Consider the following 72,089-nt stretch of genomic DNA (forward strand, 5'->3'; position numbering starts at 1 on the left):
AAAGCGTCTCCTTTGTACAGTGTGTGCAAAGGTATCTACAGATATCCAATAGATAAAATTGCGCGGTATCGGTAAAGAAAAAGTATATGAACCACGCAGGAATAAAACAGTTATAAAGTGATATGTTCGGGTGCATCCTTTCCAGCAAGCCTTCCTACTTTTTATCCCCATAAAATGTCGAAATTTCTAGCCTTTCTATACATGTTTTATGTCACATTTCGTTTGCATGTAACAGGGACTCCTACGAACATGAGGACAAGTACATTGCTCTTGATTGCCCTAGTAGGGGCAGTGTGTCTGATATCCGTTGACCAGTCTTATGGCTACCGAACCTCCGTCAGTAGGTTGAAAACACTCGAGGACAACCAAGATGCTCTGCGGATGAGGAGATCAGATGAGTCTGATGAAGATGACGCTACTGAAGCGCCAGATGAAGATGACAGCGATGACAGCGATGATAGTGATAGACGAAAGAGATCAGATGAAGACGATGAAGATGACAGTGATGACGATGATGATAGACGAAAGAGATCAGATGAATCTGATGAAGATGATGCTACTGAAGCGCCGGATGAAGATGACAGCGACGACAGCGATGATAGTGATAGACGAAAGAGATCAGACGAATCTGAATCAGATGAATCTGATGACGATGATGCTACTGAAGCGCCAGATGAAGATGACAGCGACGACAGCGATGATAGTGATAGACGAAAGAGATCAGACGAAGACGATGAAGATGACAGTGATGACGATGATGATAGACGAAAGAGATCAGATGAATCTGATGAAGATGATGCTACTGAAGCGCCGGATGAAGATGACAGCGACGACAGCGATGATAGTGATAGACGAAAGAGATCAGACGAATCTGAATCAGATGAATCTGATGACGATGATGCTACTGAAGCGCCAGATGAAGATGACAGCGACGACAGCGATGATAGTGATAGACGAAAGAGATCAGACGAAGACGATGAAGATGACAGTGATGACGATGATGATAGACGAAAGAGATCAGACGAATCTGAATCTGATGAATCTGATGAAGATGATGCTACTGAAGCGCCGGATGAAGATGACAGCGACGACAGCGATGATAGTGATAGACGAAAGAGATCAGACGAATCTGAATCAGATGAATCTGATGACGATGATGCTACTGAAGCGCCAGATGAAGATGACAGCGACGACAGCGATGATAGTGATAGACGAAAGAGATCAGACGAAGACGATGAAGATGACAGTGATGACGACGATGATAGACGAAAGAGATCAGATGAATCTGAATCAGATGAATCTGATGAAGATGATGCTACTGAAGCGCCGGATGAAGATGACAGCGACGACAGCGATGATAGTGATAGACGAAAGAGATCAGATGAATCTGAATCAGATGAAGATGATGAAGATGATGCTACTGAAGCGCCGGATGAAGATGACAGCGACAACAGCGATGATAGTGATAGACGAAAGAGATCAGACGAATCTGAATCAGATGAATCTGATGAAGATGACGCTACTGAAGCGCCAGATGAAGATGACAGCGATGACAGCGATGATAGTGATAGACGAAAGAGATCAGACGAAGACGATGAAGATGACAGTGATGACGATGATGATAGACGAAAGAGATCAGATGAATCTGAATCTGATGAAGATGATGATGATGCTACTGAAGCGCCAGATGAAGATGACAGCGACGATGACAGCGATGATAGTGACAGACGAAAGAGATCAGATGAAGACGATGAAGACGAAGACGATGAAGACGATGAAGATTAATTTATTGTCAGGTTCATCATCACATAATGATGAAAGGATTAAAAAAGGATCTAAATCAAAATATGTTCACTTCCAGAAAAGTAATAATGAAGAGCTGTAAGCGTATAATATGCTGTTCTCTAAATCTATATACAATAGATATTGTAGTTAGTGTAAATAGGCCTTTCGTAGACAATATTTACACATGTGTGGTAATAAAATCAATGTTCATATGCTTTGACAATGCGATAAATGCTCAAAGGAAACATACTTTACTCTGTAAGATAGAAAGAGTGAGTCGGCAAGAGAAAGAGAAATACAGATAAGTCCGAGGAGTGCAAATTGGCGGTGACCTTCTTGGCGAAACCATCACGCATCTCTACAAATTCCCTAAAATTATAATGAATAAAAAATGATCATTTAACATTTGTTTCACATACTAAGAAATTACATTATTACACAATCCAACCTCATACCGCATGGACTGTGTGCGTGTCCTCTCCATCATTACTGTATGAGATATACGGTGTTGTTGTAAGATAACAATTATATTGCTGGTGCGTCTCATGACAATATGTGTGCGTGTATACTGAACTGAATGCTTTGCTCACAACATGCATATACACTGCGTAGTTCTCTGTACTGTAATAATATTCAGTTGTACCAAATGTACTTTCCAGGGGCGGATCCAGAAATTCCGTAAAGATGGGGCGCGTTTACAAAACTAAAGGGGGGGGGGGCGCACGCACCCCTCCCCCATTTTTTTCTTTTTATTTCTTTTGTTTCAACAAAAAATAAAGGGGGCGTGCGCCGGTTGCGGTCCTCCCTGGATCCGCCCCTGCTTTCTCCAGGGAAATCATTTTTTTTTTTTTTTTTTTTTTTTTAGCAGTTTAATTATTTTATCTATGTGATTTCTTTGTCGTTTAATTTGTCTCTTAATCAATATTGGGAAATAGACAGGGTTTCTGAGACACCGGTCGGAATCAGTACTCTTTAGTACATGTAGTGATATACAGCCCTGCGTGCATCATACATTTTGTACTAATTACACGTCACATTCAAATTGTCACTCACATGCACTGTTTCGTCAAAGATTTCACGCCGACTATCACTGAGTTTACATGTATTGGCTGCATTGTGTAAAACTACATTACTACATGTACCTTAATTAAAAAGAAATACAAAAACGTTTTTCTCACTGAAATGAATTTAGACACCCTAGGTGCATACTCGTTTCAAGTTGAAGTCGCATTGATGAGATGGATTGTCCGTCTTGTTTGTTGGGCGTCTTAGGAGTATACATTGTACAAGCTTTTGTGTGAAGTGTTTGAGTTATGTATAATGTGTATGTATGAATGCGTGTGTGTGTGTGGGGGGGGGGGGTACTTCTTTTACCCCTTTTGAGCGTTTTTTTCCTTTTCTTTCTTTTGCACACGCAAGTCACACGCAGGCTTACGTATTCCTCTGACGCGAAACACCACGCATATATAGTACATGTTCTTTGTAAATTCATACGCATGTACGTGCACAGGTATTGATGTACATTATATACAGTATTACTGTATTATGTAAACAGAATTTGCGCAGAATTTTGCTCCGTGTGTTAAAATCAACCCATAACGAAATTCTCTCGATTGATTTTATATGTACATTGTACCGTTTACTACTGTCCTCACACACTCACACGCACACACACACAGACACACACACATACATACCATGTGTACATGACATGTTTGTGCAAAAATGTTTTTCACAATGTACGTGTATAATCTGAGTGGTGTTTGGGAATTTGAGTGTTTAGATTGTTTCTCAAGTAACTTTTTTAATTTGAATAATTTTAACTGTACATGTATACAGTGTACACTGTATATTGTAAATGCTGAAAGAAATAAAGGAGAGTTTTATGCTCTCATTCAATCAATCACTTCCACACTTATTTTTTTTTCACAAGATATAAATATAACTGTATATTCTTCTTGCCGACGTGTAAAATATTTACTGCACCCTCATGCACCACATAATGTACAATGTTCTTATTAAACAAATGAAAAAAAAAGAAAGAAAGACAAGTACAGTAATTCAAATATTGTACACGTGAAGATTCTGAGCAAAAGCATTACTTTTTTCAGTTGTTTTATTGAACAGTGAAAAGTAGTCAACAACATAATTCCTTTCATGAATTCATCTTTCATTTACAGTTTGTTGTTACAGTTGCAGGGCTGAAAACATGATTATGTTACAGTTTGTGATAAAGAAAGCCGTTCTTTGTCCACAGGGAGAACAGAGGAAACATTTGTACATGTACTCTATGCTGGTCGCTTGGTTGGCTACCTGTAAGACAAGCATGGAATCTTGAGAACAAAATTGATACAGAACAGCAACAAATAAAATGGTAACATACAAGCAATGTCTTTGGCTTAATGAAAACTTGTATGAACAAACGTACATGCGTGTGGCATCGTCATCATGTACGGAATATTAGATTTGTTCTTACAAAATGAATTGCAAGTTGTGATACACTCCCCCCCCCCCCCCCCCCCCAATGATAAAGACAGGTCAATAGTGAGATGGCCCGAGCAGAAAAAATGTCAGGCTGCTCAATTGCCCGATAAAGCATCAAACAACAAACCAATAAGTGTGTGATAGATACAGTCAACCTTGCCTAAGTTGAATCTACATGTATTTGGACTGAAAAAGATAGCTTTGAAGTACAGAAAATTCAACTTACAAGGTATTAAATCAAAAGAATATAAAGAGAAGAGGACTTGAAAAGACCTTTGACTTGGGCGATTATTAACTTAAACAAGGTTGACTGTATGTTGAAACATCTTGTGAAAGTCTTTTTATTTGTTCCAGACATTATTGCTTGATTCTGCTAATGAAGAAAGACAGTAACTCTAACATCAATAACATGGTCATATGCTTGTATAAAAACTTTTTTTTTGTTTTTTTTTTTGTTGGGGGGGGGGCAGATCCCATGTAAAATGTAGGTGCATCTCTTAGCTGGAATTACATGCACATACATGTACAGTACATTCTCAGACATGATTAGAATTTCATCTGGCTTAAATGTGGAGGAAAAACAGTTTCAGTCAAAAAGGCACAAGAAACAAGAAAAAAAAATTTGATCACTGATGTTTGTGCTTCTAAAGATTTCTTATTCTTAATTCTTTATCTTGGTGATGGGCATCCACTCTGTAGAGCTCACTGATGAAGAAACCAGCTGGCATTCCCATCTTCACGTTGCTGTGAACTGAAAATGAAAATAAGCACATCAAATAATATAAGTGTGTACAATACATGAGAGAAAAGGGAAAAGGAAGTACATGTACATATCTGCACTTTAATATGCATTTGTAGCAAGCCTCCTTCTCAAATGATATTACATGTACAGCCATGTAGTGCCGTGTGGCATTATCAATTAATTGCTAAAAAAATTGATCATATTCACTGGTGGATGTCTACATAGAATATAAAAGCAAATGAAAGATATGTGATGTTTATTTTCTGTACACAATAAGATTATGTTTAGCACAGTCACTGTACAGGAATGACTAATGTTTGAGGTTGAGCATTTAAACGTAACAAAGTGCTCCGAAGTAGATACATTGTATCTGAAAGTACAGTACTCGGTACTGGTAACAACAACAGCTCAAACTCCAATGTCACTTTAGTGTATTGCGAAACAAGACATGTCAAACTAAGAGGGCTGTTTTCATAGTGTTTGCAGGTTATGGCAAATTCCTGTGAGCACTGCATCTTTTCATATCACCCACATAACATACATTGTACATGCAGTCACTGTCTCGGCCATTTACCTCATTGTTAACAAGAGGACATTGTCCACCGGTGACCCTGAGTGGTGCTCAGGCAGCCGCGGCTGGTGATGTTGAGAGAATCCTGAAAAGGAAATGCACTCAAAATGTCATTCACAGAGACAAAGAAAACCCTCTGACAAAACCATCAAAGACTGTTTGGTGTAGTCCATTGATACACTAGCGTATTTCCAGTTCAATCTGTCAGCTCACTATCGTACAACAAAAATTCGCAAGTATCCATGAGAATTGTATGTAATGATTGTTCAATGTTCATGAAAGGGATTTTATGTATAATCATATAATGCATTCTGGGTATTTACACAAATTTCAATTGAGCAGAGGCACAACACATGAATGTTTATACACAATATGCAAAACAAGGTCTTCATAGTAGATCATGATGATTATCAATGTTTTAAGTTTCTTTTTTTAAGTTTTTTTTCCCGATGTTTCACATGCTTTTTTGGTCAGCAGCTTGGCTGTTAGGCAAAACATGTACATTGTATAATGTAACACTTACAATAGATGGTTTCAACACTGCTAAGCCAAAATATACAGTACATAACATTTGTCCGTTACTTTGTGATGCATATTTATAGACACATGTACATAAACCAGAATATTTCCCCCTCTAAATGATTCTCTTGTTCTGTTTAATTTTTTTTTCAAACAACTTCCTTGTACAGTATATTGTGCATACTACGCTACGTAGGGTTCTGTGGGTGAAATCCTCTCATTGCAGTACCCTGCATCTTCATACATGTACAAGCAAATTTCTCCTGATACATGTATTAAAGATAAATTCCCACAATCTGGCATTCACACTGTCAGTTTACATTAGCAAATGACATGTCTTCAAACAAATATTATTATTAATATATCTGTGCACAATACAACTTTTATTTTTGTGGATTAGTGCATGCATGATACATGTAGCTCTTTGTCAGGACACATTTGAATCAGAACTTGCACAGACACACACCTTGACAAAAGTTGTTGGCAGGCAGGCAAGAAACTCATTAGATCTGCTGAGTCAAACTCTTCACTGTCGAATGCAGTCACACTGCTCTTCTTCACTTCTTCACACAAACAACAGTGGCGAACACACACTTTCCTATAGATGCACGCTATCACCATCAGAACGTTCGGCTTTGCTCCTTGACAACTGCCCGTTCTCCTCCCTTAGGTGTCTGTTTTCCTCAAGCAATTCCTCCATCTCCTGTTTCAACTCCTCCATCCTTCTCGTCTCCTCGCTCTTCCAGTTCTCGACGAGGAAGTCCAGTCAACTCGCTGCGAAGGACCTGCTCCTGCGCTGAGTAATCTGCCTCAAAGTTTTTCTGAGCAAAAGTCTCGTCAAAAAGTCCATGACTACTACAAGTGCTATCGCCAAAGTGATCGCCGGCTTCAGAGCCGATCTGCTGTTCATCGTGGAGGTAACTGCAACTAAAGACACCACCACCGCCCACAGGGGAGTTGACACTCCCGCCAGTACCGTAATCTGAAGTGTCCCCTTCACTCGCGCCACTCACCGAGATGTCGCAAGCTCTACGTGGCATTTCGCAACAACGTTCGGGCGACGTCGAAATACGCCCACTAAATTCACGCATTTCAGGGCCCTGTCCCATGTACGGTGAGTCAGAGGGTACGTATGTCACAGTACTACTTGCAGTGAAATTCAGGCAACCATCGGCGTTGTGAATGTTCTCGCTCGCTGGTCCGTATGCCAGAAATCTCTGGCTCAAAAGGTATGCATTGTCGTTCAGCGGCGCGCCAATTCTCACGTATCCCCCACGACGTGACCTTCCTGGCCTGACACGGCGGCGATGTTCTTTCCTTCGTACACGCTTGCGTTTCCCTCGACTCCTCAATCGTTTCCTCTTTGGTTCCATGTTGGCCGCCTCTTCGGGTCCTGAGTCAGAATTTGATGATACTGGAGGTTCCGTACCAAAAACGGGCTTCTCAACACCAAACGACATGATGTCGATGATCATTGAACCCATCGGCTATGCACACGCCCTGTATAAAGTCACGAACACTGTCGTTCGGGTTACCGAATATGGACCGCTAACCAGTGTTAGTGCTGCTGTGCTGAGTCACGTCAAGAGTTTGCCGGATTATCACAGCTCAGTATGGAGACGATTAGTACACACGTATAAATGGGACGACGAAATATTGGGGATGATAACGATTAAAAAACCGCCAAACAATTGTACAAAATGCGATGTTCACGACGTCGGAAATGCCTACCGGTTCAGTTTTCGCTTACACTGTTCACTGACAGATCAAGAAATACCAGTTGCTGAGGCGCGCGCGTTATTTATACCCGATAGCTAATACACGCAGTAATTGCTTGGTGGGCGCGGCGTTCTCACTTTACCCGTGTAGCTAGCCCACGTACGTGCGGTGTATGTGTATGCGCGTGTATGTCCAACACACGATTTTGCAACGATGCGACCGCACAAAACAAATGTAAACAAGACACAAAATCAGCTGACAAATGACGTCACATTAGAGACGTATTTAGCTGCTTTCACGTACGCGTGGACACTAAATAGTGATGACACATTCCTTGGATCAGCGAATTGTCTCCGGTCATCGTTGTTAGTCTGTGGTCAAGACGGAGAACGAACTTCAAGTCCAATCTTGTAATTTCTTGTCTTTCCTCTAAGGCTCGTGGCGTGGCGATGAGAATGCACATTATTGATTCGTACAGCGAGTATAATATGAGGTATAATATCCCTGGCCAGCTAGCCAGCGTCATTGCTGGACTCTCAACCACATTCTTCCGAGACTGGCAATCAAGACTAGGGAATGGGTCCCAATCAAAGAGAAGTTTAGAAGATAATTAGTTGTCTAAATTTAGCCATCTCGAGAATATACTCCCATACGAGAACGGACGAACTTGCAACGATGTGTATACTCGTAGTGAAGATACTCATCCAGTACCCGTGTATGCGGAATACTCAATTAGATCAACATGTATAATGTCGTCTGCATACCCGGCACGTGGGGATTTCTATTTATCCGTCATGAAATACGGGGCATACTAGTATTCTTTTTTCTTCGTGATGTTATTTCTAGACCATTGAGACCAATCAAACCATATTTCCGACTCTTTATTGATAGGACTATTACATAATTAATAGGGACTGATATCATAAACATGGCCTGTTAGTAGATTTTCTAATGTCCGGAAGATTGTTGCATCACTCCGCTTTATTTTCAACTCATCTCAATTCAATTCAAATTCTATTTTCAATGCCACAAGCAATCTCCTATTAAAAACAGTCATTACAAGAAGAGAATGTTGATACCAAATACTAGTATATGAATATACGTTTTGAAGGCGGAAAGATAAACAAGTTAGTGAATAACCTACATTATTTTACCTGGACCCCTATGGATTGGCCAATAGATAAAACATTCATGTCGTGTTGGAGTCGCTGCATATAGGACCCCTCATCAGTCGGGTTTTTTGTGTGTGTGTGTGTTTGTGTGTGTGCGTAGGGATTGTTCTTCGTTTATACGGAAATAGTGTCATGTTGGGTATTCGCGCTTGGGCGTCATGCACTTGACATTGCGAAATATAGACTTCTTGATTGATCAGGCATGCAAACGATTAACACTCAAATGAACAAAATGTTTAATCAGTACAATGACAGATGTGTGCTGTTCATTGAAGACAAGAGTGTGTCTTTTCGGGGGGGGGGAGGGGGGCAAGGGGGAGGGGTGTGAGCCTGCAGTTTTAAGACATTCCTTGCGTAACATTACTCTCTAAAAAAAATCGAGTGAAAATATTCACTCTTAAAAGAGTGAATACAAAAAAGAGTGAATTTAGAGTGAAATTGGAGTGAATTATGAGTGAAAATGTTCATTTTCACTCATTTTGGAGTGACCTCAAGGATCACTCGAAGATTTTGGAGTGATCCCTGAGGTCACTCCAAAACGAGTGAATATTTTCACTCGATTTTTTTTTAGAGAGTTATAGAGAGAAGGATTTGATGTCAAGTTACAAGTCTTTACTGCACCATTGAACCCATGATACACCATCAGCTTTCAGACTGAGCAAGAAGGTGTTGGACTGAGTCTACATTATTTGTTAAAGACTGAAATCAAACGAACGGACGGGTATTGATATCAATACAATATACGATAGGCCTATGATACAATTCAACACACTTAATGCAACATAATAACCCGGCAACATGACAACAAAACACAACAGTGTAAGTGTACATGTATTACTCTGTGGGAGAATGGTATGAGGTAATGACATCATTATACGTCACCGTGATTCATCAGTTAAAAAGGGCAATATTCGTGGTTTCGAATATGCTGTTTCGCAGAATCGTATAAAACCTTAACATTCTGAAAATAAATATGATATATGCGATTTTGATGATCCTTCTTCCATTTTGTTTCTTTGAGTATACGATATGTATGATTATTTTTCTGAAGTCAATCACGATACGTTTTGAGTTTTTAAAGCCGGATCTTGATTAAGATATTTCATTCAGCTTTCCACCTTTTTTTTTCTTTGTGAGATAATGAGAAACCTCTTATTAAGTATAACACACATAATTCCAAGAGGAGTTCAAATTCATTTGATGAAAAATTAGTGGCTGAGATATCCCCCCAAAAAGAGGTCCTATAATGGGACCCATCATCTTTTGTCCGGACCACTTTGTTTCACTTTGTTTTTGGATATCACAGCCATTTCAAAACCAATTTTCATGAAATAAACTTGGAATTCCTCTTTGAATAATATACGCTTTTTAATATTTCGTTTCTAATTATCTAATCTCGCAAAAGTTAAAATCTGAATCCCAATCTCCGAGTCAACCAATACCATCCCTTTAAGTAATATGATCGTTAGATATAATTCTTTACAGATAAACTGCATTCATTATAACAGAACAAGTAATATCTCTGTAAAATATTATCAAAACTATCACATTTCAGTATAATAAATGGTTTGATCATTTCCTTTGTTTTTCAGCGGATTCAATCTCAAATATCTCAAGTTGATAAGAATGTATATTATACATGGTTTTGCATTTAAACTCTTACCACGTATAGAGTTACTGTAAACTGAATAACATCAGATCCCGGCCATCCCTTGAGGGCCAATTTAAACTACCGCATCGAACTCTTACAATAGAGCCATCCATCCGTCTGAATGATTTGTATAGCGCGTCAGGGTACATGGGCATGCAGGGGATATGTGCATACATGCATGCTCAAAGTGATTTCCTCATTCTTTGCTCTTTGTTCTCTGTCTGTCTGTCTGTCTGTCAGTGTTTGTCTATCCCTCTCTATATCTCTCTATCTGTCTGTCTCTCTGTCTGTTTTCCCGGAGGAAGAGTGGTATATGCAGGGAGCCTCGAAGATTTCATTACAGCTTTCACCATGATGAACGGTTAAAGGTATAACCTGTATGGGAGCATATAATTCACAAAAAAAAATTTCGAGATATCATATGCATTTGATGTAATTCATTATGTGTAATTCAGCTGTATCACAAAACATCTAACCATGTAAAAATTTTGCAATAAAGCCTGAAATATAAGGAGATATCACTCTTTTTCACAATAAACCATAACTGCAGACGGTTTAATTTAGAAACATCTTATTATTATAAATATTGTTCACATTATATATCTAACAATAATTATTTAACATTACTTATACTGATTCAAATTTTTACATTGGTTAATTGTTTCTATCCCTAATTCACAACTGATTTAGAATTATATTTCGAAGTCCTAATGCTGGGTTTTTGTTTCATCTGCAAATGGTAAATAATTGTTAGCTCCTTCCTCATGATTCTCATCATTGTTATAATTCTAAATGGAGAAGGCGATACAGATATGTGCACCATTACTGTGCTGTTTATAAATTTAATGTGTCAAGAGGGGTAGTGATAATACACTTAAAACACATGAGCGATTGCGATCAGTTATTTATAAATCAATATCATGATGGGTATAGATTTTTACACAGCGGCATGCATGATGAATGGCGTGGGTTTGACAAGCCTTCCTTGGTGTATCGTGATGGGATATAACGTACGTTACAATCTATTTTAATCCCATGTGTGAGAGTAAAGACAAAGAGTCCCATAAGGCCTATATACCGCTAATCTTCTTGACGTAGTTAGCAAATCCCCTAATCTCATTAATCTCCCCGTAGAGCTTTAAAAAATGCTATATGGGCGAGGGCACCACTAAGATTAACCCCAAATACGACTACCTTGATATCCTATATAGTAACTATAAAGCTGTATTAATAGTACATTAAGGTATATCATGAACATAATACAAGTGTATGAATATGGTTATGTATAATCATGATTGCCTGTAGGCCCCCTATAATTGCATCAATGTATATGAATACAAGTGTAATTTATTCATTTTGAAATTGTGTACACTATGTGTCACTTAGTTTACTTACATGATAACTGTATTATGGTTTTATATCTTAATCGAAGTATGATCGTTATTATATGTGACTATTAATGTTATTACAAAATGGAAATGAAGAAAATTCTGCAATTCAGCCATCTGGCTGCCAATGAATTTTCAGTAAACCATAACTACTACTACTACTCCAATAATCTCAAACAAAGAAAGTACCCTAACCCAGGACCAACAGCTGAGTATTCTCACTTGAGCTGTCGCACTCCGATACATTCTACATCCTACAATAGACTTGGTACTGGGGAACGCATTGTATACAACAGGGAGATTCTACTGCTGTGCAACCCTGCATGGAGACATTTGAGTCTGGAGACAGTGACTAATGATTTGCCCAATTTTCTTCATAGAACAGGCAAGAACAGGGGCATGCTCAATGAGAATGTATGGAGAAGAATCAAAGAGCTAGGTGTTCAGACACATCTTCGAGGGAAGAGATGGGGACGTCGGAAGAATGTTAAGACACGGACACGAGTGAGCACAATACTAAGTGCCCCTTCATTGTCACATATACCAGTGATCACCTCATCATGTAGGAAACTGACCTACAAGAAACTGAGAGGGATGAACGTCGACAATCTTAAAGTCGTGCCAAATTTAAGTAATTCTTTTGTAGAGTCCAATTGTAATGTCTGTTTATGGAATGTACATTCTGTTAGAAACAAAACAATATGCATTGCTGAATATGTTCACGAACATGACTTCGATATCATGTTTATCACAGAAACGTGGCTTAACCCCCAGGATGATGTGATAATTGGGGAGTTGACTCCTAGAGGGTATTCTTTTATAAATTCACCACGAAATACAAGTACACGTGGGGGTGGAATTGGTGTATTGTACAAGTCTACTCTTAAGTTGATGATGAAAAATTCTGTTCTGTCTTTTTCCACTTTTGAGTGGGCACACATTACTGATTTGTCATGTTCGGTCAATTTTTTCATTGTGTATAGACCACCACCCTCTTCAGTAAATAGACTCACATCTTCTAAGTTTCTGAACGAATTTGATGAATTTGTAAGTGAGATATCCTTGTATCCGGGGAAATTGGTGTTATTAGGAGACTTTAATATCCATTGGGAAGACATGTCTAAAAGCGATGTGCTTCATATGAATAATAGTACAGCATCTGCTGGGCTTATCCAACACGTCCAAGGTCCAACTCATAATCTGGGTCATACCTTAGATTTAGTTTTTACCCGAGATGATTTAGTAATATCAGATTGTAATATATTTGAAACATGTATCTCTGATCATCATATGATCCGTTTCTCACTGGCTAAACAGAAATCAGAGTTAATTTCTATTACTTCTTCATTACGCAATTATCGCAAAATTGATAAAGTTCAATTTGCTAATGCTTTGCAGGAATTAGTGTCGTCTCAACCCGCAGGATTAGATAGCGAGTCCTTGTTTGATTGGTATGTTTCTGGAGTTACTAAGGTACTCGATACCTATGCTCCATCTGAGACAAAATCTCGCCCTTTGAAATCACGTATGCCTTGGTTTAATGAGTCCACACTTGTAGCTCGCCAACTTCGTCGTAAAGCAGAACGAAAATGGCGGAAAACAAGACTTGATTCAGATCGTAAACTGTTCATTGCAGCAAATAAAGATGTATGTCGGCTTATTAATGTCTCTAAAGAGAAATTTTTGAAAGACAAGTTGAGTTCATGCACTTTCAAGGAGGTATATCGCATTATCCACTCACTTTTGAATAAGAAAGCAAGTTATCTCCCCTTGTATGATTCTGCATCCATATTAGCGAATCAATTTTCTTTGTTTTTTGTCGGAAAGATAAGAAAAATTAGAGATGAAGTAGATGCGTGCAACAGAATCACTGTAAACCAATTTTGTGATACTGTAAACGTAAATATTCCTCTTTTTGAGAATTTTCAGTTGCTTACACAATCAGATTTATCCAGAATCATTATGTCATCTGCTACTAAATCTTGTCAACTTGATCCCATTCCAACATGGCTCCTGAAAGAGAACCTCAATCATGTATTACCATTGCTTACAAACATAGTCAATCAATCTCTTTCCACAGGTGTTTTTCCCAAAGGAGCACGCTCGGCAATAGTAAAACCACTTTTGAAGAAACCCAGCCTGGACCAAAACGAATTTAAGAATTATAGACCAGTGTCAAATTTAACATTTCTAGGTAAACTTATTGAGAAAGCAGTTTGTAAACAGTTAGTTCATCACATTGAGTCTAACAATCTTTTTGATTCTTTTCAATCTGCTTACAGGTCTCTGCACAGTACTGAGTCAGCTTTAGTAAAAGTGAAAAATGATATTATGTTTGCCATTGATTCAAACAAGGTTGTTTTTGCTGTTCTTTTAGATCTGTCAGCCGCATTTGACACGATTGATCATCAAATTTTTCTTTCCCGTTTATATAAACGAACAGGTGTTAGGTCAACAGTTTTGTCCTGGTTTCAGTCATACCTTTTGGGATGGTCTTCTCAAGTTGACATTGCCGGTAATTTGTCAAACCCCACTGTGTTAGAGTTTGGACTTCCCCAGGGATCAATAGTAGGACCCATAGGATACTCAATTTATACTCTTCCAGTTGGCGAGATAGCCCAACATTATGATGTTAATTATCATTTTTATGCTGATGATATACAGTTATATATTTCTTATGACCCGAAGACTCCAGGAGCTTCTTTTAATGCCATCACTAAACTTGAAATGTGTATTTTAGATATTAAGAAATGGATGGTAGCAAATAAGTTGAAACTGAATGATTCGAAGACTGAGTTTTTTGTAGCAGCTTCAGCCCACAATCTGCGCGGTCTTTCAAACATTCAGCTCAATGTTGGTTGCACACTAATTAGCCCCTCAGAAACAATAAGAAATCTTGGTGTTATTTTTGATTGTCGAATGTCAATGTCTCAACATATTTCTCAAATTTGTAGTACTGTTACGTTTTATTTAAGAAATATTGCTAGGATTAGGAGATTTATTGATCAATCTGCATGTCATAACGCAGTGCGTTCTTTAGTTCTATCCCGTATAGATTATTGTAACGGGCTTCTCTCTTCCATTCCTTCAACTCAACTGGATCGTGTGCAGCGACTTCAAAATTGGGCAGCCCGATTAGTGTTTCAGGTTTCTAGGGACTACCCATCTCAGCCACTTCTGAAGTCGTTGCACTGGCTTCCTTTGAAGCAACGGATAATTTTCAAATTAGTTTTGTTTGTTTATAAAATCCTTAACGATCAAGCTCCGAAATATTTAGACGCCTGTTTGACTTTATATACACCTACTAGAAATTTGAGGTCATCTAGTGATCCGCTTCGTCTCACATACTCTGTTACTCGCACCTTAGCCGGTGATAGGACATTTACTGTGTCTGCTTCAAAGCACTGGAACAATTTACCACTTACCGTTAGACAGTCTCCATCAGTCAGTGTGTTCAAAAAAGCCTTGAAAACACATCTTTTCAGTAGCAACTAGTTCGTAGCTGTATATATAACATTTATCCAATTATACATACTGTCGTACATGTTTTGAATTGATTGTAAGCGCTTTGGGCCTTGTGGGAAAAGCGCACTATAAATAATAGTAATAATAATAATTTTTAAGACGCAAATTGTTGAAGAAACGGTACTTCATCGATATCATGATGATTATGTAATCAAAACAATGTTCGATGTCACAAACCACAATATGTATAAATAGAAACGTTATTTGTTTGAATACCCATATTTTCAATCTGTTTTTATCAAACACCATAAGATATTATTAAAAGCATGTACATAATGTCAGGACTGGACAAGTACAATGCTGTAAAAGAGAAATATCGTCCTCAAAAACAATAACGCGTATATTGATGTTGAAGAGAAATTATAAGAAAATTTTGATGTTAATTTTATTTTCTGCAAACTCAAGTTCACGGAAATTCATGTGAATTACGGTGCAAGTGTGCATTTAAAGCATTCTTAATCCGCTTGTCATGTTCACTGCATTTTTTTTTTCTTTCACTGCAGAATTTATGGTTTTCACTTTTGTGGTTCCAATTTTACTACATGACTGGGGAGGTGGTACCACGAAGGTTTACCAGGGAGGTGGGGGAGCACTGCACAGTTGACCCATTGGATTGTTGAAGTCGTAAAGGGCAGGTGATAGATTCTTGTCCAGTCGTTTTGTAGTGAATAGAAGTACATGGCGGTTCGTGTGGACGTACAATAAGTATGAATGCTATAACAAACGACTGAGATAGGTCCATTCTGACAATTTACATCGGCCCATGATTTCGCTACGTAGCACACTCGCGTAGACGAAAGAGTCTTTTATGGTGAGCTGAAGTAGATTGTCCAGCTCCAGTGATACTGATGGTCCTATGTGTATTCCGTCGGCTTCACCGTAAAGGAAACTGAGATTTGCATTATATTTCCAACATCGTGATATTTTCGCTATGGCAGCGGCAGGAGGGAAGCCTGGCGTTGCTACTGCTGTCAATGCAGGCTACGGCTCACAAATTGAAGGGAAAAAGACATCTTACTGGAAGAAGAATTCGAGTAAAGTTCCCGGAAGGTAAGCAAACTGTATTGACTATCGTAGACGTAGTGTAGGCAGCAGGCGCAGGTTCCCATTCATTGCATTTCACGGGATTGCAGTCGTGCAGTGAATGTTATTGGTTGGCTATGAATGTTGATATTCGATAAGCTGGTCACTGACTTGTTCACTGTCACTGCTCACTAGTGTCAGCCTACCTAAAATCGTTTGGCTGTTAACGCATGTCTATTACCGATGGACATGTCCTGATATCTACATTTATCAACAAAAATGCACTGGGACAAAGCCTAACATTATCGCAGTAATTTAACGGTGTTACTGTCACAATAGAAGTTTCTACTGATTACTGTTATCAATCATTAAAGAAACGATATTAAACAGCTAACAACAGTTTCATCTATAATTTAAATTCATTAAAATGTGCAGTAAAAATATAAAGTTATATATTGACTGCTGCCAGCAATTGTTATGATGGCACAGCATCATTCCACACTTCCAATTGGTATTGTATCATTCCAACACATTACTGTAGGGAGACGTCTACAAGCACTGAATATGGAATTGGAAATAATCATCTAATAATGGAATGTAGACTAGACAGCTGTATCGCGTTGTATGGATCTCACGACACGTTTTCAGCCCCTCTGGCTGGACCTCCGCTCTGGCTGTAGTGTAGCCCTGGGGACCGCGCCGCAAGGCGCGGTCCTGGCGGCTATCTCGCAGCTGAGCAGGAGCAAAAATCACCAATAACTCCCTATTGCCACATTCACGGCGATTTCACAAATAAAGCATGGCTAAATTTCTATCATAAACACAATGACAATAAAAGATGAAATATATATTACCCGATCGACTTGTTTCTTCTCACCAATTTATCTGGAAACTGCAAAATTTTCCACATTTTTTAGGAGTAACTGAGTAATAAGCGGCCTGCCCTACTAGAGGAGTGCCTTGCTGCCATTTTGAATGTATATCCATTAGTACGCATCTACGCATGCATATTATTATTATTATTATTTTTTTTGTACGCGATTTCTTCGGCGCATTAGCGGCACGATAAAAAATTGCAACATCATGTAGCGAGCAATACAGCTGTCAATGCACTGCACTGCATGCATGCTGTGCGCATGTGCAGGTGATTGTGAGTTTTAGTGAGCATCGGTGAGCTGAAGATATTCGCCTTATAAGACAACATTTTCTGCATCATAAGCAATGAAATGCATCAGACAGTCACCGATTGGAATCATTTAGGTTTAATCGACCCATGTAAGTATTCCTAGTAGTTTTTGTTGAAAAATTAAGGAAATATAGCGCCGCAACGGCACCCATTTCGTACAACTCTTAGATCTTAATGCAAAAACGGCGCAGCTGCCACACTTCGTGCGGTGGCTGTCACAGTTAGCTGTAGTGTGGACGTTCTACAGCTTGACTACAGTAAATTATAAGATCAGTCTGTATCTTGTCGTCGAGGATATGTTCCGCGGAGACTATGTCTGACTTAACGGAATCCCCTCCGGAGAGCCGTAAATGTCAAAAAATGATAAATATTAAAAAGCTCCTCCAGACAGACAGATATTTCTGTCTAGCATACAGTGTATAGCCTATAGGCATGACAAATGTACCACTCAGAGTTTATTGCTAGACATTCACCAGTAAATTTTGCTTTATCACAGATATTTGTCTGTAAGCTTAAAGGTTGACACTACACTGCTACAGTCTTGTTGGCATTGACCATGGTCTGTGTCATGACAGCATTGACTGCACCGTCATTGGTTGGTTAACACATGCCATGTGTGTACGTTGTGGCAACCGTAACCCCATACTGTGTACACTACACTGTAGTGGAAAGACAGTTTGCAGAAATAGCAATGACTCATTACATGATTAGGCCATCTTTTCAAACTGCAAGTAGTAAATTTGCTGGCTGGATGTAAAGATGTACTCATCAGACAGTGCATTTATTTATTTGTTTATTTATTTTTTAACGCGCTGCATGGCAAGCAACTCATGACATGACTGCTTACATGTAAGGCTACAAATGTTTTATGACCTCTCAGGGTGCTACATAACTTTTTTTCTTTTTTTTCTTCAAGCAAGCAGATTTCAAATTTGTTGCAGAACACTTGCTCAAACATGAATTTTACATGCCCAAAACGAAAGTCAAGAAATGTTAAAGAAAATGATGTAGAAAACCACTTGTAAGTCAAGGGCTTAATAAAAAACATTAATCATTTGAACAAACAGCAGGTACATTGATTTGCATGCTTAGACATATTGGAATAACAAACTTAGTTTGATCAAGGCTTGGTGTTGAATTGCATTGGGACTTTAAGTGTTGGAAAGTTGCTGAAATGAAATTAAAGTGTGTTGCATTACTAAGCAGTCATTATATGTGGTTCTGTATGGTTGACTTCGTGGATTTGTGGGGGGGGGGGTGGGAAGAACAGAAAAAAAACACATTTGCTTGCCCAATTCGGGCAAGCATTTTTTCTCATTGTTCTAAAGCACTTGCCCAACTTTGATTTTCACTTGCCCCCTGCTATCGGGCAAGTGCTTATGTCACACCTTGCCTATGCATGCAAATTTCGGAAGTGGACTTGGGAAATCAAGTGCCTATTGAGATGATATGAGTGCCGCAAAAGAGCAAAATAATTCTTTAATGATAGAATTATCCAGAGTGATAGCACCAACATTAGTGCATCTTTCAGATCCTTTTGTTGTGGCAGGTCACAAATAAGTGCATGATTGTTGGAATACCTTGCTTTTTACCACATAGTACAAAACAGACCAAAGTGATGCAAAAGAAGGAGAAACTTGAGATGATTTAGGAAATTATTTTTTTTTTTAAAGATAAATCCATATTAATCATTTATTTTTGATGTAGTGTTAAATGCAAAACCCAGTGATTCCGCAACAGATCAGTACCGTATCCCATTGATTTGTTGAATTCTTTTTAATCAGGTTGGTAATGATATATTATTTGTATGGTATTTTGTACAAACTAAGTTGCAGATTGTTTGTATGTTACATAATTTACATAATTTATATTTTATTGTTCGGATGCACTATTTATGAGGCATTATGGCAATGGGCTTTTATACCTATCTCGCTCTCTCCTATCTCTCTCCCTCTCTCTTGCCCTCGCTTCTTTCTTCCTATCTCTCTCTCTCTCTCTCCCTCTCTTCAAACTACTTTTACGCGAAATAGCGCAACGTTTTAAAAATCGCCATCTAAATAATGGTTCTCAGGGGTGTACAGAGTTTATTGGTTGTCTTTAGAGATCTTTCTGCAATATTCATACCTCTACATCAAAAGAGTATACCAAGCAATATGACAATGTCCGTTTGATACGGTTTCATGGGGCGCCCTCCCCGTCCATCAGTGGTCATAATGATAATCATGCGATCGAAATTTAATAAGCCACATTTTTACAATATTTTTGTTGTGCAATAATTATTCCTGAATGTTATGATATTGTAATATTTTCTGTGAGTTTTTGGAATGTTTTTTTTTCTGATCCATATATTTTGTGTGTATTTCACATCTGCATTCATAAGATTGATATTTTATATCTATTATACGATTTATATGGATAAGGTAGTTTGGTTTTTATCTAATTTTGATCAATAATGATGTACAGTATTGTTAAAAAGATAGCAAAGTTAAGAGATTATATGGATTGAAATGATGATTTTGATAGAAATAGAAGATGAAAACAAATATATTTGATATTTTATATCTTTTTGCATATCTCTTCCCTAGTATTCTCTTCTGTCTCTTTCTATCTTTCTTGCTATCTCCTTTTTACAAGTACCCCTTCTGTGTTTCTCTCTCTCCGTCTCCATACACAAGTGTTTGATATCTCTTGTTATCACTGCCCCCTTAAATTATTTCTCAGCACATGTATAAACAAAATATAAAAGTTGTTGCAGAAGTATAATGATTTGTGTGTTTTTATATATGGGCAAGTCCAAGATAACACGCGCGTTACGTATGGGACATTCAGAGACTTTTATGACCTGAAAAATTGTGTTAATGGCTTTTGATCATATTAAACTTTATCATGGTGGTTGATATCTAGGAGAAGTATAATCATGCAAAAAATGGAGAAAAATTACCTTCACAATTATATTCTAGAAGAGAAAATATGTGCCGTTACGTATGGGACCAGAAAAATATTGTTTTTTTGAACAATTTTTTCAACCTCAAAACTCTCTGAAAGTGTTTCATTCTACTACTTGTAACTCACTGTGATGAAAGTCACAACACTCAAGATTATCACAGGTAAGTTTCGTGTCATTAGGCAAAAAGCTCTAATTACAGGTTCTAATTAAAGACAGACATGACGTGTTACGTATGGGACAGTTACGTATGGGACAGTTTGTCCCCCATTCATTTAGTGTGTGAAGAACCATGTTTATGGGTATTTTGCATAATTATTGAAGTAAAATCAGTTGAAACTACTCAAATACTGATCCAGATTGTCAAGGAAACAATATTCCCCAAATATTCACCATCCTAATCATATTCAATCATATTTTTATATTTTTATGACCAACCTGAGTATGCATGCCCTTTGTCCCCCATTCGTTTAGTGTGTGGAGAGACATGTTTATGGGTATTTTGCAAAATAATTTTGCAAAATACCCATAAACAAATTTTTGCATAATTATTGAAATGGAATCAGTTGAAATTACTCAAGTACTGATCCAGATTGACAAGGGAACAATATTCCCCAAATATTTACCATCATAATCATATTTAATCATATTCTATATTTTTATGACCAACTTGAGTATGTATGCCCTATTTTTATCAGGATAGTTACTACTGAAAAATTGAATAGTTTAGAGTGTTTACTTCCATTGATGAAGGGCAGTTTGCCATTTCGTTTCAATAAAAAAAACAACTTGACACAAGAAATATTAATTTTCATAAATAAGCAATACCTGCTGCATGGAACCCCAGTGATCGAGTAGATATATGTCTGTCTAGCAATCAGGTCTCATTGATTCGAGTCACACCTCAGTATGTATACCCATGAATTTTGTCGTGGCTATTATTGAAACCTGAATAAGGACAATTTGTGTATCACTTGCAATAAAAAAAAAAAAATCATTTTACTTTATATTTTTTTTAATATTTATATCACAACCATTTCAATTTGGATCTCCATCACTAAACTTTGAATTCCTCTAGTCTTAGGATTGTATGCTCTTTAGTAATTCATATAATTGGTTTCCAACCATCTCATTAAATGTTGAAAACTGAATCCCCATTTCTACAAAAAACTATACCATCCCTTTAATGCTGATTTTTCATTGTGTATTTTGCCATTTCCCCCCCCCCCCTTTCTGAAAATTGTTCAGTCAAGTACATGTATTGTTTAAAGTGTCTATAACTCAAAAAGTAGCTACAATGTTGGGATGCTTTCTTCAGGATGATTGACCATTTGTGTACTGAGAGACCTTCCCAGCCAGCTACATGCATTCACATGCATTATGTATGAGGATGTCCCATACGTAACGCATTTGTCCCATACATAACATTATTTCAATGCCTAATAAAAAATATTCCTTTTACTGTTTTTTCTTTTTGCTATGGTAGTTAATTTCTCTAAATGATAAATTAGAACTTTCCAAAAGGGCATTAATATAACCTTAGCAATTTCAGAAAAAACCTAAAAAAATGACCTCAATTTGTTACGTATGGGACATCTCATGATAGGACACGAGCTAATTTGCATAATCATTTGCATAATCCCTAAATTTTCATACCAAGTTAAACTATTTGATGAACTTCTTTTGTCCACATATTAATCAAATATCATTTGCTTTCCTTTGAATTGATATGAATTTTTATAAATGTCCCATACGTAACGCTGTGTTTCACATTTATGCAAATGAAGCCCTTGAAATTTGCATAAATTTACGTAATATAATTTTTTCCTCCATGGAAATCAAAACTTCAACTCATAAGCTTCAAAATGATACCAAACATGTCAATATTGAGCAAAGATGAAATTTTGCCTTCTGGGGGGACCTTATCTTGGACTTGCCCATATATATATATATATATATATATATATATATATATATATCTCCGTTTCCATACACGAGTGTTTGACATCTCTTATATGTTATCACTGCCGGCCTATTTTTTTTTTTTCAGCACATGTATTTGATGTAAACAAGATGTAAACAAAATTTGAAAGTTGTCGGAGAAGTGTAATGATTTGTGTATTTTTGATATATTTTTGTCTATACGTTTGTGTATGTATATGATGGTGATATGAAGATTATGTATAATTTTCCTAGCATATTTCTCAATGTGTGTGTATAAGTGTATTTGATTAATTCTGCTATTTTGGTTATCAGGTGGCTTTCTATATGTATGTATATAATTGTGTAGTTTTATCTTTTAATCGTAGACTGATTGTATGATTATGTATGTTACCATGAAATGAAATATTACACTGTACAAAATTCTGCAATTCAGCCATGTTCATGGTTGCAAATGAATTTTTTTTAATAAACCATTACCATTACCATTACCATCAAAGTTTTGAAAGTAGTCATCTGCCTGTGACAGGCCATGACTGTGATACTCTCTCGATTGTTGCCATGACAGCATAAAGCCAGTCCATTCCAAGTCTCCTCAAGTGGACGTCATACAGCAGCAACCGAAGGGGCGCCGCTCCCCCAGCAAGTCCAAACACAAGAAGGACTCCTTTGCTGACTTTGACGACAGTACTTCGGATGCCTGGGAAGTGAATGATGACGAACTCATGTTTTTGACCACGAGAAAACTGTCGCTCGAAGCGCAAATGTCTTCAATTGGACAGGCGCCAGCGCAGGACTCGAGAGGTCAGAGGTCGAGATTGTCGTCGGACAGTAGGGCTTCACAGGAACGCTCAGGGGAAAGCGACACCACAGTTACAAAGGGAGAAGCGCTGAAGATAAACGTGCCTTCATCACAAAACACTCAAGGTATGAAAATAGTTTTAATTTTTACTGCCTTGGAAGCTTTTAGTGTAATAAACAAATCAGTTGTAATTTTTACTGCCTTGGAAGCTTTAAGTGTAATAAACAAATCAGTCATTGAGAGTAGCTTAGTGATGGTATCTTCCTAAACAGTAGTAAGTACCTTTCTGTTAGACTTACGAATGATTTTCACTTTGCTATCAAAGATGTGCTTTCCCACAATAGGTGAAGTGATGAATTGTTAAAATTATGGTCATATCTCTTCAAACATGGCTATGTACCATATTGTATGTACACCTATGTGATTGTAAAAAGTCCAGGGTTATTTTACTTACCAACTGTATTTCTTTAACAAATGTCAAGTTTTATGCAGTCAGTAGTCAAGGGATCCATTTATCCTTGCTCTCCAACGTTGCATTTTGTTCAGTGAGTCTATGTGTGTGTGTGTGTGTGTGTGTGTGTAGGTAGGTTAATGCTTGATTCTGCCAATGTAGTTGACAACATAAAAAAGTTTCTTTATGTTCTTCTGTAAAATGAAGGCACACTACAGGCACGATATGACATTTTGCTTGAGTATATATTGTGTTTTTACTTCACAGAGCCACATTCACCAGGCAGGCCAGAGTTAATAGCTGCAGAACGATCATCCCAACAATTCTCCACGGCAGCGCAGCACACGAGCGGATCGCATCTTGACACCCTCGAGGCTCCGCGGCCGTCCACCCCCATCCGCGTCTCCACAGAAGCGGTGCCAACAGACAGGCAGGATGAAAAGACTGCCAAGTTCTGGGCTGTCCTGTCAGCACCAAACATGGAAATGGGTAACTGCCCTTAAAAGTGTTATGATTGATTTTGAAATTGAACTCTTTGATAAGTTAAAGGCTGATTTACTGTGCTATAAGCCGTATTGCAAACAAGGATACATTACTAATAATCAAATATGACCTGTCATTTAGAAAACCTGCTGAAGTGGTTGGACAGAAACTTTTGTGATTTTGATAATATCGGTATCATGTAGACTTTCAAAGCTTTCCAGTGATATAAAAATTGGCCAACTTCCATTTCCAATAGCCTATCACAGTAATGAAAAAGTAGCAAGGTACATTTCTCTTTTTATTTTCTATATTTTTTTTAATGAAATAGAGATGAAATCAGTTAGATGCTGTCCAGCTTGCTGGAGGCATTTAAGCTCGCATTTATAAAGGGAGACATTGTAGTGAGCTACATAGAAACTTGATACATTTTCAGTACGAAAATGTTGTGAGACATTGAACTTCAGACAGGATGTAGTCTAGCCAGATCACCCTTTTACAGTTTTCTTAACAACATGTTCTCTATCAGGTTATACGCGGAAAAAATCACAATATGTAGAAATGTTACATGGCTCTCTTTTGCAATTCTCACCAAGTTCAATACAGTTTCATCTTTGAATGCAATGCGAAGTCAGGAACTTTTGATGCAAAAAAATGATCTTCTATATTGCTTTAGACATTATATTTAGGATGCTTTAGTCATCATGACATGTAAAGCTCTGTACAATTCACATTCTGTATACGCCATATATGTAGCGAGTCTAAATTTTAGCGAATCGGGACTTCCCAATGATTTCGCCAGTGGGTAAATATGCAAGCGTGGGGTACAGTACTGAACAGAGAAATGTATAGATTTGTACGTGCACGTCACATTCATCTCGGGATCAGAGTCAATATTTTTGTGTGTTTTTAAATTCACGAATAGCATCTGACTCGCAAAATTCAAAAAAATAAAAACCTTGCAAAATATTTGGCATATACAGCAAGATGCCGTATAAGATGACATATATTTGTGGTACCTTTCTAAAAATCATGATGCTGTTTTAGGTCGTTTTATCGAACATCGCTGTGCATCTGTTTTTGCTGTACATACCTTTAAGTACATGGAGTGATTCCCCCTATGGTGGGCAGAGTAAAAACATTGTGACTGACATCTTAAAGGAATAACCAATTATGAATGCTCTGAAACACTAGTGTGCTGTCTGTATTTCCGCAGAGACGTTAAGAAAACACAGCTGGGCTGGTATACCGAAGACAGTACGTCCAACAGCCTGGAAGGTCCTATCAGTAAGTACTGTTGAAGACATTGCTTAACATTGTGGGAGCTCAATTGTAAAAATTGTCCAACTTTGCCAACTGAGTTACGGAGCTCTTAATCATGCAGAAATGTTGGCAGTTATGCTGTGACTATCAAGAAATATATGATTAAAGGAGGATTAACCTCAGAGAAAAAAAAAATCACCATGTTTCTAGGGCTTTAATTTGATATGAGCATGGAGTCATTATCTGCTTCTGAGGTCACATCTGCACTAGCTGGTGCTTGTGAGCAGTGGTGATGCTCATGATTCTGTTAAATCATAGAGCTACTACCTCCATGGTTAAACCGAACCTGAATTGTGAAAACTAAGGACTAGTGCCTTCTTGTAAATCCCTTTGAAACGTCACCCCTACAGATCTGCCTTTTGATTCAAGTGTTAAGTTTGAGCAGAAGTAAGGCAAAAGATGGAAAGGTGTGGGGCTTCAGTGTGCCAGATGTTTAATGAAGAGTCAGAAAAGAAAACATATACAGTGGACTCCTGTTATAACGAAGTCCTTGGGACCGGCAGTTTTCTTTCGTTATATCGGAATTTCGTTATAACCGAACAAATAAACAATAGAAATTCATAGAGTGGATGACATCGCAGCCCAAATTTTTACTTCGTTATAACCGGAATTTCGTTATAACCGTGTTCGTTATAACGGGAGTGCACTGTACATGTGGGCCAGAGAGTAGACATGCCTTACAACCTACAGTTGTATTATAAACACTTTGATTACTTCTTTTGTTTATCATCCTTGACTGGCAATGTATCAAGCAATACAGTAAGGCAGCCTCAGTACTGGTGGAAGTAGAAGCCCTATAATTGCATTGTTTACTTTTGTCACCATTTTTGTTTTATTTGTGGCCTACTTCTATGTTATGCTATGTGTCTTTATCTCTCACTTTCTCTTCAGGGGTACCTACCAGCCAATATAGAGCGTAGACAATCGACATTAGATAGGAAACGCGAAGAGTACTTTGGCTTTGTAGATCAGTACTACGAGACCAGGCATGATGCCCAACACAAAAACATGTTCCACCAGGTATTTTGATGTTCATCATTTTGTTGTTGGTTGTTGTTGTTGAAGCATGTGCTCAATTCTCTCCCATGCCTGTTGCCAATTTGCAGGAAGAATAAAGAGAGATGCTATGATTTTACATTAGTTGCACATAATTTGTGTTTGTACTAACTACTGTTGTTTAAGAGGTTTATAAACAAAAAAGAAAGATACAAATGCTGAGTTAAGTTGTAGTATTGAAGCTTTTTTGATGGACCTTTATTGAGTTTATTCTAGATATTTGTAAATGCCTAGATAAGTGTCAACCGTAATCAATATTGCCAATGCAGATATCAATCACTAAGTAGTAATGATATTGTGAAGTGACAGTAAATTTTGGGGATGCATCACAGGTGTGTTTGCCAATTCTTCTCTAACCCTTTCTGTGCCAGCAACTTTGGAAAGTGTGTACAATGCAATAGAGTTTTCTTTGCCGATTGGTACTCAAACCACTTAAAGGGTTAATTTGTATGTCTATTAAAACTATGAATGTATTATTTTCCTTTCTTTCAGATTCATATTGACATTCCAAGGACCAACCCCTTAATACCGTTGTTTCAAGAACCAGTTGTTCAAGTGGTGAGTTCATCATCAAATGTATAGTCATACATATATCGTCGCTGGGGCGACAAGACCTCATATCTGCAAAATGTCAAATGTTCAGGAGAACCGAAAAACATGGCGGCCAAAACACTATGGCGAATGGGATAGCCTTTCCTTTGACATGCCGTGGTGGATCCATTTGTGGGGTAAGACTGCTAGGATTTGGACAGGACATCACTTAACTAATTATTTGACCATTTATCCAAAAGAAGTCATTTTCACCAAATTTGCAGATACAAGGTCTTGTCACCCCTGCGACGATATACAATCGTGTAATTGTACAAATCAAAGACAAGTAAACAAGTATGTCTGCAATAGGGCACATGCAGTAAAAGCACTGATTTACATATTATGTCCTTTTTATGCATTTGTTACCTCCGCCAAGGGAGGAGGTTATGTTTTCGTTACCGTTGGTTTGTTTGTTCGTTCGTTCGTTCGTTTGTCTGTGCGCAAAATAACTCAAAAAGTATTGAACGGATTGGGATGAAACTTGCAGGAAAGGTTGAGAATGACACAAGTACCAAACGATTAACTTTTGGTAATGATCCGAGAATTTTTGGGGAATTTATGAAGGATTTTTGATATTTTGGCAGGTAGGGTCAATGAACTTGGGAGTTCAGGCTGGGCGTATTTGAGGTTTGCATGCGCGCACTAAAGTGTGTGCCCTAGTTTCTGCTAGGGCGAGGCGTGCCACGCATCTGAGAGTTTATGACGTAACAAAGGCTTCTATATTGGGGATCTCGGGCAATTTTTCAGTGGGTGGAAATCACAGATCTCCATATGGAAGAGCAAGACCATCGATGGAAAGTAACTCCTTGGCGGAGGTCTGCGCTCTCGGAGTGCTTTTCTAGTTTACTTATTTATTCATTTATTAATTTCGCCTTTTTTTAGGGGGGGGGGTGGGGAGGGTACTATAATACTTTTTTTTTTTAGCTATTTGAAATGTAGATGTAAGCAAGGCATAGGTCTTGAGTACAATGTTTCTAGTGATAAAGTCACTCTGAATCTACATACCCTGTGACTTTTCTGAAAAGTTGTGATAGTTTTAAGTGGTTGAAATAAGCCTTTGCAGTTGCTACAGTTTCTATACTGCATGTGATGTGCTTGTGTATGTGTGTTAGGATGGGGATGGGGCAAAGAGAAAACCAATGAAGCAGCCAAATGCAGTTTTCTAGGTAGTGTGAAAGTTTGCAGGACCTAGCTTTCATAATTATGAACACTTATTCCAGGTCATACAGTATATGCTGTGTACGGTCATGAATTGTTGGCATAAAATCTCAAACTCAAAGTCCTTTTAAATAGGTCATCTCTGTGTTGAAATGCTGTCATTGTGAAACAATGTACCACGGTGTCTTGTGTTTCATGGTTGATAATCACCAACCATGGACAGAATTTGAATCATTCTGTAGAGATGAAGACTGAATTCAGCTCTTTCCTTGACTATTCAGATATTTGAGAGGATACTCTACATATGGGCCCTGAAGCATCCCGCCAGCGGATACGTCCAGGGCATCAACGACCTTGTCACGCCCTTCTTTGTGGTATTCTTGTCAGAGCACATTGGTGAGTATCAAAAAGCACCCCAAATATTGCCGCATGTCTCCAAATGTTACAATGCATTGTGGGATTGTGACGATAGCGTAAATGCTCTGCTATGAAATGTCCAACACTGTCATTTCTTGAGTATGAATGCAACAACTGCTTTGCATTTCTATTTTTGGCAAGATACATTGCAAGTGGGTAGATTTGTGTTGAAACCGCATTGCCAGCTGTTCAGAAAGAATGCTGTCGCAGGCTCTCTGCACACAAAGCTGTTATGTTTGTAGCCTAACCTGGAGTTGCATATAGAGGGGATGCAGCCTGACTTTGTAGCATGTCTATTGTTGTATGAGGGTGGCAGAAGCCTAACCATGAATACAAAATTGCACAACCCATGCAGGTACAGTGGACTCCCGTTATAATGAAGTCCTTGGGACCGGCAGTTTTCTTTCATTATATCGAAATTCTGTTATAACCGAACAAATACACAATGAAAGACATTGGGTGGATAATGTTCCGGCCTGAATTTTTACTTTGTTGTAACCGGAAGTTTGTTATAACCGTGTTCATTATAATGGGAGTGCACTTTACTCAGTACTGCAGTAATGCACAGCAAGTGTTTCACCATGCTGCTAGCAGTCATGCTCCGAAGATGCAACCCAAAGGTGAACCCACTCTGACCACTGTTCATTAACAACAGCTGCATTCCAGTTTAATTCCTCTGCTCAACACTGTATATGCATATATTTAGCTAGTCCAATTTTTCACAAATCAGGACTTCCCCAAAATTTTGTGAGTGGTAAAATTTTACGATCATGGAGTGCAGTAATGAACAGAGAAATGTGCACATGCACATAGCATTCACATTGGGATCAGAGGTAATATTTTTAACATGATAAATTCGTGATTAGCAACCTTGTTTGTAAAGGTGTACGAGGAAGCAGTTATTAAGGTCCTGTTTACCTTTGGGAGCAGTGATTTTAAAAATGTTCAAGATATCACTTTTGATGATATGTGTAGGTCAGTTGTATCACAAAACATCCTACCATATAGAATTTTTGCAAGAAAGCCTAAAATATAAGGAGATATCACTATTTTTCTCATTAAACCATAGCTGTAGACAGTTTAGTCTGGAAACTATTGTTTACCTTTTGTACTGTATATTTAACAATGCTTAACATCGATTAAACGAGTTCAAATTTTTACATTGGTTGTTTGTATCCCTAACTCACATTTTAGAACTATTTTGAAGCACCAATTCTGGGTTTGTGTTTCTTCTGCAAATGGTAAATCATGCCTTTAAGACACACAAAGAGGGAATGAAGTTTCAATGTGTTGGTAAACTGCTCTATTGCTCGACATCCACCAGGTGGCCAAGACATCGAGACGGTGGAGAAGTACAAGGGCATCAACAGCCTGCCGAAGGAGACCCTGCGGGAGATCGAGGCAGACAGCTTCTGGTGTATGAGCAAGCTGCTGGACGGCATCCAAGACAACTACACCTTTGCACAGCCAGGCATTCAGCTGAAGGTGGCCCAACTCAAGGAGCTTATACAGAGGATAAATAGTGAGTACTGTGTCCGAATGAAATGGCACATATGCAATATAGTGACCAAAAGCAACAAAAATAATGATCCATTGTGAGTTTTGCAGTTGTGTGCTTCAAGTTGGCAATCAGACTTGATGAAAAAAACAAAAGATAACTTAATCATTGTGAAATGTGTTTCTTGTTTTTCTCCATCTGGAATACTGCCCAACGTTCTGCACTGAACTAAGTGATCAGGGGTCCATTTAATGAAGTCGTCACATAAAAGTCCGTTAATACATTAATCTCAGAATGGCCAAAGTCACTCATGTATAGCTATGTGAGACTTTCAGAGAGAAGTAAAATCCATTTCATGAAGTCTCTCATAAGTGTGTTTTATGAACGAAAAGTCTCTTATAAGACTTTCATGAAGCAAACCCCAGGTGCCTTAATGCATACATTGTGGGTATGTGGGTTGGACCACTTTGCTGGGTAATACATCCTGCTCTTTGTCATAAATGAATTAAGGGGAATCTTTTACGTGCATGGGTTGTGACTTTCTCACACGCGGGACCTCCATTTAATATCCTTTCCATAGGTACAGAGTGTATTGCCTCTTACTAGAGGAAACAACATACAAACACACAACATTGCTCAGCAAGACTCACTGGTCTTTGGACTCGAGCTTCGAACCCTAGTCAATTGATTCCAAGGCAGAAATGCTACCAACTGAGGCACCTCTCTGCCCATCTCAAGCAGCAGGCATTACTTAAACATTCTTTTTTTTTTCAATAGTCTGAAATATCTCCTGGTCAAGTTTGTTTGTTTTGTTTGTTCATCGATATAATGCTTTCTTTTGGTCTCTGCATCATATGTGGACCCCTCCCTGATGGACCCCGCCCTGTAGCACCCCTGCACAAGCATCTGATGGACAACCAGCTAGATTACCTCCAGTTTGCCTTCAGGTGGATGAACAACCTGCTGATGAGGGAGTTCCCCCTCTCCTGCACAGTCCGCCTCTGGGACACGTACATGGTGAGTATTGGGGTCTTGCCTCAAGAAACGAACTCTGATCTATGCTCTGGTTGTTGGGATACAGATAGGTAGATAGAAGGATAGATATTTGAATGTCTGCACAAATGGATAGATGAAAGGGGTATATGAATAGATGCACAAACGGATAGATGACAGGAGTATATGAATAGATGCACAAACGGATAGATGACAGGGGTATATGAATAGATGCACAAACGGATAGATGACAGGAGTATATGAATAGATGCACAAACGTATAGATGACAGGAGTATATGAATAGATGCACAAACGGATAGATGTTAGGGGTATATGAATAGGTGCACAAACGGATAGATGACAGGGGTACATGAATAGATGCACAAACGGATAGATGACAGGGGCATATGAATAGATGCACAAACGGATAGATGACAGGGGTATATGAATAGATGCACAAACGGATAGATGACAGGGGTATATGAATAGATGCACAAACGGATAGATGACAGGGGTATATGAATAGATGCACAAAAGGATAGATGACAGGGGTACATGAATAGATGCACAAACGGGTAGATGACAGGGGTATATGAATAGATGCACAAATGGATAGATGACAGGGGTATATGAATAATGCACAAACGGATAGATGAAAGGGGTATATGAATAGATGCACAAACGGATAGATGAAAGCGGTAGAGATATAGATGACTAGCCATAAGCTGTTGCTCCAAAATTTTGTGCCTTCTTGAGTTTTGAAGGATATGAATGTGCTCAGGATTGAGTGAAGTGGATGGATATATGGATGGATGAATGAATGAGTGAATGAATGACATAGTTGAGTAAGAAGAATGAAAAAAAAAGAGTAGACATAACAAAGGAACATAATTTGGGTACAAAACCATGTCAATTTACTGAAAAAAAAAATCTTGGCCAAATGGAAAAAAGAAATGGAGGGGCATTTCATAACAGAACACATTGATAGATGAGTGCATAGATATACCCAAAAAGGTGAATGACTTAACTTATGTCAACATCATCATAGAATATGTCACCATCATAATAGGATATATTCCTCAAAAAGTGTCTTCAAAGCATGTACTACTGTACTTCTATATGGATGAATTGATTGCAATCATCTAGTCTGTTGTTATTTAAATGAATCCTTCTGAAGGATGGAAGTACAAAGTTTATACAAAAATCAGTCACATTTATCAACTTTCTTCAAATACACAAATCTTCATGGTTGTAATGATTTCTCATAACAGAGTGAACCAGAAGGCTTTGCAGTGTTCCATCTCTATGTGTGTGCTGCTCTCCTAGTCATGTTTGCTGGGAAGATCATGAGGGAGAGAGACTTTCAAGTAAGTCATCTGTCTGGGTCATGTGACCTCACTTTGATTGCCATGATTTGTTTTGTTTTTGTTTTTGTGTTTCATTCTTAGTGCGTTTTCAAATGCGGGCGAGATTAACTGGCGTAAAGACCTGAAGAGTAGGGGTTCATGGGTAGTCCAATTCATTCGCTGCCCATTTGGTTACATATGATAACCACGAAAAGCACAAGCCATCGGACGCATGCATTGAAGCGTATGCTCATTCGTAATGGTCTACTCTAGTCGACAATCTGCGGCTGTGTGTATACTTACATAGAGATCAGCGATAAAGCTGTACACGATTTGTCACAGGGATTTTCATGAGCTGTAGGGCCTACATGTACATGTGTATTCGAAGTGGGCCAGCCTTCCCACTCCATGAATGCCTACCTACAGGGTCTTCAATGGTGAACACTTGCTTTAGATACGGGATTTAAAACATAAAGAGAGAACTCAACCAACTGACCATATTCAAATTTGCAGGTTGGAAGAGTACAGTGTAAAGTACTCCTCTTTGAGTTGTTCTTCAAGATGTTAAGAATGATCCAACAAAAACAGCAACTGTGTTCTTGTCGAGCCCACCGGAGGTGCAGGGAGACTAAGGGATCGCCTATGGCGTCTGTCCGTCCGTCATCTGTCCATCCGTCCGTCGTCCGTCCGTAACACTACAAAAACTTGAATAACTCTGTACTGATGACTTCAATGTTTGTGACCAAACTTGGATGGTAGATGTCCCTTGGGGAGTTGAAGGTCACCACAAGGTCAAAGGTCACAGACAGGGTCAACAAACTTTTAGGGCCCAATGTTAAGTTTTTACGGCGCGTTTCGATTATGGCTCATAACTTTTGATCCATATGTCCGTTTGTGACCAAACTTGGCTGGTAAATGTCCCTTAGGGAGATGAAGTTCCTCACAAGGTCAGTGGTCATAGGCGGGGTCAATGAACTTCCGGGATTTAGAAAAACATTAATTTCTTCTACGCGAATGGGCGAGACACATTTTGACACTTGCCTTGTTTATTTCTTGCCATGTGAATGATTCAATATTCAACTGTGCTTTTTAGACAAGTTGCTGCAAAGGAATCTATTCATCTACTCAATACATGTTCCCACAGACATGACACCTTGTATTGCTTCTTTTTAAGACCCTGCAATGAGGATAACAAGCTAAAAACCTATTCTTCCATTCCCCATCTAGCCTCTCTCTTAAAGGACAAGTCCACCTTCATATACATAAAGATTGAGAGAATGCAGCAATATTAGTAGAACACATCAGTGAAAGTTTGAGGAAAATTGGACAATCCGTTCAAAAGTTACGAATATTTTAAGTATCTGCGCAGTCACTGCTGAAAGAAAAGACTACTACAGTGTATGATGTCACATGCGTACAACTATATAAGGAAAATAAAAAGAGAATTTAACAAATCTTTACTTTTTGAATAAAGTGAACATTTCTTTGGCTTGCTACTGACGTATGGTAAGGGTAATATTATTCCCCCTGCCTTCTGAAAGAGAGAAGTCGAGTGTTCTTTTGTTATGCGAGAAAAATGGAAATATGTTGAATTTTCTTTATTCTTTCTTTATATCGTTGTACTCATGTGACATCACAAGCTATATCAGTCTTTTCATCCAGCCGTGACTGAGCAGAAACTTCAAAAATTCATAACTTTTTAATGGAGTGTCCGATTTTGCTCAAACTCTCACTGATGTGTTCTACTAATATTGCTGCATTCACTCAACCCACATGTCTATGCAGGTGAACTTGTCCTTTAAGAATTCCCCCATCCCGATGAACTGATTTTACTGCAAGCTGTATGGGTCTGAATATTTCCCAAGTGTTTGCGTGTGCAGTTTTCTTCCACAGTCAAGTTTCATGCAGCAGGTTTATCATTCTTCCTCTTGTTTTCCTGCGATTGCTGCTGCTCAGGGCACCATGCTGTTTCTCCAGAACTTGCCAACCAACAACTGGGGGAACAAGGACATCAGTCTCCTGGTGGCGGAGGCCTTCAAACTCAAGTACATGTTCGCCGACGCCCCGCGGCATCTCAACCAGCAGACGAAGCGGTGAGAGCGTCGCCCCATGCCATCCCCGTCCTTGCCACCAGAGTGTTCTGCACCGCACACGGGCGTTAATGAGCGTAAACGCACAACGGGCTCGTGGATAATCGGGAGCTCCTTTCTTTACGACTGACCAGCGGTGATCGATGGCGTCATCTTGGCTCCCCCTACCAGCCTGCCAAATGCTGCCAAAAATAACCCGACCAAGATTCTCATGGGAATCAGTTGATTTTTACTCTCCACACTATTTTCGAGGAGGAAAAGTAATGATGAGATATGGATTTATTTGAAATTTCCTTTGATGGTACTTGAAGTAAACCAACATCCCTGTCAATTATGTATATCTTTCTAACATTAGGCGGTGTTGCGCTGCATTTTTTCAAAATAGCACGATAACTTGGATTGCTGGGACTGACCACAGAATATGATTCTTGAAGGAAGTGCTAGCCTGCACTGAAATATCATGCTAATTTGGAATGTGTTTATTTGGTACTACATGTGCATACCCCTGGTCTCACTTATGATACCCAGTATCCTTCACATAACAAGATATGTCCTCTTACACCCTGTTGTTTCCCTTGTTAGCGGTACAAATTTTACTCAAAGATGACAAATTTGATTTCTCTGGAACTCCAATGCACAACAAATCTCTTGTCCATGGTAGCTCTTGGAAAATTTGATGTTAATGCTGTCAATTTATGACAATTTTGCGGAACTAATTTGACAGTTGTGCAGACAAAATGTGCAGGCTGGCCGTGCATGCGAGAAGTGCTGCACATGTAGGAAGTGCTGCACATGTGAAAAGCGTGTGCATGAATTATTGTGCGATTACATTGTGTGGGTGTTTCATTGCCAAAAATTGAACAAAATATGGCATTCATATGAAAAAATATTGCCCATGCATATGATTCGGATTTTGTTTGGGATCTTGCCTTTTTGCGCAATTTTTGGTGCCAGCCTGATAAAAATGACACAAATATTGTTATGGCTTGATATTGGGCAGTGTCACACCACCCACTACCAGCAACCCAAGCCCACGCAGCACTCCTCCCAAACAGGCCTGGCTATTTATTATATTCAAATTCATGAATAGTTTTCCTTGGAGTAACTAGTAACAAGCAATTTCATCCATCATGCAATACATTTCAATACCTGTCATCCAATTCTTGTGTATTTGTTGTTGCACTGTTAGGCAAGCTTCTGGCAAGCCTTCTGGTTGTCTGGAAAAAAACCTTTTTTTTAATAATATTAATGAAAGCTATTTATAAACCTGAATATGTAGATAAACTAATCTAATGCTGAAATTACAGATCCACAAACAAATAATTGACAAGTTTACTGACATACTCTGCAAGTTTTATGCATTCCCTCATGATAATCATTTCCCTCAGACAATCAGAAAGCTTGTCTGGAGCTCCGATTTTTAACAAAGCCTCTCAAACTAGAGTTACTGCGAGAACGTCCAGATACTGTCCACGTAATTTTTTTTTTAACCCTGCCTGCCCCTGCAAAATGTTGCTCAGACATTGTCGCGGTAACTTTTGCATTTTGCTTTTGTAATTTCCTGGTATTTTATTGTTCGAGATGAGGAAGAGGAATTTTGTTCTCCGGACGTTGTCGCAATGTTGCTGTAGTAAGGTCTGTTAAAACAGGGCTTATATGATACATGCAAAATTTGAAGTATTAAAAGTGTTGAGTATGCACAGCTAGATGGAAAATGCTTGTTACTACTTGTAGGTCCCTATCAGTAAACTATCCATGAAGTTGAGTACACTTGTCAAATGTCCTGAAAAAGTATTGGATAGTAACTGTTTCCAATATGCTGGTTTACTAGTGTATTCTAATGTAGATATATTTTTCTCCACACCACCTACATGTAGTAAAGAGCTATAAAAGTCACTTGTTCCTACTTAACACATAACAATACATGGGTTCAAGGTACATGCACTAATTTAAGTCAAGTAAGGCTTTGGCAACCTTTCTGGTCATCAGAAACAACTTCTGTTTTAAACGACTGTATGATATTTGAATTATGTTACTGAATTGATCTATTACCAGTAAGAAGATGTGATCTCCCTAAAATTTACCCAAAGTTTGTCAGTAGATAAAAGACTGCAAAATTTTTGGCAAAAAAAATACTGGCAATTTTCTTCTTTTTTTTTATCCAAGAAAGAACTTGTGAAAAATGATGATGCAATTGGAAAACACTGTACTCTAAAACAAGGAATGTTTGCGTGCATTTTAATTTCGCAAATCTAAGATTCGAAATTCAAGATTCACGAAAGTTCTTGTCTACACTATAGGCATTGAATGTTAGAGGCAACTCGTTAATATATCTTGCCGCGAAAAAGGCTGTCGGCTCCAATTCCCGAAAATTTCATGCCGCGAAAATTTTGTGTTTTACAGTAATTTCTTTGCTTCCAGTCATTTTGCGAGATTGAAATCGTAGGCTTCAATTTTTTTAGCATCTAACTGTTACAATCTCATCAAAGAATGGCCAGCAAAGTCAGCTAATTCACTGGCATGTTCTGATATTGTTACTGTGACTCAGATTGTCTGGTTTTGCCTTTGTCTAAATCAAACCGCTGACTACATAACAAAACCCTGCTTGAATTTTGTGTGAGATGAATATCATGTGTTCTGCCTGGATGTGTAATGACAGTCAAATCCGTGTAAGTCAACTACGCATAAAGTTGAACAATCAGCTAAGTCAGTGAATTTGAGAAGTCCCAATTTACATTCATAGCCTAATGGGTGTATTCCTCTGTACACGCAGAAGGCAAATACTGCTTTAAGTCAATGTGATTTCCTCTATCGCATCAAGATCAACTTTATATGTGGAGATGACCGTATATTTCTTCCTGAAGATGAAGTAAAATGCATCTCCTGGGGCCCGTTCATAAAACTTGTCATCAGTGACAAGTTGTCATAGATGTGACAAGCTACTGAAATCCTTGTATCTGATTGGCTGATAGCAAATTTGTCATAGAAATGTGGCAGTTGTCACTGATAACAAGTTTTATGAAACAGGCCCCTGCTTAAGACATTTTTCCTGTATTGAGTTGATTGGTCCTGCTGGACAGATGTGATCAGTGATATTAGTGAAAAGGAGTACAGTAAATTGCTGTCACAAGATCTTGGAGGACATATTACGCAGGTATTGCCTGTTTAGAGGTGTAATGTAACTCTTGATGTCCCGAGGGGAGTTCTATTTTACCTAAGAGATCAAATTTTTCAGAAGTGTACAGTAGTGAGGAAAAACATTGTCTCAAGGGGAAAATTTAACTCCCAAGGGACTACCAAGTGTTATTACAATCGGATACAAGGCAATATGATTATATTATACTATATGGTCTACATAAGTACACATCATTTTATTCTAGCTCCCTTGGCGTCCAGTCAATTTTTTTGAATGCTACCTGAGGTGACGCCACTGCATGCAACATAACAATTTTGATTCTCACTGCATTTGTCACATGATTGCATTATGAGCAATCACCGACCAGTATTTATGTAGACCATTTATTATAATCAGATGTTCATCCATATCGTTCTTGTGAGAGAAGTAATTAATTGTGAACACCAAATTTGATACCAAGTTTAGGAACATTTTACTTGGATCTCCAAGAGGTTTCCTGACATGCTCGCAGCGGCCATTCAGCCTGTGTTGTGCAAAGAAACTAATGTTTCAGTTGTTTCTTTGTGACATATTTACTTGACAATTGTACACTCTTTGTTATTCTGTCCTTCCATCATTGCTCTTACCACAGTAATGAGGCACATGTGGCCAGATAGACGACGAATGTTCTTGCCTCTGCCCCAAAGGATGTGTGTGTGTATAGCAGGCGGCGCAATTTCTGCATGTTTTTTCTTGTGTTTGACACAAATATGTGTATCTTGTGTGACTGTGTCGTGCATGGCGGTGCTTGCCACAGGCCTTGTCATGCATCCTTGGACAGAATTACAGAGTAAAGGTCCTGCAGTTTGTTTGTCCTTGTCAATGATCTTTAGACTCTGAAACCTGACTCTGAATGAACAAAACGTCAAACTGTTCCTTCAAATTAAAAGGATGGTGTAGTTTTGATTGAGATGGGAAGTCAGGTTTTAACTTTTTGCGAGATAATTGTGTGTATGAAATATTATAGAGCATGCAATTCTAAGAGAAATTAAAGGTTTATTTGATGAGAATCAATTTTAAGATGGCTGAGATGTGAAAAAAGTAAAACAAAGTGGTCCTAATAAAAGGTGACTCCCACTTTTTATTTGGACCTTTTTCTTTGGGGATATCTCAGCCATTTCAAAACTAATTTTCATCAAATAAACTTTCAGTTCCTTTTAGAATTGTGTGCTCTGTAATATTTCATATAAGTGGTTTCTGATTATCTCACAAAAAGTTAAAACCTGAATCCCCATCTCAACCAAAACTATACCATCCCTTTAAGGTTTCGAGAGCTGTTCAGTATCCCTGAATTGAACGCTCATACTGTACATTTGGTGGTATGCTTCTATACTGAGTGACAAATATAATTTTCATGAGGGAAGCACTTCTGTATTTATGATTTCATAATCGTCTGGCAAGTAGCATAGGCAGCAGTGAATAAAATAGAAGCAGAGACACAAATGGCAACATGCACTCAATAAAAAGGAATGTGAGGGGGCTGTCCTTTTTGAAAGGACATCTAAGATCCTCATTCCTGTCATAGCTCTGTACGTCTTAGCCTTACATCCATGCAATCTTCAAATTAGACAGTGTGCACAGACTGCAACGTGGTCATAAAACTCATGGTTGCAAGTATGACATAGCTTTGATGGATGCAACAGAATGAGGGAGCTTTGAACTTTAAAGGCTGGTGCACAAGGCTAATCCTTATACAAAGAACCGGTGGTGGTAGTAGTGTAACTACACATGCAAATAAGATCTATATAGACTTTTTAAAAGAAATTTCTGAAGTTCTTCGTTCATGCAATATACTTTGAGATAATGGTGCACGTGGGTTTCTGTTTGTGGCATCAAAAGAGTTAGGTGGGAAGAGAGAAAGAGACACAAGGAGAGAAAGGCAGAGAGAATGGGGAAAAAGAGGGGAAGAGATTGAGAGTGAGAGAGAGTTAAGTCCATCAAAAATCAGACTTGATAAAGGCTGTTTGGTTTGAGCCAGAATGTTATGTTTTATTGATTTTTCTTTTTCTAAATTTCTGTGCAGTTACAGTGAGTGCTTACCATATCCTTATTACCCCCCCCAAAAAAAAAAAAGAAAAAAAAAGAAAAGAAGGGGTATGATATTCTTCCAAGCGATTGCACTGGCACAATAAAAGTCAGCTCAGAAGGGCAACCTAAACTCGCTTATCACCTTATGAATAGCTCCATGGCACACTTGTTTATCCCACTGTGTGAAACTCACTGCAATTCAATTAATCCTCTCACCTTCTCTCCGTGCCATATACACGTTGCACTACTGTCCTGTAATGGTACAGTTGTATGTATGCTACAATCTTTGATGACTGTTCTTTTTTGAGGCTGTGAAAAAATGTGCATCCATTGGCAGATGAAAGGTTTTATCCACAGCTAAGGTAGATTGCTTTGCCAATACATCAAAGACAAGGTCACTTCCATGGTATTCATCCCAGAAAGCATGTGGTTGGTTGGTTGGTTGGATGGTTGGTTGGTTGGTTGGTTGATGGATAGAGGGGATATCTGTAATTAACTCCAGCATGGCATGAACATTAAATGATTCATCTCTGGGCTCAAGGATTTTGTTTTGTTAGTGAGTCCCCGCTGAATATTGAATCATGATATTATAAAATTACACCTCATTATGATCACCTGTCATTTATAAAAGACAGGTGAAAAATCTGTGATCATTGATGTCGACATATTGAGGTGATTGTTGCCCCATTCTTCGCCAAGTCACGGCTCAACCAAATTTGCAATCTTTTTCTGGCTGTCATCTCATGATGGAATACACTGTATTACAATCAGGAAAAATGGAGGAGGATATGAGCTTTGGTATTGAGTTCTCAATTGCACAGAGTTCATGAAGAATAGCCAAAATTTTTTTCTCCACGATTCATTTCTTCCTCACCAAATCTTTGAGTCAGTTGCGACCTGTGCCGAAGTTCCACAGGGGCATGCAACGTAGACAATTTGATGAAATAAGAATACTGCTGTGCCATGTGATTCTACTTATACATTCACACCTATTTCTCTTAAGTTTCAACTGTGTCTTGTAGAGCAAGCTGTAAAAGAGTCACTCTTAGATCCATATGGAACTAGTCCAAGTGTACTCGCATATCGGGTTCTATGGAGTGTATGTCCAAAGACAAAGTCTAGTGGTCATCATTGGGCTAACAGATGACCACTTGATTTGCACAAATCTGTGTGTATACAGCCATGTGGAGCTTCATCCCCCCCCTTCTTTTCTTTTTCTTCCAGCACAAAACAGTGAATCATAAGATAGCAAGATAACGTCCCTGTCAGGATGGGTCTGACCCATTTTTGGACCATCGATTCCAAGATCATCGCATTACTTAATCATCTTTCTTTTATCCTGCAGAGTGAACCATAACTATAGTACTTATTGCAGGGCATATTTGAGTTTTAAGAGGATCAGTTTCTCTTTACAGAGAAGCAATTTTTTGGTGCCTCATATATCACCATTGAGTTTGTCTTTGTTATCTTTTTTTTAAAGAAAATTTGAGTGATGTGTGTGTGAATATATACATACTCACATACCATATATCTATATATGAACGCTTATAATATATATATGAAGAGAGAGAGAAAGAAACAAGGGGGAGGTAGGAAGGGATGTGTGTGTGTGTGTGAGAGAGAGAGAGAAAGAGAAATGGGAGAGAGAGAGAAAATATGAGTAAAAAGAGTATGTGTGTAAGTTTAAGTATGTGTGTATGCGTTGGGCGTTACAAAAGAATTCTTCCTACAAACAAAAGCCAATCTGACCCAATATCCCAGCACATAAACATTGATATCTTTATTACCAAAGTTGTGCTATTTTACAGGTTTCTATAGAAATCATTTATCTGTATCATCAGCGTCATTTGGAAATAAAAAGAGAGATAACCAATATTTTTGTCCAAAAAATGATATAACATCAGTACATATATCGATTTAGCATACTTCAGGACGAGAAATGTTTTGTATGTAGATGTTTCAGTGGTAAGTTTGTGTCAAATAGTGTATATAAGAAATTGTACATTGTCTATATGTTTTCCTTTTATCTTCATTGTCAAAGATGAATAAGATTTTTGCCTACAATTCTTATCATGGAAATCCTACAACAATACTTAAAGATTAGAAATACAACATTTCTTTTATGTGTGTGTCTGTGTTTATACATTGAAATATTTGTGTTACCCCATCTTGGTTATATGAAACTGAATTGTGAATTCCCTGAATGTTATGAATCAGGCATGTTATGATTTCATCTCTCTCTCTCTCTCTAAATGCTGGTGTAGCACTCTGTAACTGTGACTACAGAAAAAAGATGACAAATGAAATTAATAAAGGTCTCTTTTAAAAAGAAGGTTGTGTTTGCTCGATTCAGTGTAGTCATCTAGCTGTGAAAGTGTTCTTTCCACTGATCCAATTACTGTAGCCTTGTCAAACTCACTTTTCAGCAATTGCTAAATTTGACATATATTGAAAGAGTGAATCCCTTTACAAAACATTATATGTATAATATATGTGATAAAAACCTAAAATGGCATTAGACTGAAAACGCTTTATCCTGGCGAGGAAAGCGCATGATTTAGAAACAAGACACCAAACAGGTTAGTCATCGCATTCTTCATCAGCGACCAGGATGCGATGTGATGTTAGATTAAAATCTGTTTCTGAAGCAGACATACACACAAGGGTATACGTCTGCTCCTGGTCGGAGGGATTTCAAAACTAACCTGTTGTGATGGAATGCGTCTAGTCTGGTAGTTGCTGCCACAGTGCATGGTAACTGCGCAGTGTGCCTGTGCGCGTTAGGCGTAGCAACGACGCATCCATGGACTGGTTCCCTCCATGAAGAGCCAAAGATGAAAGGATGAATTCAGTGTTTAAAAACATGACAAAAATGAATCCCTGATAGCTTTTCAATGGACTTACATTGCCAGCGTCATGCTCCGATTTACTATCACGAAGATAAACGGTTCAGAGACCCACCTCATCTTGTCTTTCACTGACGCAACCTCACACCTCCGGCCCCCATAGAGACATCCCAGCCAGTAGTTGTGCCTTGTCCGTGATGGAATACTGTATCAGACTTTCCTGATAGTCAACGGTCTTTCTCGTAGTCAATCAGACTTTTCCTGATAGTCAATCAGACTTTACCTGATAGTCAACCAGCCTTTCCTGGTAGTCACTGATCAAAAATGAACAGAAGTCAATGTGATAAAAACCTAAAATGGCATTAGACTGAAAACGCTTTATCCTGGCGAGGAAAGCGCATGATTTAGAAACAAGACACTAAACAGGTTAGTCATCGCATTCTTCATCAGCGACCAGGATGCAATGTGATGTTAGATTAAAATCGTTTCTGAAGCAGACATACACACAAGGGTATACGTCTGCTCCTGGTCGGACGGATTTCAAAACTAACCTGCTTGTGATGGAATACGTCTAGTCTGGTAGTTGCTGCCACAGTGCATGGTATATATATATATATATATATATATATATATATATATATATATATATATATATTATACTTCTTCATAACACTGACCTGTACGACTCGGGTATTATAAAATGACACTCAAGTTCAGATTCAAATCTTAAAGAAAATATTTACTTGCTGATTTATCTACAATTTTAATGTCAGATGTTGTTACATGCTAGACATGAATTCCATTCAGTAATACAATTTGGATGATACAATACTGGACATTATTTAGTATATTGCCATTAAAAAAAAAAAAAAAATCATATTTGTGGGTAAATTGTGACCAGGCATGAGCAGATGAATACACTTGTGAATAACAAGATCAGGAGAATAAAGTAAGTCAATGTGAGAGCTTTGGTTCTTTTCTTTTTAATTACCAGATGTGATATATTCCCATAGAGCACTAGCAACATAATTTTGTAGCAATAGCTTAATCCTTTCATTTATGCCATTCTTTTGCGATGAAATGAGATAAGGGGTCATTTCATGAAGCATTTTGTCCGACAAAGTAGTCAGACAAACTTGCTCTCCGCCAATCAGATGCAAGGATTTAACTTGTAACAGTTTGTCAGAAAAATATCTGACCTTAATGCTTCATGAAATGCCTCCCAGGAAGCCAACACTTATAATTCCTTGTATATGTTTCATCTTTGTGATGGGGCCAGTTTAGCAAATGCCCACCTGAGTGAAAGTAATCTTAGATATTGAAATTGACTGAGAGATATTATATAGGGGGGAAAAATTTCATGACTTTGATTATACTAAGAATGTGAACAATCCTCAGTATATACAATGTAGTTATACATTAATGCAATGGAGAAATCATGAACAGCAGAGATTTGCAAGGAGAAATCCCCTTTGCATTCCCCTACACCAGGGAGGTGGAACCCCTCCCTGCCTTAAGTGATGATGAATACGCTTTCACATTTTGATGTACACATTACAATGTATATATATTACAATTCATGCACCCTTTTCGCAGTTCATTCAGAACATTAAAATACATCACTCTGTGTATTCTACCAGCTAAACCATTATTTGGATGCATTGTTTTAACTGTACATGTTTGTATCTCCACTATAAAAGTGCCCCCTGAAAAAAAAAAAGTTAAATGTTTTATTTATCTTGTGTCGGCTTCTTTGTGTATCAGTGTACTACGAGATACAATAGGCCTACTTGTAATTTCGGCGAATTAAAAAAACACAACAACACCCAAAACTTCTGTATTTTTCCAATACCAATATGGAGTGCCTCTGGAATATTAGCAACTCACTTCAGTATTAGGATATTGGTGTGTGTTTTTTCCAAATTGTTGAATGATTATGATCATGCATTTATCAAAAATAAAGATGAACTCATCGGTAGCGTGTTTATGTGTTGGTGTGACGTCATGCAAACAATTTTCTTCGTCGAGCGGATGCGGAAATGAGCTTACATGACATCGTACCGTCTGTGTGTGGATGCGATGTGAGTTCACAGACAATCGGAACGCGTGTGTTTACGTGGGGATACCGTACGTACAGTTTACAATTTTGTGTGCGATCATCACGATCGAAGACGGAACGCGACGCGCGACGACTGTACTGATAAATACGACGACGACCAAGTGATTGACTTTTGTGTGCTCCGCGATCCTGAATCATTGATGTCAAGCAAGCTATCATCTCAAGACTGAAGAACAACGATCTGTGTTGTGTTGTAAGTTTTATGTTATGTTTCATCGTTCATGTGATTACAATTTGTGATAATTAGGGTGCATTTTTAGCGGAAGCTTGAGAATGAATGAGCGTTGTCTGCGTTTCTGTTGTTAAACGGGGTTCACAAATCTCTGTCACAGTAGCAGCGACGAAGCGCTGCGTTCACTTGTTTCCCATACCAGCAGCTGCATGCACACCGCTTAGCCATAGCCATAGGCTAGGAGCAAGCGAGATCGCGAGAGGGCCTGATGGCTGAGCGATGCATAGGGCAGGGGCTTTCTACCACTGTACCAGACCCACGGTACCAGACCACAGTCGATACGTTCATCAGTATTATTGTATAGTCAGGTATCCTATTACCGAACGGTATCCTATTACCGAACACGTACTTTGTCAATGGAGCGCGTACAACAACTCGAATACGCATTCATTGCACTACGCGCTGTTATCTCACAGGGGAAGCCAGTGCCGAAAATTGCTAAACTGCAGCAAAAAACAAAACAAAACGTAATCTACCTAAAATTTACGTAATAATTGCTAAAATTTCGATGTTCGTTGTCCTGCATTGATAAACATTGACCGAAAATACAATGTACAATTTTCCCCATACAAAGGGCGCACGTTCGGTAATACAATACGATTTGCGTCGGTAAAAAGAGACAACTTTTGTGGAAGGGTTATTTGAAATAAGGATTTTTTCTAGAAGTTGGCTTATTTTCAAGTATTTTCATTACAGCTAAAGTCATCAGCATTTCAATTATCTATAAGGATATTTTTGGCTGAATTACTGCATAATGTTGCCCGTTTGGAGCAATAAAACAAAAATCGTTCGGTAATCTATAGGATACACCTCCATACGAAGAAAATTGTTGTAGATTTGCATTCAAGTTTTGCTCCAAACCTTAGGCACACAGCATGATCCTGGAATAGACTCTAGAATCTGGTCAGAGAGGGTATGCTGATTCTTGACCGAAAGATCGGTCTGTATCTGTCCGTCGGGGAATGTTCCGCGGAGACTGCGTCTGGCTTCACGGATCCCCTCCGTATACAGACCGAAGTCAATGATCCCAGCTCCTGTGTGGAGCAACGCGCGCAGATCAAACGTTACGATAAACCAAATTTCAGACAGCTTTTTTACATTCAAACAAGTTTGACATGACATGACACATTATGCAGCAATATTTGGGGTTAATTTCTCACATTTTGCAATCGAAATACTCACAGTAACGCGGTTATAATGCAGAAATTTTATCCATATCGCAACATCGCCTTTCGCTAGCCGTAGGTCGCCATTTTGAATCTGTAAACCAATCACATGCGAGGTAATTTATTAAGTAAAAAAAACACGTAGAAACTACCTCGCATGTGATTGGCTAATAGATTCATACTGTATGTTTCTGCAGTTTGAACGTGACGACGCGACGGGCTGGTTGATGTGTGTTTTGCGTTGAAAATTCGACCGAAATATTGGATTATTCATTAGTCTGGTGAGTGTAGTCTATTCTTGAATAGTTGATTTAACTATTCAAGCTTAAATTTGCCGACCTAGAGCCGTGAATTAGACGCAATCGAGAAGGGTGAGGTACCTCACCCAATTTTCCATAGAGACAGTGGTTAAGAACATCCACACAGCAATGGGTACTACAACCTTCCGTCTGTCTACGGAGGACAGCGTTAATGGCACAATACAAAAGAGTCCTCCGGACAGACGGATCTTTCTGTCTATGCTGATTCAAGACTCAAGAGGAACATGTAACATTAGTGTTACATGTCCCTCCGGCAGAGTCTCGGAGTCGGACTCTGGACTTTGTCAAATGAATTTAGACATTTTTTTCTACAACAATATCAACATTGGAATTTGGACTCAGGAGTTTCAGCCAGTGCAGAATCTGACCTCAATGTCATTACCATAACAGAAAACACTAACAGGGCTGTATGTTGTCTGTACAAACCCGTATATAATAGATTTCTAAATGTGTCCTAACTAGACGTTTGTCTATCATTTAGTAGAGCACAACTTTGTCTCAAATATCAATACAGAAAATCTGTGAAATTGTGAAATTGGCCCCACCGCAGTTTGCATGTATCCGTGCCGTGGGTTAATTAGCAAGCAAGGTTAGGTTAGGGTTGTTATTATGGTTAAATTAGTCAAGGGACATTGGGAAGCCCTTCTGTGAATTCCGATAATAAAAGGGAATAAGAAAAAGAATGAAGGAAAAGGTGAAAGAAGGAAGGACAAAAGATGCTATGCCGTGGAAATCGGCCCGCCGCTGTATCAGTCATGCGTAAATGCCATTTAATGGGGCCACATTCACGGGTAAGAAAGCCCCACCACCGATGCTTATATACCGCTGAACGCCACACAGTGGGGCTGAATTCACAAGTATAACCAAGGAGCTTCCTTGGTATAATAGGAGAGCCACCATAGTGTTAGTACATATAGTGAGTTACCCGCACCTCGTCAGGGGCCCTATAGTAATATCGTCACCCTGCTTAAAATTGCTACAAGCGCACTGAACAAAAATGTACGCTTGTGACTATGTTTAGTTCGTATGAAACTTTGCAGCGTTACCATGCAACCGAGCAAATCGAGGTGAAAACTGAACACTTTTTTTAAAAAATCTGAAATTAATATATTAATTAGGAATACATGTTATCAGTATCATCACGGCCACCCGCACACATCTTTTACGTGCTCTGTCTATGGGAGGGCGGGATGGCGAGGTGCGGGCCCGTTCCTTAGCGCACAACTATTCCGCATCGTCCGTGTTTGAGGACGATAGCTGCAAATTTCTGATATCAATCATTGAACTTGTAGTTCCATTGGAATCTCCATCATTTTTCCTTTATGTGATTGGGATTTCATAGAATTTCAGTGACGTGGTATGATTTAAGCATGCATAAACATTAACTATGATGAGATGCGGGCCACTCAAGCATACAAGCAGGCAGTGGTGGGGCCTACTGTATTTCACGAATATGCCAAAAAAATCTATCCATGCGAAGGATTTTTATCACTTCAGGGTGCTACATAACTTATTGTTACCACTTAATGCCCTTCTAGAAACCTCACCAATAATTCATCGCCTTGCAGACCTTGCCAACAAGAATGGGAGAGCTGAGATGAACCTCCCTGATTTGACGTAGACAAGCTGCTTGACCAAGGCAAGCAAAAATACAAACTTGGGATATCTGGAGCTATCAGGTGTTCAAAGACTACACCGTAGCTTGGGGGGAAACCAAGTCTGTGTAGAATGCTGAATGACGTTTTAACAGTCGCGATGTCCAAGTGAAACTTTTTATCTAGTGAAACATTTGATCCCCAGAAAGACACATGATGCGCAATTTATACTCTTGTAATTTGGACATCATCAAGTTCAGGGTCATCAAAGGTCGTGCTCATATCTCTTTGTATGTGTGATAGGGATGAGTGACAAAGAATATACATGTAACATTTCTGTGGCGGATCCAGGGGGGGGGGGCACTAGGGATGCAACCCCCCCCCCCCCTTATTTTGTGGAGTCAAAACTTGCTGTTCCTTATCTTACAGGAATGCAAGTTACCAAACATATCAAAGAATTAGATTAAAATAAAAAATGATATACTTTGATATGTTTGGTAACTTGCATATTTGTTGGTTGACTTTTACTTTCATTTTGTTGCCTCTTCTTGGTACACCAAGTTAAGGCTTGCTGCTTGCTCAGCCCCCCCCCCCCCCCTCACTCATGCTGTTGCTATTTTACTCTTCCTTCTTCATCCCTCTGTTGTTCCTTATCTTGTTTGATGTTGCCTCCCTATTCATCCTTATCCTTCACAGGTTGCCCCCTTGGTCCTCGGGATCATCACTGATCCTCCTCTGCCTTTTGTCTGTCCACTCTCCTGCTTAAATCCCCCTCCACTTCCTGTTGGGCTACTTGCCCATGGCTTCCAACCCTCCCCTTTTGTTTCTTTGTTCTGAGTCCCTAGCCCTCCCTTGACTGTTCTTGTTTAGATAGTGATTGCTTTCCCTGCCTGTCTGTCATTTTGCCTCTGACATAGATTCTGCTGCACCTGTAGGATCGAAAGCTCACACCCCTTTTAACTCCATTTTACTCCATTTGATCGCCACTATTGGATAAGCAGTTTTAAGCAGCTTTTTTTTTGCTACCCCTTTATTTTTTATTTTTTGCTAGAATAAATAAAAAGAAAAAAAATAGAGGGGGACGCGTGCACCCCCTTTAATTTTGTAAAGGCACCCCCCCCCCTTACAGAATTCCTGGATCTACCCCTGAATTTGTTACAGTTGTACTTGAAAAGTGGAAACTATTTTGAAAACATGAAAGCCAACATTTTTTGTTTTGTTTTGTTTTGTTTTGTTTTCTGTCAATCATTCTGCTTGTTTGTCTCATCCCATCCCAACATTGCCCAAAACTTACAGCATTTTACCAAAGTTGCCGGCAAAGGTTGAAGGATAAAAAGATGAAGGCCTCGGATGTCCTATATGTTACTCTCTTCTGTTCTGTTTCTGTCTTCATGTCATGATATCACAAAAAAAAAATAAGCTTTTTAATCCCCAAGTTGCCTTTTGCCCCCCCCCCCCCCATACATAACAAACAACAACTGCAACAGCAACGTCAATAACAGCAAACAACCACCACCACCACAACAACAACAACAACAGAGGCTTGCATAATCCAGTGATAGGTGGGTATGTGTAGTCAAATCCAGACTTACCAAAGTGAGAAGACTGTACATAAAATGTCCATATACTGTTTTACTATCTATTAAGAAATTTTGTTTTGCTGGTTTTAACAAAGAAAAATAATTATGAAGAAATGTAAAAAAAAAAAAATCCAACCATAATGTACTGTGCGACACTGTATTTACATAGGCTCACAGATTAGCACATGATAATTTACAGCGTACTTGTAAAATACAAGATATATTTGTATGTGATTGGTGTGTAGGGCGCATGAAGTAAACAAGCAGAGATTATTACATTCCCTTTGTTGCTTATCATCCTTTAAGTCCCTCTAATGACATTCTATTGGATGTTCTTGGAATATGTTTTTCAATAAATTGGTAGATCTGACAATCATCTGATTTTGTCTGCCCCTGCATGAATTTAATGCACTTTGGAATGTTTTTCTTCGAAGAGTATGCATCATTAATGAATTTTCTTATCAATAATTTGCACTGAGCTACAGAAAAGAAATTTTCATAATTGGATATTGAGCTAATAACCACTCTTCCACCATAGATCATTGTCTATCGTACATTATATAAGCAATGACTGGAGCCCATACGTTTATGATGTACAAAGTGTACAGTTATAATACAGTGTTATTAATACAGTGCATACGTATGTAGTGTATACAGTGTTATTAATACAGTGCGTATGTATGTAGTGTATACAGTGTATACATTGTGCATTTAGTGTATGTACAGTGTACCACAGTACATATCATAAAATGCAATTCCAGAAAATTAGATCAACCTGATTTCATGCATCAGAAATTCTGAATCTGCTGGTAAAATTGTTGTTATTGAGGGGTTAGCGTATGTGTGTTACACCATGAGCTGCTTCCACTATCTTGTAGTAAGTAGAATAACACTAGTTAGGAAGGATGACCTAGAAAAGAAGTTATTTGGTTCCCTTATTAATGAGAAAAAACAAACAAAAAACAAACAAATGATGCTAGAAGAGCAAGAAGCCATGAATTTTATAGTTGCTGGTACAACAGAAGACGATTCATCAGAGATCATCGGCAGTGATCCATGAACACATCATGCGAAACCCGAGTGAATTTTCAGTGTGGAGTACCACTGGAAGTATACCAGTAATTTGAAGATAATAACAGTATGGAAAATTTACGTTCTGTATGTGACCCTGCATCACAAAACCAACAAAAAGTCGCCAGACATGGGCAGATTCGGAAAGAGCAGACTTTAAGCTTTAAAATGATGTATAATTCAATTCAAATGGACTCCCCTAACCTTCCTATATTCTGGAAAGAAAGCACACACTCTGGAAAAGTGTGAACAGAGAAAAAAAGCTTTGAAATACAGGGTCTATTCAAGCGCTTAAAGTATGGTGAACGACAAAGAAAGGATGATATTCATAAAAAAGGTACTGTATACGCCGAATATTTCGCAAGGTTTTTATTTTTGCGAATTTCGCGAGTCAGCCACTATTTGCGAAATTAAAAACACGCGAAAATATTGACTCTAATGCTGATATGAATGTGACGTACGCATACATTTCTCCATTCAGTACAGGACTCCACGATCGCGAATCTAACCACTTGCGAAATTGTTGTGAAGTCCCGATTCGCGAAAATTTAGACTCGCAAAATATATGGCGTATACAGTAATTTATACATTTCTGGAAAGCTTAAAGGACAAGTTCACCTTCATAGACATGTGGGTTGAGTGAATGCAGCAATATTAGTAGAACACATCAGTGAGAGTTTGAGCAAAATCGGACAATCCGTTAAAAAGTTATGAATTTTTGAAGTTTCTCCTCAGTCGCGGCTGGATGAAAAGACTACTAAAGCTTGTGATGTCACATGAGTACAACGATATAAAGAAAGAATAAAGAAAATTCAACATATTTCCATTTTTCTTGCATAACAAAAGAACACTCGACTTCTCTCTTTCAGAAGGAAGGAGGAATAATATTACCCTTAACATACGTCAGTAGTAAGTCGAAGAAATGTGCACTTTATTCAAAAAGTAAAGTTTTGTGAAATTCTCTTTTTATTTTCCTTATAGAGTTGTACGCATGTGACATCATACACTGTAGTAGTCTTCTCTTCCAGCAGTGACTGTGCGGATACTTAAAATATTCGTAACTTTTGAACGGATTGTCCAATTTTCCTCAAACTTTCACTGATGTGTTCTACTAATATTGCTGCATTCTCTTAATTCTTATGTTTATGAAGGTGGACTTGTCCTTTAAGTCTCTAGGAATATGAATAATTAACTTTCAGAAGGTAAAAACGTCTCCAGAATGATGGAGAGATGGTGTTTTGAGACTCTTTTTAGACCACCTGAACCCGATTTGACGGCGAAATTTTGGTGACCAAGATTATGATGTCACGAAATGTGCGCTGTGCTATGCACTCCATCCACACAGTGGGCTCCATCACCATACTTTAATCTTTCACCAAGCCGCGCTAGCGTTGCGATGAAAGGGACAAAACACAGGATGTCAACCACTGGAGCAACAACAAAGAAGGGATTATCAGATTAAGCTGAAATTGAGCATGTTCTATCAACACATTCTGTCCATGATTAATCCCAACTTACAAAGCAGTAGCATTATCCTTTCAAAAGTTATTAGACTTGAAAGTGAAGAGTGTACAAAGGATTTCAAGAAATGAAAAGGGGTCTCTTATGTAAACCTGATCATTCTATACTCTTCCCCAAAAAGGGGTTGTAGAAAAACTGCAGAAAACACACTTTCCCATTTGTGTTATAATCCCAAACTTTAAAAAAAAGGTAGAAGAAAGGTAGCTTTTTCAGAAAATATCCAAACCTCAAGATTGACATAGTGGACCCATTTCACATGTTTAGAGTCCTCACATAAAATCAAGGAGTGCGACATTTTGTTTGTTTTGTGGTGCACAGTCACTTACTTATAGTGTTTGAGACAAATATATATAGCGCTTTTAGGCAAAGCTAGGTCTTCATTTTTATGTGTCTGCAGCGCAGTAGAGAGCCTGAAGCATTCATGTGTTTGGGTTAAGTCTGTCCGTCCATCTGTCCTCAGACCATCCAGGTGACCATCCACCCTCATGTTCCTCGTGGTATTATTGTGACTTTAAAGAGGAAAAAGATATGCAATGTATTTTCGTGATACCTGGCCCAGGTTTATGACATGAGGTGTAGATGTGCTGAGTGGACCTGTATTTATTCATTCATTTTGAAGAGAGGGGGCTTCAGAGTTCTTAAATATGGAGAAAGGATCTCGTGCTGCAGAGAAGTATTTATGTTATGACTGTGATATCTCCCAAATAAGTGAACTCCTATGTAGACCCACACATCCCAATCTTTGTACCCAAGTACCGGTACAATGATGTGCACATATTACACCATCACAGTGGGGGGAGGGGGTGCATTTTTCCGTATATATAGACTATGCATTGAATATTTTAAATGAGTATTTCCTTGGCATTTGTATCACTGTCATTTGTCATACTATGATGTGAGGCAATAAAGGCGGTATGATAAATGTGTCATTTTGTGAACATACAGCTTTTGAGGCATGAATGTGCAATTATTATGTGTTTGATATCGATGCTGACAAAGGATGGGTGATTGCTCTGGAATGAAATAACGGTCTGCATGTTCATATAAAATTTCCTCCCATATTTCTCTATGTATTTGGACTGTGATGATTTGTAGTTGGCACAGCATCAAATGTTAAATTTGACCAACTCTTGCACTATGAATGCACTTGTAATTTCAGTATACAAGATTTCTATTCCTCTACTGGTGTAAAACTATAAATAGCTTTGTATTTCTGCCAGGACTCCATGTATGAAACAAGCGTCTGGTACTAAAATGCAGTTGAACAATTCATTACATTATCAGCTCAATGTGCAAGATGCTGTATTGCTGGAGGCACTGTGTATGAGTAATGTAAGGAAATGGAATCATGTATATGCTTATTATTATGAATAATTTTGTTCTCTTGTTGAATTTCTTGCTCCTGGAATTTAACAGGACCCTCTTTGTTATATCAATCCTATTGCCTTCACAGGTCTTGTGTATGAGAGGATAGGACTACATACTCTGTTGCAAAGATACTGACTGGTGTTGGTATAGATAACCAGCTGCAACTTCAGCCCGTGGGGACGATGGCAGAGGCGATCGACGATTACGATGACGATAACTATGACTCCGAAGAAGACGAGGATGATGACGACGACATGTACAACGACTACTACGACGACCCGATCTTGGCGGATGATCCAGTCTTCTGCGAGGAGAGGGAACCCGACCCCGAGGCCTTCGACTACACATGCGTGGACGTGGCGGGGGCCAAGGCCATGCTGAAGAATGAGGTGGACCTGGCCAGCGAAAATCTCAAGGTACGTGTATGGTCAGATGAATTCTCACCCCATTGGTCATTTTGGGCCCATTTTATATGCTTGCCTACAATGTAGTTGTATGCTCTTCTTAACCCGTTCCATACAGGAACCTGGTGGCCTGTGTATTAAGTCTATGGGGATTTCAGAATCCAGTAGTGAACGGGTTAAGAGTTGAAATATCTTTCCATGTTGCGTATGTATCTCAGTTTGTCATATGCTGTTTTATTCAAACCTTGGCTCATCCAGTGTGAAGATATTCATTTGTGGTATTATGGGAGTGTTTACTCACTTTTATGGCCAGGAGAAAGAGCCCCCATAAATTTGCTTGTCAATGAGGTTTTCGTATCTAGACATTTACAATGAGTTGTACAGGTATCATTAAACTAGCACCACATTCCACAGTATGTGAACATCTCGGGAGGCATTGCCTACTTTCCTTGTTGTGATAGTCCACAAGTATGTGTATGTGGAAGAGGAGAGTATATTTTATCAGCACAGCTCTGAATTGCTTTAAGGCTTAAAGACCCTACTGTGTTGTGGCATGAGTGATCCAATAACATCGTATTGTATTCATTTTCATCCTGATTGAAAAAGAGAAATCATTTACAAGCATTGCAGATTGTCACATACCTTACTGCAATGTTTGGATTTGACTCCATGGTCTGGGCTAGTTTTGATATTATTGTTTGCATACTTAGTCTCTTCTCAGTCCTACTTCTTATGTATGTGTCCAAAATTGTATCTGCTGTAATATCAACAAATCATCCATAACAGATTTTACATGCATTCTTCTCAAATTATATTCTAACTATTGGAACCATTCTTGCTCTTTGGGGGATTGTGTACATCAGCCCCACAGTATGCTGTGTTGGTATCGCCATAAAGGAGTAAAAATAACTCTTCATGGAAGGTAAATTTTGCATTGAATGCTTACACTTACATACTCACTTACACTCACATGTACACTGAGACAGATACACAGATGTGAAATAACATATCAAATCACAAGAGGTAATACACTGATGGCGTATCAACTAAAAATGATTTTACTAGTATTCGATCTGGCATTATATTATGTCATAAAAGTGCAAAGAACGTACAATGTACAATGTATGCTGTTTATAACATTGTACATCAATGGGAATACAACTTTTGTATGCTAATCTCTGAAATTAACAATTATTTTGCAAATAGAGTGCAAAATACAGATTGTAAGTCCCAGTGCAACTCTTATCAAAGTGCATACATATGCAGTACCCTGTGCACTTGTCACACATCACAATGCATTTTATTTGCTGATTTTTGAATAGGTGATACAGACTGATTTTCAGATAATGCTCTGTGCAGTTAAGACTGGGTAACAGTCATGTTTTTTTAGACCATTTGTTGTACAGTATCTTGAAACAGTTGGCTGTAGCTCTGTATTCATGTCATCGATGAGGCATTCATTGTATTGCACTCTTATTCAAATTGCAATAGTCCTGTGCTTTTGTGTTCAAGGAAATGCAGAGAGAAATGTGAAGGATTTTTTTTTTTTTTTTTTTTTTTAGGGGATGGGAGGGGGGTTGAGTTGAATATTGACTTCACGACACTCAAAGTGGTTTGTACATAAAATTGTGATTTTTTTTAAGCTCCTATTTTTGAACGATAATTTACACCCACATCCCCTTCCTCTCTGAATGCTATTATCATCAGGTTTTCACGAGACATTGGATAGGTGAAATTCATATTTTCATTTAAGGTGATGATAGAATGATTCTCATCCAATTTGTGCAGTTTTAAGTAATATCACTGTTTTTGGAAAACATTAAACTTATTGTTGATAGTAAAGTGCTCCATAAGCTGTATTGAAATGCAGATTGTGAGATTAGAACTTGTATTTGCTCGAGATAGTTGAATTTTGTGTTCATCATATTATTATCCAAAGGGATACAAATTCAATGATTTTTTTTTTCTTGGGGTGGGAAGGTATCACTTGCAAATTTATACCATAAGCATGATTTGTTAGTGATGACCATTGTCACTGACAATTTCAATTTTTTATTAAGGGGTTGTAGATTAATTTCGGTATATGAAGCCCATAATGTGTTTTCAATTTTACAACTGGAAAGTGACTATGTGGTACATGTGAAGGCAGAGGCTTTCCAAGTAACACATGATTAGTGGATGTGCTGTGCCAGACTCGGTGTGACATGATTTTCAGCAACCACAAATGAGTGTATTTTTCAAGTGCCTCTATTGTACCCAGGAAGTGATGTACATTGTATGCGGTCGCCATGCCGGTGTCTAAATGCAACATCCTGTCTTCTATACGGAATATCTCATATATGCCCAGGCAACTCGTGTTCATTTATTTCAAACATAATAGTGCAGTTGTGGCCAAGAATGAAGTAAACCATAAAATTTCAAAGAAGGTACATACATGTATATATTTGTCAAAGAGCACTTGAAAAGGGCACATGCAAATTATCAATAATCCTTGAAGTAGAGCAAATTTGCAGATTGATTTCTCCCAGGTTAAACATTGTAAAATGACACTCATTGTTTGTAATACTGACAAATTTGAAACATTTTTTTGATTGTAAATCTTTCTTGTATTTAAACATTGTATGCTAACTTAATATACATATGTACATTGTATAGCCTTGTTCAGGCATTTGAAGTTTTCTCAAGTGAACATTTTATTTTGATAATAATTATAATAATGATACAATGCAGCTGATGTCTCTTGCAACTTTTCCACTGGATACAAAGCTCTTTGAGATGTCATACATGGGTCAGGCATTAGAGTAAAAAATGTACCAGCGACAGTGCAAGTTATTCATCAGAGCACATATAACACTGTTCATGTACGAATTGTACATGTATAGCACAGGAGACAAGTGTACATAGTGTATTCAAGTTTATCAAGCACGTTATAGATCTATGTGCTCATGCCGTATTCATTTACTCTCTTCCCGATTTGTACAGTGTATTACCTGTACACTGTATAAAATGTATATGTCCTTAGGGTGGCATGTGTCATCTGTTGTGACGTGTGGGATGAGCAAACACCAATCATCGTAGTACAGATCAATGTATATTATACCCTTGGACTTTGACAATATGTGTAGAGTGTGCACACAGTTGGGCTATTGTACAATGTGGGTTAACAGTTCTTGGTGTGTGTGTGTGTGTGGACACATGTACTGTGCAAAGGGGGGGGGGTACTTTTGTTTATGGCTCTAATTACCATAGCCTTCTGTGAAGGTTACGGGTCCTTACATTGGGTAGTACAAGGTAGGTTATAATCACATTTGTTAACCTACTAGTGGTTTTATGTGTAGTGCAAATTGTGAAGTGCTGTTGGTGATCATGATAGCTGTCATTGCACAGAGATATGTGTTAGGCCTTGTTATTTGTTGATGAGTGGTCAGTATTTGCATTGGGAAAAAAAAATCTTATCTGTTCATGGCCTTTCATGGGCTCTGAGGTTGGCCACTAGACACAAAAAAGCTTCGAGCTAATGGGCAAATATCACAGAAGCCCAATTACATATATTTTTTCTAAACTGTCGTATATGTGTACTTGTAATGTATAATGCAGAATATTTTCTAGCTAGTCTGTAGTTACACTGTGCAACCAATACTCATGTTGTAATTCACCTCTACCTGAAGTACATGATGTACGTGTACACTGTAGGACAATATCATGTGAAAAAATATCCTTCTGGCATTTTAGTATCTTAAGTACATGTACATGTACATGTACTAATGATCATCAAGAACTTATTTTGCTATCTCAAATTGATCTTAATGGGAGTTTTGGCCAGATGGCATTTTAGTGGCTGACTATGAAGTCAGAAGATTGAAAACAAATCAATGAATATTCATCAGACCATTGTAGCCAATAGTACAATGTAAAACTCAACAGGTGACTTTGACCAAGAAGTACATGAATCAAAAGCCATATGTTTTCTTTATTTTTGATAGACCCTCCCCTATTTTTTTCATTCATCTGTTTGTTTATTTTCGTATTTGCTTATGAACTTATTCTTACATACTTGTTTATCCATTAATTCACATAATCTGTAATATTTTGTGGGGCATCTTGTACCAGTACAATAGCTACCGGAGGCAATTATTCATGTTAAAGAAAACAATCATAAAAAGTAATCATTAGCATGCCTGTATGTACACAGTAGGAGGCTAATTGATTTTCGTAATACAATTTATTGTACCAGCATTAGCATCATGTAGCCCAAGGGATACATGAGGAGGTGACTTGTACTATAAATGTATGATATCCCATAGAGATTACATTGTACATATTGGTCATTGTACATACAGCTGTACACTGTAGTAAAAAAGCCATTGCAAGGAGTTAATTGCACATGCTCAATCATGCAAAGATACATGAAGATACCAAGTTACATTAAACAATGCAAAGTTATTATTATTTTTTTTTAATGGGGGGGGGGGGGGGTGGTTGGCAAGCAGGGAAAAGATTGGTGGTGGTGGGGGGGGGGGGGGAATATGAGCCTGAAGATGAAACTGGAGTGTCACAAAACTTGTCTTCAAACATACAGTAAGATGGCTTTGCTGCCATGCCAATGACACAATGTACAAGTTCTCATACCCAAGTGGAAAAAAAAAATCACTTAGCAAGAGCTTAACAAACAAATACATGTATTTGTTTCGTTTGCTCCTGCTTGTTCTAGAACAGTATAATTTCCTTATCAAATCACTCGTTATTTCCTATCCTTCCTCTCATTGCAGGTTCAGCCGAGGGTAGCCAGAGCCCTGCTGATGGCACACCAGTGGGACCTCGGAGAAGTGCAGAAAAGGTACGCTTGCTGCCTTCGTCATAGCCTTTGCCAAGACCCTGCCACTGTAGGGATTGTAAAAGGAGCAAGCAGATGGTCCTTAATGCAAGACTAGTCAAGCCACCATTGGGAGCCAAAGGCCCAGCAAGGGGGCCTTTGAGGATTGTCTGAAATTTTAGACTAACACCTTTCAATTACCAAATTTTGCTATGAGTTTTGACTGAAGAAAAAAATCATGACGAATCAGCAGATTGAGCCCTGTCCGAAGAAGCCCATGCAAACAGTCTTTGCACTGACGACTGATTGATAAATCAAGTAATTTCATTGGTCGAAAGGACTGAACTGAATTATCCAGTGATTAAATTATTGGTTCAAACAGAGCGCGAATGTTGCTTTCTCCTGCCATGCATAATAATCACAATCACTCTTCTCAAAAAGCCCCTGTTTTGATGCACTGGCTCTCTTGCATGAGGGCCTTAAAAAGGCTACACAGTGTATCTTTGTCACTGAAATTTTGCCCACATTATGTTACAGGCATGCATACACACTAATCGTGTCTTCCTCAGACTGAAGTTCAAACTAGCAGGCCATTTTGCTGTTCAGAAAAATAGCCCAATATTATGAATGTGTGTCTTCATCAGCTTGAAAACAGCCCACTTTGATAGGTAATTGGCTCGAAGTTGACGCATGCGTACTTTGCATCATTACTCAGCTGGCTCATCTGTAGAGTTTTGTGGTCTCAGTGTGCAGTGCGGTTCACATGATGGGATCCAGAAACTTTCAGGCTGATGGAGATGCAACCAAAATTTAGCTAATGCACTATTTCACAGGGAAATTTCCCTGATCAAATGGCGCGCTCTTTGCGTCTTCATTGCACAAATAGTGGGTTGATTTGACATCGGGCTGATTTCCTAACCACAAAATAGTGCACTATTTTGAAACTTCAGTCTGATGAAGACTGGCCTATTGTGGTGCTTACCCTTTCACCGGGTCATACCTGCCAAGCTAAAGGACACAGGTATTATTATTATTGTTATTGCTTTGTTTGTTCCTGCCCACTTTTGTGGTCACTTTCATGGTCCCTGGTCAGCTGGCAGAAAGCCAAAGCCAAAACCAAAACCTAAACAAAAAACTACAACATCAACATAACAAGTGTGTGGCCCTACATCTGCATGGGTAGGTGTGGATGAATTAGACCCGAACAAAGTTTGTTCCTAGACCTTTGAATTCTGTATGATAAAAGCAAAAACTAAATGCACTTTGCATGACGGACACATTTCATTCTTAATTCCAGTAGAAATGAGTTATCTTTAGCCAAAATGTTATGTACAGCAGACAAGAAATATGTAGAAATCAACTAACACAGATATGTGAATGGGGAAAAAGAGAAATGTTGCATATGTCACATCTGTATGTGTGCATATCTATAAGTTAGTAGTGAGCATACATGTAGTAGTATTACACTTCCCATATCTTTGTGTGTGCATATCGACAGCCTGTTACTCTCATTTAGTACTAAGTAACTAACCTTACAGGAAGGCTGGTAGTGTTTCAGATTTGCTCTTTGCTATTGAACTGTCTTTGTCAGCACCCTTGTGAGTGAAACTATCATGGCTGTGTAAGTATTTCATCCACGGGTTCTCTTTTATCTCTGTGTTTTCAAACTGTCAGAACGGATCAAGATATTGCCAATATTTTGGTGGAGACGGGAATACTTCCGCGGGCGGACAAAAGCTTCCTGGCACCAACGTCACAGGTAAAGTTGCCAATTTAATGCCATGATAGAACTGGACAAGCACATAATTTGTGTCTGTCGTAGGAAATATAATTTGTGTCTGTCGTATGAAATATTTCTCTGATAACCTGTGACCAGTACAGGGTAGGAATAGGTTGCAGCTACCTGGTGTAAATCGCCTGTCACTTCAAAGGTTCACTGGTTTTCAAACAACAAAGCTATACAATGTGGAAAAAATAATTGAAGAGGAAATGAGAATGCATAATTAGAAGTAAATGCGATCAGATATTTTTTGCTCTGTGAAACGTTAATGCCATTTGGCTTTCTGTTTGTTTGTTTGTTAAAAGGGGTTCCTTGCATCAGTGAATTTGCATCTACAATGGCTCTTATATTTTGTGCCATACGGTGTATGTACAAGTACATGTAGATTTTTTTTTTCAAAAGCATTGATGATGATTTATTTGTTTGTTTTGTTTTCACAGGGCAGAGTGATATCACTGTTGGGTGACAAGTCCTCATATTTCCAAAATGTCATATGTTCAGAAGATCAAAAAAACAACAAACAAACAAACAAACATTGCAGTCAAGGCACTATAACAAATGTGATTGCTTTCCCTTGGACACGCCATGGTGGCTCCATCTTTGGGATAAGATAGCTAGGATTTGGACAGGACATCACGTTTTAAATGATTATCTGACAATTAAGCAAAAAGGTTCTTTACACCAAAATATGAGATACAAGGTCTTGTCACCCCAGCGACGATATGTGACTTGCAGCACTGCGATATTGTATTGATGTTGTATTGTTTATACAGCATACTGGGTACCAGCATCTCCTACTCAAGTATCAAAGACTTTTGAAAAAAATAGCTGATATCAAGCATTAAATAAACATATATTTTTCTCCATACCAGCAAAGGTGTGGAAATTAGAAATGAAATAAACAAGCAGTGTGTGGTTGTTAGTCTCGATAGAGACCCTCTTAGCTTTGTAGAGGATGTGACATCAGCGCTGCATTTCTTAATCGTTGCTGCCAAAAAGTTGTCACTGTGGTGGAATGTAGTCTATGCGCTGCACAGATCACCTTTGCAAAGTGAACATCTCATGTAATATATGGTTTCTGTGCTTCTTTTTCAAATAGAAATGTTTACAAATGTTCAAATTCTGTGCATACAATTATCAGCAAAAAGTAAGAATGATGATGATGATCATCATCATCATCATTATTATTACTATTATTATTATCATATTTACAATTCATCTCTTGTTTCTGGTAGGACATTGTGTTGCCTGCACAAACCATCTGCCCAGTTTGTACCCTGGTCAAGACCAAGGATGAGCTGCGGGCCCTGTCTTGTGGTCACTTCTTCTGCAGCGACTGCTGGATCACGCACCTCCACTTCCGCATCACCGACGGGGTCTCCACAGGTACGGAGGGCACTGGACTTTGGACAGTAGGTTCAATACTATGCCAGTCAGCACTTAAAGCTCACAAAGAGTTAACCACTACCCCAGGCGCCCTTGGTGAGAGAACTTAGTTGAATTCACAACATTTTGTGAGTTCGGCTAAGATTGCTTTCTCTCACCAAGAGTGCCCGTGGTAATGGTTACGTCTTTGTGTGCTTTGAGGCTGATTGGCATAGTGTTGAACCTACTGTCCAAAAATCCCTTGCATAGAAAGGTTTAAAATATATGCAGGTGGGAATAGCTACAGTTTAGAATATGGAGCTCTTGATTCCATATATGCAATTCTTGATCTCATGTTTGGGAAATAAGATAGGAGGAAGAACATTTGAGTGCTAAGTACCAGTGAACCAAATTTGTTAATATGTCAAGTGGCTAAGCATTTGCAATTTAATGAACACAACAGCTTTTTAATGAATTGGCATGACACTGAATGACATTTTTTTTTTGCCTTTTCTGCCCTATTAAAAAACACTCAGAGATTGCAAATTCCATTCAAGACCATAAGGTCACAAATGCCACAAAACTGTGCAGGCATCATTGAAAAGAACAGTCCTAGATCTGATGCACGATACCGATCACCACCAAAACTTATCACCCATTCCTGTTAACACAACAGACCTATCCTGAAAATTTCCTCAAATTCTGTTCTTAAATTGTTCTGAAATGGGGGCGCTGTGGCATAGTGAATAAGACTCCCGACTCCCAATCGGAGGACCCGAGTTCAAATCCCGCCCAGTGCTTACGTCCTTGGACATGATGTTTTTACCCACAATGTCCATGACCCAGGTGTATAAATGGGTACCTGGCAATGCTAGGGTAATAATAATAGCAGGGCCCTCTGGTAGAGCAGTGGTAACACTGAAGAGGCTACCCTGGGTAAATAAGACCTCATTATTATTATTATTATTATTAGATTATCCTGCCATATTGGTAACGGGCAAACAAACAAACAAATAACAGTAGCCACATCACATATGTGGCCTTTTGCCAATATTTTTTTTTTTTCATTTTGGGTGTAATGGTCAACTTGAATGTGTATAGCCTCAAGCCATTCATTATTCAAGGCAACATTGTACTTCACTATTGCAGGCAGGTCAAATACTGAATATCGTTTGCCTCAATATGACGAGAATAACGAAAGCCAAGATCGAAGTGTTCAGTATTCTTCTGAGTAAACAAAGGACTTAAAGGGAAGTTGGGATATTTAACGCTCTCTGTTTTTCCCCTCTCGCAGAAATCCGCTGCATGGCCAACGAGTGTCACATGAGGACTCCAGAGGATTTTGTCTTGTCGCTGCTGAAATCTGACGCCATGAAGCGCAAATTTGAGCAGTTTGCTTTCAGGGATTACATCAAGGTACCTTAGATATAGGTCCTCATGTACTGTCATTCTTTACTAAGTTTCACCCCAAGGGGTGCCAGAGTGTTCAAGCCCTTGTTGATACTTTCAGAGTGGAAACTTTTGCACAATATGTCTTTTTCCTGCCAGGCCAATAACATGGAAAGTGATTGTTGTATCATTTTTGTGGATGAGGAAATTTAGCACAAAATAGTGAAATCTTATAGAATTTGCATAGTCATGTTTTTATATTTGAGATAGTCCAGTCAATTGTGAATCAGCGAAAATTTTCGTTCAGCAAAATACTTCATCTTTACAGTGTATATCTTAATGAATTCTTTTATTAATTATCATTATCATTATTATTTTTTTACTTATTGTCATGAGTTCACATGTGTCAGTGCAAATGTGGAGGTTATGCATTCAGCAAGATTTTTTTTTCCACCAAAAGAAGAAACAGTAACCAGTTGTCAGAAGAGATAACTTGCATTACATGGCTAAGTTAAAAAGCAAGAACTTTCCATTTTAGGCATGTAATATCCTAGTATTTCTCTTCTAGGTGTTACTTCATTCACAGGAAAGTGCTTTGGGCACATACGTTTTTCAAACCTCAGATTACTGCAATGCTATTTACAATGTTGACATCCCTTAGCACGTATCACAGCCAGTGTGTGTTGGCATGACATTGGAATAATAAATATCTTTCTATCTTTCTTTTTCTTTTTCTTTTGTTTCTTGGAACTTGTCACCACCAGAGCCACTGGAAGTTCAGGTTTTGCCCGGGGGCTGACTGTGACATGGTGGTCCACGCAAAGGAAGTGAAGAGCAAACGAGTTGACTGCCCCCATTGCAGGGCAGTATGGTGGTAAGGCTGATTCCATGATCTCTCCCATATGGTGTCATTTTAGTATGCATTTGAAACACAGAAGAAACTTGTTTGTCATCTCTAGGGTGACAAAACCTTGTTTCTCAAATGTTGGTGGAAAACGTTTTTCTTTGGATTAATTGTCAGATAATCAGTGAAGTGATGTCCTGTCTAAATCCTAGCTGTCTTACTCCAAAAATGAAGCCAGCACGGCTTGTCAAGGAAAGATGATCACATTTGTTATAGTGCTTTGGTTTACCATGTTTTTTTCCCTCTCCTGAACAGTTGACATTTTTGAGACACAAAGTTTTGTCATCCAAACAGTGTTGTGTGGGGCCCTTGTTGGAGGTCCTATCCAGTTTTCAGTTGTCCCCAGGAGACAAAGTTTTCTCCTGTTGTATACAGGATCCAGACCTGCCGAGTGTCCCTGATTCTGCTAGAGGTTTCGCAAGCAAGTAGATTATCTTTTATGCTTGACAAGAGAATAGAAGAGCCTCCTTGATGTAAAAACTTATTATACCAACTTGATGTGCATACAGGTTCCATGACATTTGCTCCTCTGACAATTGCTCCCATGAAATATCTGCACACCAAGCCAAACATAAGTTATACTCACAAACGTAACCCTAATCCTAATTCTAATCTTCACATCACACTAAACCTAAAACCCTATCACAACCCTAACCCTAGTCTTTGGAGAAAATAAGACCGGAGCAACTGTCGCAGGAGAAAATGTTTTGTCACCATACCTACAACGAAGTATCTGCCTGATTGCTCTTCGGAATCTCCCTGACTTTGATATGTGAACGTTTCCAATCTTTGGAGTTTCCGCTGAAATGATGGTGCATACTTTGTGTTGACCCATGCAAATTACCCCACATGAAATGAATTAAGTCCCACTGCCAAATGGCAAATGCTAAGACTGCCCTATCTCCAGTCTCCAATCTGGAATACATGAGGATATAACCATGAAGGTCAGGATACGGATCCCTCTTCGTATATATTCCTGGATTTAGTCACCATTCTGAGAAAATAAGCAGGAACAGTGGTCCTTATTGAGTGGGAGGTCATCCTGCTTGTGCGATAAAAATAGCACATGAGAGACTGTTGTTGCACTTGAGCTAAGTTCCTGCCAAAGCAGGCTGAGGACTGTTTGATGTATTTTTGCAGTGCGAGGTGAAAGTTGATACGTGTAAACTATGCCACTCTCTAGTGGCAGTGAGAACAGATAGGTGGTAGACGAATATTATATGTCACTCTATATCTACCCATCAGACACCAGCCATAAGCCACTAGCCTTCAGAGGAACATATGTGATATGTGGAAGTCTCATAGTAAAGTCAGTCAAAATATGATTAGTTAACCATTATAGTCCCGCTATATGCGTACCTTTATAGCCTCGTATGTTGCCATCAAGCAGAAGAGTTCATCAAAGACTTACCCGACATGGCAACAGATAATATGTTGAAACTGTTGCCAAGTATTGACATGTATTTGACGGGGGAAAAGTAGTAGTTTGTTACTAGGATTTCAGGGAGGGGAATGCATAGATTTGAATGGATTGGCAAACTTGTCTATTAGCTGGGTAGTTTCAATTAGTTAGATGGTATTTATACTTTAAGCAATTATATCCTGTATATAATTGTTGTAGGTGTTACCGTAGGTACTGGTATTGGTGATGTTATGATGTGCAGGTACTTTTTAAAGTATATGGATATATACACATCTATATACATGTATGAATATCCAGTGTATATCTGTATTTTCATGATCAAAGGAAGTAAAATTCCATTCTGCCTGATGTTAAGACAGACAGAGGTTGGATTCATCTACATCTTAACCTTCTTACCTCTACTCACCAGCTTCAAGTGCAGTGAGTGCTACCATGCTCCAGCGGGATGTGAAACCATCAAGAAGTGGCTGACGAAGTGCGCCGACGACTCAGAGACGGCCAATTACATCAGTGCCCACACCAAAGACGTGAGTTGTAGACGTGATTTTATATACAATGCAACTTCAAATTAAGAGGATTCAAGCGTTATGACAGTTTGCACCCAACAGATAAGTGTAACAAGGGAGTGTGATTCCCGTAAGGTTTCTGTGCTCTTGATGAAAGTATGAATTTACACCCAAACAAATTGACTTCTTAAAACATGATAGTGATCGGATTGTTATCAGACTTGATATACAAGTTTGAAATCATGACGGGGTAATTAATCCAATTGACTGGAGTTAAGGAAGAACGCATGAGCCTGCCAATTGACATCTGCTGCCTTTTTGGATTAGTACTCTTTATTAACATTTTTGTCTCTCAAATGCAATACGAGGACTTGTTTATCTCATTGTAAGTGCTTGGAAACTGTACTTGCTGGCAGTGTCTCTTTACATTCAGGGCTAAACATGTGATTGTGCAGATGTGCACCCCATGAACTTCAAATGCTAATAAGTTTTAAAAAGTGTGTGTGTGCTGATATGCCCTTGTGTTTGTACAAAGCATGATGTATAATTTTCTTAACCCGTTGAGGACGAGTCCAAAGTATACTCGGGCAAGTGTCTATGGGAAATGCGTGTTGTAGCAAAATCAATCAACCCGTCCTCAATGGGTTAATACAATAAAGGGTGTCAAGCTTGTTCTAAACATACCCTCAAAGCAGTAGAGCTCATTCTTTGACACTTGATCTGTTCTGATTGAAAGTAGAGGTGCTTTTGTACAATGAGAACACTGTGTGCAATCTTTCTGTGACTGACATTGCTAAGAGCGCCCTCTTTGTCCAGGTTTCAGTAGTGGTATTCTGTCTCTGAGAAAAAAAATGTGAAAGCTCAAGACTACTCTGTTAAACGTTTCACTTTTCCCTTCAAAAAACAGGCAAATAAAAATCTTATGATATCTTTCCGTTACGGGAAGGGCAAAATGTGTAAGGGGCAATTAACTGCAGTGATCCTCAATTTGAAAAATTAACAAAAATATATGTCATCTAGCATACCGGTACAGATTCTACTGACTATATCATACTGTTTGATCACATCACCTTTGTAATCAGAGCCTGAGGTAAACTAGACAAGTTATTGCTTCTTGAATGCTGATCATGTATACAGCATGATCATGTATACAGCATTCTTTTTCTAACAAGAAAATGTCAGAGTTGTAAATGATATCCTAAGAAATAAATATTCATACCATATATTACATTGCCATGCATGCATTCTCCACTTCTTGCAATTAATATCTCCTGTTTTCCTTGGTATCTCCTCTTTTCCCCATTTCAGTGTCCTAAGTGCAACATATGTATAGAAAAGAATGGTGGATGCAATCATATGGTAAGCTGAAACAAAAAGAAAATAAAAGGTTGAAAAAAACAATAAAAAACAAAGGAAATTAACATTGCTTGTGCTTTTTTTTTTGCAAGAATGTTGTTTGATGTGTCTTGTGGAATTCTGACACAAGAATTTTAGCAATCCTTCAGTCTTTTTAATGGGGTTAGAGGTGAAAATATGATTTCATGCATAGATGTGCATAATTGATGTACTAAAAATAGAAAATCAATATTTTTCTATTGCATGACCATGTAATCTTGAAGTTGACATCCGGCTCCATGTTCCAGCAAAATTTTGCGGTGATCACACCATTGATGGCCGAGATCTGAAGGGGGGGGGGGGGGGGGGGGGTCAAATTGACCACCCCCTCCCCCATGCATAGTCCAATTCTGAATCTAATGAAGCCCATGCATTGGTGGTTCTGTGACAAGTGTGATGAATTCTTAGGGAGATTTACCCCCAACAAATATTTAGAACGTGTTTATACAGAGAAGCAAAATACGCGCTCATGCCGGCTCATGCCGGCTCATGCGAGAGGACCTCTCAAATTTTGCTCTGTATAAACACGGCGTATGCCGGCATACGCCGCCAAATGCAGGCTCATGCGAGAGGTTCCGTCCGCCACCTTTTGAGGTGGCCGATGTGAAGGAGCCTCGCGTATTTTGCTGTGTGTTTATACAGACGACCGAAATTCGAGAGGTAACCGGAAAGCGCGTATTTTAATATCTGTCATGATCGAACCACGTCTTCTCCTTCTTACTGAAAAACTGGATTTCAATTGATCATTTGGCCGGGTGGTTGTCAAGAGGAACGTTACAAGAATGACCTTCAAGCTGGGTGGTCCTGATGACTTTGCCGGTGCCATCTTGATTTTTTTAAATTTTTTCCCATCATGCAATAAACTGCACTGCGAACGTGACCTATGCTTGACCCCAAAATTCGAGAGGTCCGATTCAGCTGAGGTCCGCTCGCATCGGCTCGCATGAGCCGGTTATTTTGACTTCTGTATAAACACGAGAAATAAGCGCTCATGCGGGAGGTAAAATGCCGGCTCATGTGCGCCGATGCGAGAGGCTCCTGTATAAACACGCACTTAGATTCAGTGAATGTAGAAATAGAACCAAGACATCAGTGAAGTGTGAAGAAAATTAGACAAAGTCATTGCTGCATTCACTGACTTTAAGTAAATAAACTTAAAGTTTGGGAAAGTTCCCCTCTAACATGCTTGTTTGTTGTTGTTATTTTGTACCTGTTGATTGAGTATATGCATATTACATGTTCAACTGGGGTCTAGGGCAATTACCCCCTGGGCAATTACCCCGGACCCTTCCCCTGGCCCTAATCCTAATCCTAATCCTGAATCTAATCCTAACCCTAACCCAAACTCCTAACACTAAACCTAACCCTAACCCTAATCTTAACTCTAACCTTACCACTAACCAGTATTTAGCCGGGTGGTAATTGCCCTCTGGGGGTAATTGCCCGGATACGGTTCAACTGAAGTTTGTCTGTGGCATTTGATACTGTTGTGATTGTTGCTTATTTTCCTTTCATATCTGTTTTTCATCCCAAAGCAATGCTCAAGATGTAAACATGATTTCTGCTGGATGTGCCTTGGTGGTAAGCATTAGAACAATCTTGATTTGATTTGATCGATTGCTTCTGGATGGTAAAAGAGATATAATGTTTCAGGCCATCAATAATTGTTGCATATCAAGTAGCACATTGAGAATGAGTACCAGGTCCATAGAGCCTTATGCAAATTGTATGCAGTACATTGCAGAACTCGTTGTCGTCTTCAATATTTGCTCAGAAATCTCTTGAGTTGGATGTATATATGTGATCCTTAATAGTAGAAGAATAGACTGACAATTTATGTCGAAGCATTCATCCAATATTAATGTGACTGCTACTTGTCATGACTTGAGAGAACGAAGATAGGATGAAGAACATCAACATTTTGAGTGAATTTGGTAACATTGCTGGAAAAGAAGGGACAGCATTACGGATCAATTTGAACTTTTCTTGAAGCACAGTTTTTGTTTTTGTTTTTGTTTTGTTTTTTAACACTGAGATGGGGTGATGTGCAGTGTAAATGTACATAATCAGATGATCACACAGTATTTTGTAAGTGAATGAAACTCTCAAAATGACAAAAGAGGCTGCAGCAATAGAATTTATTGTGCTGGCTTTCACAGACAGTCCTTTGTAAACTCTGAATATTAAATGTTCGAATTGTGGACAGTTGCAGACAATAAGATTAGAATGGTTGAAGTTGTTTTCAGTAGGGGCTTTTTGTGGCTAAAGCTTTTGTTATTGTGTTCAATGCAGAAGGAACACCACTTACGACAGTACAACTTAACTTCCAGAAAATCCATTATGTATCTGTAACTAGGGGAAGTAACATAACGTTAAACTCTTGGTACAGATGGTGAGCTTTGATGTTTGTATGGTGTAAGAGCTTCGCGTGATATTCTAGCATGTCATTTTATTACTTGTGTAAACAAGGTACCTCATGAATTAGTTATGCCTGCTGTTAAATACAAAGACTTGCGCTAAGTGTAACCAATTGCATTTGCCTCCCACACAGACTGGAAGTCGCACGGGAGTGAGTTCTACGAGTGCAGTCGGTACAAGGAGAACCCCAACATTGCCAACGAGTCAGCCAACGTGAAGGCTCGGGAAGCCCTCAAGAAATACCTCTTCTACTTTGAGAGAGTGAGTATATCCCAATGGAAGAGAGGATAATATGCTTCTCCTCCAAGGCCTCATATCGTCGCTGGGATGACAAGACCTTGTATCCCAAATTTTGTTGAAAATGACTTTCTTTGATTAATGACCAGATAATCGGTTTAGTAATGTCCTGTCCAAATCCTAGCTGTCTTACCCCAAAAATGAAGTCACCACGGCATGTCAAAGGAAAGACTATTCTATTTGATAGAGTGCTTTGGTTGCCATGTCTTTTTGCTCTCCTGATCATATGACATTTTTGAGATACGAGGTCTTGTCGCCCCAGCGACGATATGCTGTACAATCCAGACTTGGCATCAAAAGTGACCTGAGCTGTCAATCTTATCAGAATCTTCCGTTAGGATTGTGAAGATTCTGCTAGGATCAAAAGCTCAGGCCCCTTTTGATTCCATTTTACTCCACTGGCTCACTACTACTGGATGGGCACTTTTCAGCAGCTTCTTTTTTTTTAAAACAATTCCGACATGTGATCTGATGCGGATCATGTGACGCATCATGTGAATGTTGTGGTTTTGATTTAACAGTAGACCTCAATGAGTAGTCTGCGTTGAGAAAAGAGTTTCATACATCGATATCAATTTCATATCGAGTGGTGAGCATGATGCAGTATGTTATGGATTGTTCTAACTCTGTGCCGTGTCTGTATGCTTGGTACATTCAACACCATGACATGGTCACATTTAACACAAGATTATAAGACTCTCATTGGCATGTATAAAAAGCTGATGGATGAATAATGATAGAGAGGCATTGTATTATGCGTGAGACACCACTCCTTAAACCTTTATTTGCTGGTGTACATGTATATTGCAACACTGTGTGTCCCAAAGTAGCAATACTGAGCAAAATCTGGAATAGATAATTTTTTAAAATCAAATTGATGAACTTCACTCTCAAAATAATGTTGGGATTGTAAATGCACTCAGATGATATACCTGATAAACTCAATAACCATCGTGGAGTGTCACCCTTAACCCGTTGAGGACGGACTGATTTTGCTCTAACATGCATTTCCCATAGACACCTGCCTGAGTATTCTCAGGACTCTTCTTCAACGGGTTAAACTCCTTACAGTTGTAAATGGATGAGATGTCCCAGCAGTTGAGAACTGGTCATTCTGTTTTGTTGCCCTTGGACGGCCAGAGAGAGAGAGAGAGAGAGAGAGATCTTCTTGGTTTTTAAGTCCACTTTTGCTCACACACCTTAAGAGTGTTAACAGCTCACAGGCATTAATAGTCACTTTTGATTAAAGGTATGCTTCTTGAAGCCACGATGTACTGTAAAACGAGGAATGCTCACGTGCATTTCAATTTCGCGAGAGCAAAGATTCGCAAAATTAAAGTGCACGTAAACATTCTTGTCTACACTATATGCATTGAATGCTAGAGGCAACTCGCAAAAATTTCATGCCGTGAAAAAGGCCGTCGGCTCCAATTCGCGAAAAATTTCATGCCGCGAAAATATCGTGTTTTACAGTATACGATTCCATGCTGAAGAACTTGCACTGTACCTTGCAGGACG

At 38.7% G+C, this 72,089-nt stretch overlaps 2 protein-coding genes and 1 long non-coding RNA gene across 3 annotated transcripts in view; 2 read left to right on the top strand and 1 right to left on the bottom strand.

Moving 5' to 3' along the window:
* Nucleotides 1–4,765: 4,765 nt before the first annotated feature.
* LOC139732505 (uncharacterized) lies at nucleotides 4,766–6,773 on the bottom strand. Its single transcript, XR_011711025.1, has 3 exons — nucleotides 6,568–6,773; nucleotides 5,586–5,667; nucleotides 4,766–5,020 (listed from the first exon to the last, which is right to left on the bottom strand). It is a non-coding gene; the product is annotated as an uncharacterized lncRNA (long non-coding RNA).
* A 9,699-nt stretch (nucleotides 6,774–16,472) lies between these two features.
* Nucleotides 16,473–39,018, top strand: LOC139732515 (TBC1 domain family member 22B-like). The gene is made up of 11 exons (XM_071643373.1): nucleotides 16,473–16,606; nucleotides 23,219–23,577; nucleotides 24,171–24,392; nucleotides 25,600–25,670; nucleotides 26,598–26,726; nucleotides 27,255–27,320; nucleotides 28,793–28,907; nucleotides 30,253–30,450; nucleotides 31,316–31,443; nucleotides 32,692–32,787; nucleotides 34,723–39,018. The coding sequence occupies exons 1-11, from the start codon at nucleotides 16,488–16,490 to the stop codon at nucleotides 34,861–34,863; spliced, it is 1,644 nt and encodes a 547-aa protein (XP_071499474.1). The 5' UTR covers nucleotides 16,473–16,487; the 3' UTR covers nucleotides 34,864–39,018.
* Nucleotides 39,019–54,034: 15,016 nt separating this feature from the next.
* The window catches only part of LOC139732513 (E3 ubiquitin-protein ligase ARIH2-like), a gene marked incomplete at its 3' end in the record, with an annotated part of 25,988 nt that continues 7,933 nt past the window's right edge, over nucleotides 54,035–72,089 (top strand). Inside the window, exons 1-10 of the mRNA XM_071643371.1 lie at nucleotides 54,035–54,293; nucleotides 59,051–59,118; nucleotides 60,769–60,853; nucleotides 62,110–62,260; nucleotides 63,534–63,655; nucleotides 64,393–64,502; nucleotides 66,365–66,482; nucleotides 67,770–67,820; nucleotides 69,392–69,437; nucleotides 70,408–70,535. Coding sequence (XP_071499472.1) covers nucleotides 54,060–54,293; nucleotides 59,051–59,118; nucleotides 60,769–60,853; nucleotides 62,110–62,260; nucleotides 63,534–63,655; nucleotides 64,393–64,502; nucleotides 66,365–66,482; nucleotides 67,770–67,820; nucleotides 69,392–69,437; nucleotides 70,408–70,535 — 1,113 coding nt within the window. The remainder of the gene's footprint in view (nucleotides 54,294–59,050; nucleotides 59,119–60,768; nucleotides 60,854–62,109; nucleotides 62,261–63,533; nucleotides 63,656–64,392; nucleotides 64,503–66,364; nucleotides 66,483–67,769; nucleotides 67,821–69,391; nucleotides 69,438–70,407; nucleotides 70,536–72,089) is intronic.

Source organism: Diadema antillarum, unplaced genomic scaffold (genome assembly GCF_040938485.1).
Source record: "Diadema antillarum isolate AM-2024a unplaced genomic scaffold, OU_Dant_1.0 seq00000429_RagTag, whole genome shotgun sequence".
NCBI lineage: Eukaryota > Metazoa > Echinodermata > Echinoidea > Diadematoida > Diadematidae > Diadema > Diadema antillarum.

Excerpts from the sequence above, each read along its gene's own strand:
- LOC139732515 (XM_071643373.1), top strand. The coding sequence starts at position 16,488 with ATGGCAGCGGCAGGAGGGAAGCCTGGCGTTGCTACTGCTGTCAATGCA. Across the intron at positions 30,451-31,315 it reads GCTTATACAGAGGATAAATA|CACCCCTGCACAAGCATCTG; the intron begins GTGAGTACTGTG and ends CCCGCCCTGTAG. Across the intron at positions 32,788-34,722 it reads TGAGGGAGAGAGACTTTCAA|GGCACCATGCTGTTTCTCCA; the intron begins GTAAGTCATCTG and ends GCTGCTGCTCAG.